A 68,969-nucleotide genomic window follows, 5' to 3' on the forward strand; every position below is an offset into this window, starting at 1 on the left:
GTGGAACGAGGAGTCTCTGCAAGCGGCCTTTTACCAGGGTCTGTCGGAGCAGCTCAAGGATGAGTTGATCTCCTATCCGGAGCCTAGTGACCTGGACAGCTTGGTAGCCTTGTCTATTCGGGTGGACAATCGAGTCCGAGAGCGAAGGAGGGAGAAGCAATGGGGTCCGTCCAATCGATCAGCTTCTCAGTTCCCAGTCGGGTCGGGTGGTGGACCAGAACACGTCGATCATTCTCCACCACAATGGATTAGTGGAGAGGTCCTCTCTCCCGATTCTGAACCCATGCAAGTGGGGCGGCACGGGTTAACCAAGGAGGAGCGTCAACATAGACGTAAGACCAACTGCTGCCTCTACTGTGGTAGCTCGGGACATTACATCTCCACTTGTTCCCGGCGGTCGTCAAACTGCCCGGCTCGCTAAAGTTGGGAGGACTTTTAGCGAGCCAGTTTCAACCTCTCAGTACCTCTGTCAGACCCCGTTTCCCGGCTACCCTTGTGAACAGGAATCAGAGCTTAGCGCTTAACGCTTTTATCGATTCAGGTGCCGATGGAAGCTTTCTTGATGCCGAGTTGGTGGAACAGCTGGGGCTTTCCAAGGAGCAATTGCCGGAAGCCATTGAAGCGACCACTCTGAACGGCAGTAGTCTGGCACGTATCACGATGAGGACTGAACCGGTTAAGATGCGGTTGTCGGGGAATCATTCTGAGATGATTTCATTCTTCATTCTGCCGTCTTCCCATGTTCCTCTGGTCCTTGGATACCCCTGGCTGAAGGAACACAATCCCACGTTCGATTGGGTGACGGGCAAGGTAACGAGTTGGAGCCTTGATTGTCATGCTAACTGTCTCAAGACTGCCTGCCCCCATTCGGTTCCCAGTCAGGTGATTGAGGCTAAACCCCCAGATTTGTCCCTGGTTCCCGAGACATATCACGATTTGGGGAGGTTTTCAGTAAGCAGAAGGCTCTGTCACTCCCTCCCCACCGACCATATGATTGTGCCATCAACCTGGTTCCTGGAGCTGTCTACCCCAAGGGAAGGTTATACAGTATCTCCCGACCTGAACGTGAGGCGTTGGAGACCTACATCAAGGAGTCCCTAGCTGCTGGTCTCGTTCGTCCCTCGTCATCACCCCTGGGGGCAGGATTCTTCTTTGTGGGTAAGAAGGATGGCTCTCTTCGACCGTGTATTGATTATCGGGGGTTGAATGACATCACGGTCAAGAACAAGTATCCCCTGCCCTTGATGAGTTCTGCCTTCGACTCCTTACAGGGTGCTACGGTGTTCACCAAGCTAGACCTACGCAATGCGTATCACCTGGTCCGGATCAGAGAGGGGGACGAGTGGTTGACGGGTTTCAATACACCGATGGGTCACTTCGAGTATCAGGTGATGCCGTTTGGACTGACCAATGCTCCAGCGGTATTCCAGAGTATGGTGAACGACGTCCTGAGAGATATGATCGGTCTCTTTGTGTTTGTTTACCTGGATGACATTCTGATCTTCTCGAAGGAACCTTCCGACCACGTCCAGCATGTCCGGCAGGTTCTGCAGCGATTGTTGGAGAATCGCCTGTTCGTGAAGGCCGAGAAGTGCGAGTTTCACGCCCACACTACATCCTTTCTCGGGTACATCATCTCCAGGGGAGAGATTAGGATGGACCAGGAGAAGGTTAGAGCGGTTCTGGAATGGGCCCAGCCCGGTACGAGATTGCAGCTCCAGAGATTTTTGGGGTTTGCGAATTTCTACCGCAGATTCATCCGGGATTACAGCCGTGTGGCCGCTCCGTTAACTGCCTTGACTTCCAGTATCAGGACCTTCAAGTGGAATCCGGAGGCGGATCGAGCGTTTCTGGATTTGAAGAGGCGATTCACCAACGCACCGATTCTCTCTCAACCGGACACGGCCTGTCAGTTCGTCGTTGAAGTGGACCGCGTCTGATGTGGGAGTTGGCGCCATCCTGTCGCAGCGATGCTCCACGGACAGTAAACTCCATCCCTGCGCCTACTACTCTCGTCGCCTTTCGCCTGCGGAGAGGAATTACGATGTGGGTAACCGGGAGCTTCTCGCGGTGAAACTTGCCTTGGAGGAGTGGCGCCACTGGTTGGAGGGGGCGGAGCAACCGTTTATTGTCTGGACTGACCACAAGAATCTTGCTTACGTGCAATCGGCTAAACGTCTCAACTCCCGTCAGGCCAGGTGGGCGTTGTTTTCGGACGATTCAAGTTTGCCCTGACGTTCCGACCTGGATCTAAGAACGGCAAGGCGGACGCCTTGTCCCGGATGTTCTCCAAGACGGAGGAGAGTGGGTCCAAGACCGAGACAATCCTCCCCGGAACTGCGTCGTGGGAGCAGTTATGTGGAAGATTGAGGAGGAGGTGCTGGCGGCCCTTCGGACTCAGCCCGGTCCCGGTAACGGTCCACCCGGTCGGTTGTTTGTGCCTGAGTCGGTTCGTCCTGCTGTCCTCAAATGGTCCCACGCCAGCAAGATGGCTTGTCACCCTGGCGTGGCTCGGACAATGGCGTTTCTTCGCAGACGTTTTTGGTGGCCTGCCATGGCCGAGGATACTCGGGGTTTTGTTGCTGCCTGTCCAGTGTGTGCGCAGAATAAGAGTACCAATCGGCCCAGCTCTGGACTACTTCACCCCCCTTCCTATTCCCCGGCGACCATGGTCGCATCTGGCCCTGGACTTCGTCACTGGGTTGCCCGCTTCTGAGGGGAACACGGTCGTTCTGACTATCGTGGACAGATTCAGCAAGTTCGCCCACTTTGTGCCTATTGCCAAGCTTCCCTCTGCCTCGGAGACGTCCGAGATCCTGGTTAGGGAGGTTTTCAGGGTCCACGGTTTGCCCAGTGATATCGTTTCCGACCGTGGCCCTCAGTTTACCTCTGCGGTCTGGAAGTCCTTCTGTTTGGCCATTGGAGCTACAGTCAGTCTCACATCTGGTTTTCACCCCCAATCCAATGGTCAGGCGGAGAGAGCCAACCAGAAGATGGAATCCACGCTACGCTGTCTGGTCTCTTCCAACCCCACCTCCTGGGTCTCTCAGTTGCCTTGGGTTGAGTATGCCCACAATACTCTTCCTACATCTGCCACTGGGATGTCTCCCTTCCAGTGCCTGTATGGCTACCAACCTCCCCTGTTTCCTTCTCAGGAGAAGGAGCTCTCAGTGCCTTCTGTTCAGGCCCATATTCGTCGTTGCCACCGGACCTGGCATCGGGCCAGAAAGGCACTCCTTAGAGTTTCGGACCGGTATCAGCTCCAGGCGAATCGTCGCCGGATCCCCGCTCCCACCTATACCATCGGAGATAGGGTTTGGTTGGCCACGGGATCTTCCGTTACGGACTGAGTCTAGGAAGTTGTTACCGAAGTTCATTGGTCCGTTTGTGGTGGAGAAGGTGATCAATCCAGTGGCAGTTCGACTCAAACTACCGAGGACGCTCAGAGTCCATCCCACCTTTCATGTCTCCTGCCTTAAGCCGGTCTTCCTCAGTCCTCTGTTGCCTCCTCCGCCTCCTCCTCCTCCTCCTCGGATGATCGGAGGTGGTCCTGCCTACACGGTGCGTCGCATCATGGATTCCAGACGGCGGGGCCGGGGTTTCCAGTATCTCGTGGACTGGGAGGGTACGGCCCTGAAGAGAGGAGTTGGATTCGCGGCGACAGGTCCTAGATGCGGACCTCATCAGTGACTTCTACCGCCTCCATCCTGGCGCTCCGGGAGTCCGCCCGGTGGCGTTCGTCGGAGGGGGGTACTGTAACGATCCCGGCTGTCTGAGTCGGGTCCTGTCTGGTGACTAGTGTTCCTGTTCGTAATCTCCAGTTTCCCGAGGGTTCGGGAACGCTCCGGGGAGCGCTCTTGTTTTCCGCACCTGCATCCCATCAGCAATCTGCACACCTGGTCCTGATCATCACCCTTCTTAGGCTCTGGCCCAACATCCAGTTCCTGCCGGATCGATAGCCATGAACAGTATGTTTGTCTGCGTATCAGTCTCTGAGCCATTAGTGTTAGTTTTGTTGTTTTGCACCTTTTTGATTAGCTGTGTACTGACCTCCGTTTTTGTTCTGTCTGCAGTCTCTCACCCGGAACCTTCACCCAACCTCTGCCTGATGGTCGGCGGCTGCCGAGCCAGTACCGGACCAACCACTGCACCCTCAACAACCCATCCACGCCACCCGCTCTGTTCCCTGGATTATTCAGCCTCACTCGGAATCTATTAATAAACACTCACCTTTGCCTCAACGTACCTTGTCCTGGTCTGCTTCTGGGTTCTGGCTTAGTTAACCGTGACATTATTTCCCTCATTAAAATGCAAATCAATTAATAACATTTTTGACATACGTTTTTCTGGATTTTGTTGTTGTTATTCTGTCTCTCACTGTTCAAATAAACCTACCATTCAAATTATAGACTGATCATTTCTTGTCAGTGGGAAAATTTACAAAATCAGCAGGGGATCAAATACTTTTTTCCCTCACTGTATGCCTAAATACTAATAACCGCTACGCTAATTGATTATTTCATTAACCTACATCAAGATATTTCACGCAGAATATCACATTGTTAAAAGAGATGACTAAATTGGTCATGCATATAAATGGGCAATTAAAAGCATTTAATTGTGTTCGGTAAAACTGATAGACCTTTCAAACATTTTATGCAACATTATCGGCAGGTAACTTGATGCCTACTGTGTCAAAGCGATTTCCAGGTGACTACCTCATGAAGCTGGTTGAGAGAATGCCAAGCGCGTGCAAAGCTGTCATTAAGGCAAAGGGTGGCTACTTTGAAGAATCTCAAATATAAAATATATTTTGATTTGTTTAACACTTTTTTGGTTACTACATGATTCCATATGTGTTATTTCATAGTTTTGATGTCTTCACTATTATTCTACAATGTAGTGTAGTATCTAAACAATTTATGACTTTGTTGACGTTTGCAAATGGTGTGTTAAAGGAAGTTGGCTCTTCTTGCGGAAGCATCTGGAAAGCATTACAACAGGGGCCCCCTAAAACAGAGGAAGTCTGTTATGTGAAGGCCAGGGATTGGTCTAATGGAGAACCACCCATATCATGTTACATATTATAAATACCATGGTTGAAACAAAGGACGGGGAGAATATAACATATTAGAGATTGGGTCAGTTGTTCTCCAGATGTCTGCAGGAGTCTGTAAATTGACGCTGAAATCTTTGATGTAATAAACCATTATAATCGAGGACAGTGTCAGCGGATTTCTTGTCATCACAGCATGTCAGCATCATTATCTCGACACTACATTAATGGCGACGAGGAATTTGGGACGTGTTGCGTCTTTTCTCAGCGTTCCATTCATGGGCGCCGAGCTGACTCCCGCTCAAGAGGCATGCAGATACGGTGAGCTTTCTCACAAACTTTGGGCGCTGGTTAGTTCATGTGCTTGTGTGTGTGTGCGTTGAAGGACTGCACCGTCGAAGGACTTGTGTGTGCACTTTGCTGTTATTTGCTGTGTGATGAGAATCCGTTCTAAATTTCTACATTTGTTTGCATTGAAAACAACGCAAACAGGGTGGAGTGTCTATAGGAATTGATAACACTGGGCACAGGGATATTTGGCTTGAATAAAATTAAAGGGAAAAGGAATAGCATGAAGGAATAAGGCCAGGAAATAAGGAAAATGTATACTAATTAGGACGTCGCTGATCTACGGAAGCCCTCAAACGAGGTGATCATTAGGATGGGCCGAAAATCCTGAAAACTCACTAGTTTGATTTTTAAGGTCAGTTCTGGGAACTGGAGTTTGTGGTAGATACATTCGATTGCATGTTACCCCTCGACATATAGTTGACGATGTTCAAAGTAACCTCTCATTGAATATCTGCAACTCGAGGTAGCAGAAATTTAGGAAGGAACAATGACAAATAAGGAGCGACGGTAGCATGCTTTAGAGGACCGTAGGAACGGATGCATTCCTCTTGAATTGTGTGTGTGTGTGTGAGAGAGAGAGCCTATGCGTATGTGTATAAAAGGGGAGGTCTCTGCTGTGTGTCGACTAAGGCTATGACAACAGGGGCTTTAGTTTTTTGTAAGGAAATATGTTAGTTAAGGTTCAAATCTTATGAGTCTCCATTAGAGAGAACGTTAATAATTGTTAAAAAACTATGAGCCCCTGGGAGGACTTTTATGGTAATGGATAAGAAAATAGATTGTGGTAAACTTAAGAAACTTCGAAGTAGGATTTGTGTTCTATGTTCTGTGTTGGTTTGGGAGTTTTGTTAAGTGTTACTGTTTGTCTGTGTTGGGAAATAACGGAGGGACAGCTGGTCTGTCTGCTTTCTGTTGTTTAGCTTGGGAGAGCTCCTTTCACTCTGAAATTGCACTGGTGAATGAGCTGCGCATGTGTGGGATTTTATGAGTTTAGAGTTACGTAGAGCAAAAATGCCACACCCCTGCCTGCAGTGAGCTGCTGGGAGATGCAGACTCAGAGCTGAAAAAGAAGGAGGGGGAGACTTACACACGAATAAAGTATTATGTATGTTAAATCGGCTGTTGCTTAATTATTAAACTATTTGATTGAGATCTATTGAATTTATAAATGAGAGATATGTTGACGGATTAAAAATAAAAATAAATAAATAAAATAAAATGTTATTGCGCTATTTATAATATTCCTGAGTTAAGCTGTTTGCTTGTTTCTTAGCGCGAATATGAACATAGGTATGCATAAAATACTAAATTATTGTCTGTGTTCTTTGTTCTTCTGTCATGTGAGAGACGAGAAGGAGGAGAAAGAGAGAGAAAGGAGGTGCTGACGAGTGCGTCACGCGAAAGTGTGTGCTGCTCCGGATCCAGTCCAATCAAGGCCAGTACTGCTCTGTTCACAAAACGTACTTTCCCATAGAGGATATTGTGTGTGCCTAGCATACATAGGTCCCGTGTAGCTCAGTTGGTAGAGCATGGCGTTTGCAATGCCAGGGTTGTGGGTTCGATTCCCACGGGGGGCCAGTATGAAAAAGTATGAAAATGTATGTACTCACTAACTGTAAGTCGCTCTGGATAAGAGCGTCTGCTAAAATGTAAAAAAAAATCATGTTGTGACAATTTGACAGGGACTTGGCAACAGACTGATCAATTGATGTAATTAAGAATTGCACATTGGAGGTTTTTGTGCATGGGTTGGTTTGATTAGAGTTGTGTTGGAAATCCTGCACTGACATTATTCTGTAAAATTAAGGTAATTGGGTGATTATTAAGCAATTGGTTTGTGAGTGCTGTAGTGTTGCTGGATTACAGGTCTTTCTTTTTTTTTGGATTGCTCTGAAGTTGACTACTTTCATTTACTTTTCCTGATCGGATGTGGTAAGATTGGTAAAATAATTTGGTAAAAAAATTTGGTAAAATAAAAAAAAAAAAAAAAAAAAAAAATATTAATAAATTAATATATTAATAAATTAATACATTAATAAAAATAAATAAAAATATTGATTAATTGATTAATTAATTAATTATTTTACAAATAAAAAAAAGGGGAGAAAAATACAAAAAAAGAGGGAAACATAAGCTACATAGTCTAAAGTATTTTTTGGTTTACAAATTAATTGGTTTAAAATAATAATAATAATAAAATAATTCACAATAAAAGAGACAGAGGTATAGAGAAAATGGCAAAAGAGGTGAAGGTAACAGAAAAACTAATGGCAGAAGTCAATACATCTTTCTCACATACGGATTCAGCAAAAAGACCCCCACCTTACGAGAAAGAAGTAGAGTTTAAGGACGTCTATCCTCAGCTTCCAATGATCATTCAGGAGGGTGATTATTGCATCAGAGATGAAGATGAACGAATAATAGAGAGAGGACAAGCAGAAACGACCATAAAGATGAATCCAAACTCCAAAAGTAAGAAGAAAATGAGGTGTCTGGAAACTAAGGGTGGAGTGAGGTTCAGGAGGATGGAACTTGATGATGATGATGATGATGATGATCAGAGTGATTTAGAATAGTTCATGGGTGGATATGACCCTGTGATCAGACGGAAGTTGGCCAGTGAAGAAAGAAGGGGTGATGGAAGTTGGAAGGAGAAGAATACAAGAGATTCGAGTTCTGATGAAAGTGAAGATGAAGACAGCGATGAAGATTTGGAGATTAAAGGTGCTTCATGTTCAAGAGGATTTTATCCTACAATGAAGGGAGCACAAATAAGAAGATGATGCCAGTGATAATTCGAGGACAGAACCGGGAGTATAAGCCTTTGTAGAATACCGATATGTCAGATATCCTTGAGAAGCTGCCTACTCTTCAAGATGGAGCATATCCTTGGATTTCAAAATTGGAAGAAATTACGTTGGGAACACAGTCTGCCATAGGAGACATTAAGATACTTTTGGCTAATCTCCTTGGGATTCCAGATATGGAAGACATTTTTCAGAGAACTGGACTTAATAGATATGTGGGGACTGGGGTGAATGATCCTGAATTGTTGGCTGCATGTAGAAATCGGCTGTGGAGAGCACTGAAAGATACGTTTCCAACAAATGTGCATCCTGACAACATTCTGATTGACCCACTAGGACAACAAGAAAATCCGAGAGCCTATGTGTCAAGAGTTCATCAAGTATGGAGAAATATTACCGGAAATGATCCAGATGTGAATCAAATTGAGCAGTCAATTTTGAGAGCTAAACTGCAGTTGGGACTGCCCTCACCAGTAAGGAGCAAACTGGCAGAGGTGGTTGGACTTGGAAGCATGACAAAAGGTGTCTATACAGATCATATAGCCCATCAAGTGGATCTGTACAGGAAAAAGGAACACAACCAGAACAGGACCAAGAAACTCTCAGAAAACTCAATCAAATACAACTGGTGGAGAATAAGAAGGAGAAGAAACAAGCTTTGGTTATGCAGAATCAGTGTGCACCAAATCAACAATCACTGCTACAGTTTCAACCGAACCAGGTCAAATGCAATTGTACCAGCCACCAATAGCGGTACAAGTTGTTTCATATCCATAGCCAGTTTCTGGACAGACACAGAATTGGAGAGGAAGAGGACGAGAAGGCTTAGGAAGAGGAAGAGGAGGAAGATTTAAGCCATACTTCCAGCAATCTTCAGAAGTGTGTTATGATTGTGGACAGGTTGGTGACTTTGCTGTGAGTGTAATGGGCAAGGAGGAAACACCGGAGGGAAATTCAGAGGAAGATACAGGGGCCAGTCAAGATCATCTGGAGGACCGGTGAACCCTTATAGGGGCCCGGAGCAAGGATTCTAGGGGTGCCCAGAAGATCCGAAAGTGGGGTGTCAGCTGGTAGCATCAGGACCGGAAAAAGATCCAACAATTGAGGTGAAAGTAAACAACCGACCATTGGAAGTGAAGGCGGATAGCGGAGCTGCTTTTATCTGTGTTCGGCCTGAAGATGCTACACATCTCCCTATGTCCAATTAACTAATTAGGACAATTGGATTTGAGGGAGTGAAACAGCTGATTTTTCTTACGGAACCAATTGAGCTCTGCTATGAAAATCAGAAAATTACAATACCCATACTGGTATCAGAACATACACCTATTGCATTGTTGGGAAGAGATGCATTGTGTAAATTGAACTGTACAATAAAATGTACACCAGATGGCTGTCTGGTAGAAGTGCCAAAGGAAAAGGTTTACCAATTGTTGATGACGACAGAGATGGATTCTTCTTCAGTATTCTGGATTGGAAATCTCAGTGAAGATTTTTTGAAGCAGGCTAAGATATGGGAGAAATTCATTGTGGCAAATATGCCAGATGCGAGGCTTCCGGAATATCCATTTCATTGTACGCTCAAGTATTTCAAGAATGCTGCCCAATCGAACTCAGAGGAATGGTTGAGTCATCAACCAAAGAAAGTTCAACTCAGCTCATGTTGCATAATTTTAGGACCACAAGGAGCAGCTATGAAGATAAACACAGATGATTATCTGGATAAAGAATTTGAGATTGAGAAGAGTGTGCAACATGTGACCTTGTTGGTTTCTGAAGGCTATGAGCAGAAGCATATAGGAGAAATGATGACAGAAGCAGAGAAAGCTGTTTTCGTACCGATGAAAGATAATTTGGGGATTTGGAGGAGTGAAGATCAGCGATTTCTCAAAATAATGATTTCGGCTCAAGGACAAGGAGAGCCATAAGCTGTACAGATGACACATGAATCTAGTTGCAGTGTGAAGATGGATTCAGACCCTATGAAAGAGGAGATGTTGCAACAAGTTCCAGAATGTTTGTGGTCTCAACACAGTACCGATATTGGACTTGTGAAATCAGCCCAATTGAGGTGAAAGTTGAACTTCGACCAGGAGCCAGACCTCCTTGGAAGAATCAGTATCCATTGAAAGATGAAGCAATCCAAGGGATTGAACCACAAATTGAAGGACTTTCGAAAGCAGGTGTTTTGAAGACAATAAAAAATCCTCAGAGTAGCAATCCTTTGTTGTCTTTGGAGAAACCATGAGGGGTTGATAGTAGCGCCTCTAGACCTATTAGGTCTGATGATTTAGGAAGCACATGGGTTAGCTAATGTTGCAAGGGGGGAGGTTAGGAGAAAGATCACAAAGGAGTATGGTTTTTGGGATCCATATTTGCTTGAACAGGTTGACTATGTCATAGGCAGGTGCACAATCTGTCTGAAAAATAATGTTCGCAGGGGTGTGACTGTTATTCTTGGTTACATTCCTACACCAAGAGGTGCATAAGATGTCCAACTAAGCTAAAATATGCTCAATCGGTTGCCAAGTTCTTGTGTAAAGAAGTCATAAGCAGGTGGGGACTACCCGATCGAATATCCTCAGATAATGGGAAGGAATGTGTGGATAAATCAGTGAAATTGATGTTGCAAAAATTGGGAATTAAGCAACTTCTTGGAGCAGTTTATCACCCACAATGTCAAGGGATTTTTGAAAAAATGAACGGTGTCTTGAAAAATCGCATTGTCAAAATTTGTCAGCATACGAGTCTAAACTGGATAGCGGCGCTCCCTTTAGCATTAATGTTGTGTCGCTCAAGTGAGTTGTGTGATCTACGTATGACACCCCATGAACTGGTCACAGGAAGAAGGATGCCTACGTCTTGTTTGCGAACAAGCGGAAAGGGCCCAAGCTTGGCTCTTTTGGAAGATGAAATGAGAGCGTACGTTAAATATATGGCCAATTTTCATAAAAAGTTGTCCACATTTGTTTCTGACAGGCAAAGAAAAGAAGAGGTGCAGGAGAAGCTTGATGAGCAAAAAAGGAGTACAGTGCAAACTGGGGACAAGGTGTTCGTGAAAGTATTTAGAAGGAAGTGGTATAACGAACGTCGTGAAGGACCATTTGAAGTTGTTCGTAGTACTGGAACAGCTGTCCAGGTTAAAGGGTCTCCAACGTGGTATCATTTGTCACATTGTGTTAAAGCGCCTGGAGAAGAGGTGCCACGCGCAGAGAGACAGGATGTTGAAGGCTCAAGAGAGCAGGATGAAGATAGGGGAGAACAGGCAGAAGGAGGGATGCATGACAATATCCAGAGTGAAAACCCAGAAGGAGAGATTGTCCATGTTGTGGACAAAGTTGATGATAATGTGTACACTTCTGATGATGCCAGAGATGACTCTGCAATGGATGGAAAGGAAAGGAGATTTGGGGACATTGATTTTCAATACGTCTCAGAAACAACAGGGAATATTTCAGTGGAATGTGAAACAGCGAAATCACCAAGGGCAACTATGTTACAGGAGAAGCTGGTGATTTTGTTAGACAAAGTAGGCCCAGACCAGTTAGGAGAAAAGTCAGACCAAAACGTTACGAAAACTAGGGTTGAAGTAACTCTAGGAAAGTCAGCTCAGCTTCCATGTCAGTGCACGAGAGAGAACAGTGGTGAAGGGAAATTTAGAGTTCAGTGGGAAGATAGCTATGGCAGGAGTTTAGATCTGTTAGGAGCAGTTGCATTGAGAAAGTATGCGTTGCTGAATGATAAGAGAAGACTGAAGATTGAGGGTGATTGCAGTCTCTATGTGTACAATTCCCAGCAGGAGGATCAAGGTGATTATAAATGTATTTTTTATAATCCACAGTTTGAAAGTGAGGGATTAGAGTTGGGACTGAGAGTTAATGTAGTGACACTAGTGGTGATAGATGGAAATACAAGTTGTCCAAGCTGTAGGGAAAATAGATAAATCAACAACAATGACATCAACACTTCAGCCTAATACAACAACAGTGAGAAGCAATTCAACTATTTCAACATTGACAGTTATTAAAGCTATAAATGTATCACATTTGATTACAATGGCGCCTCAGAAAATCGCTCCAACACCAATTTTAGAAGAAGATTTTAGAAGAAAAGACTGTCATTAGGGTTAGGATGGGTGGTACAGCTCATCTTCCTTGTAGATGTGAGAGACAGAGTGGGGGTGGTGACATTCCTCCTACGTGGAGAGATAATTATGGAGAAGAAGTGTTGGTATCAGGACCAGAAGTAGAGGCTGTGCCATCTAGTCAAAGGAAGTATATTTTGTACAACGATATGAAGTGGAAGAGGGTTATGAGTGATTGCTCACTTATTTTGCGTAATGTTACATGGGAAGATCAGGGAGAATATATGTGTACTTATTTAGAGCCAGCGTTAAAATTTGTTCCGGTTAAGAATGATTGGTTACAAGGCTATGTAATTCGTAAGGTGACGCTTATGATGGAAGATTTAAAGTCTGCTGAAGTTTCAACAGTCACCAAAGGAGTTCAGGAGCAGTATATTACAGTAGCCACTCCAACAGTAAATAATACACAGAGGATATCTGTCACTTTTGCCACTGGAAATAATTGTTAATACATCAACTAAAGCAACTATTTTAACAGTAACTTTTAAAGAGATTAATGTTACGACGGCGATAACAAATTCAGGAAATGTGACACAGACACCAACAACAACTTTTCTGAAACTAAAGGATGTAGTAAGAGTGACGCATAAGTTTATGATACGGATGGAGAGTGCTGTGAATGGTAGTAACGATAGTGTTGAAATAGGAGGGCAGATGGCAGTAGAGAATGATGTAGATTAATCTGAAATAGTGCAGAATACTATCCTGGAGGTAAAGGATGAGTTCTTTAATTTTGATGGAAGACCAGAAGATATATCTGATCAATACCGCTCGTTAGGGAAGAGAGAAATTAAATGGAAGGCATATGGATTTTATTCTTCTGTTTTGCAAATTAAAGATGGATGGGCAGGTAGGAATCTATGGTTCCAGCAGTTAACTCATTCTGTAAGATCAGTGAGGAATCTTGAGGGTCCTTGTCTGTTGAGAATTCCAGCACCAGGCACATGGGGTTCAATCTTAGAGACGGTGGCTCAACCTCTATCAACTGCGTGTCAATCTTATGCTTTATAATGGCTGTTGTATCAGCAACAATCATTAACAGATATAATGATGTCGTTGTCGAAGCATTTGTTTAGGCCTAGGTTTAATTGTTCTTGGTTAAATGAATTACCCTATGTGAATTTGTTAGATCGGAAGGAAAATCAGTTAACAGCGATTCCTGAAGCATTGGAGGTGAAACCCGTGAGGGCTAAAAGCTGTTTTTGTTCAAATAAAACATATGATGGACCGGGTATGTTTATGGGAATATCAGATTGTGATGATTATATGATGACTTTGGGTAAGCATGAACGTAAGGTTAGTAATGAGAAAAATAAAGTAACTTTTATTGTTCCATTTAGTAAGAAGAGCAGGACTTTGATGGTGAAATATCAGCTTTTGCCTGGCAATGTGACTATTGGGAATTTTCTAGATATTTGGTGGGTTTGTGGTGATAAAGCATATATATTCTTACCCTATGGATGGAGAGGATGTTGTTACATGTCGACGTTGAAGCTTCCATATGAGGTTTTTACCATTTAAAGAGGGGAAGCACCGGACACAGATAAATCTGATTCTAGGTCTGGAAATAGGGTGAAAAGGGAAATGGCGCAATTTCGTAGTCTGGAATCCTACCATTGGAGGATAAGTCTAGGAGAGAAGTGGGGACTTGGACTTTTTCCATGGTATGGTGTAACATTTTTGGCAGATCACATTGATAATATTACCTATACTTTGCAGGGTTTTGCAAATGAAATGATACGAGGGTTTAACCTTCTGTCAAATACTCAAAGAAGTCACAGACTGACGCTGTTGAAACATGACATGGCTCTTGACTATATTTTAGCCAAACAAGGTGGCTTATGTTTGGCTATGAACTTGACGGGGGATGATTGTTATACTTTGATCCCTGATAGTTCCGATAATATCACTAGTGTTATAGATGCATTGAAGAATATAAGGGATGCGTTTGGTAGATCTGAAGGAGCTGGATGGTCAGCGAAGGCTTGGTTGCAAGATCAGTTAGGCCCAGTGGGAGCAGTGATAGTTCAGATTTTAGTAGCCACTCTTGTAGCGCTGTGTGTGATGTTTTGCTTTTGTACTTTGTTATTGACTTTTGCGAAGGCTATGATATTGAGATGGGTTGGAGTTGTGATGCCTGGAGACAACACTCAGATGCCGTTGTTAACTGTTACTGATCTAGATGGAGATAAACAAGTGGGACTGGATGGAGTGTTGATGGACAGATATCCATTTTGAATATACGATAATTTTTCACGTCTTTACATATTATTGTGATATTTAGTATTTTGTTATGAATCAAAGGGGGGAAATGGAATGTGATTCATTTTGTATATCATTTTTATATTATTGTTGATATTGATGTTTTAATTTGCATATGTTGTTTTGCAAAAGATACTGGTTGGTGTTTTCTTTTCTTCCAGAAGCATATTGGGGAATGTGTAGAGGGGATTCAAATACTCAAACATGGACAATATGAATGGACTGGTAGAAGTGGAACAAGGAAGGTGTGGAAATGTTCAGATTCCATCATCGACGTTGCATTGAAAGTCGACACTGCTGAGGAGATGCAGTGTAGTGGACTACATTCCAGTGTCTGCAATGATATATAGACATATTTGCATGTGTAATACATAATTTGTGTCATATTCTTTCTGTATACATTTTTGAAGAATGATGTTTTCTGTTGTTGGGTACATGTGGGGACCTCAGATGTTTTTGTTTTTTCATGGATGCTTAGGGATATTGGGTCTAGGCAGGGACAGAGAGAATCCACAGGAGGGTCCGATGAGTCGACCAGCCTGAATGTGGACATTTTTGATTGTATTTTGTTTTCTGAGGCTTTCATGTGTATTCAATTGCATCATAGTTTAAAATGCATTGATAAAGATTTATAAATTGATCTGGAGTACTTAGGTGGTCGCCTGGGGCAGAGGGGCCGTGAGAGAATTTTACTGTCTTGATTGATTGATGGATATTTGGAAAGAAAGCTGCCAGACAGGATTTTCGCTCTCACACTCCATAAAGATTTGTTCATATTTCATAGAAATGTATTTACACTCCATAGAAAAATGTGTTTACTCTCCATAAATTTTGGTTTATTGCTAAAGTTACTCAATAAGAAAAATTGTTATTTGTCATAATCCTATTATTTTTGTTTTCGAGACTTAATTAGTCTCGAAGGGGGAAATATGTAGTATCTAAACAGTTTATGACTTTGCTGACGTTTGCAAATGGTGTGTTAGAGGAAGTTGGCTCTTCTTGCGGAAGCATCTGGAAAGCATTACTATAGGGGCCCCCTAAAACAGAGGAAGTCTGTTATGTGAAGGCCAGGGATTGGTCTAATGGAGAACCACCCATATCATGTTACATATTATAAATACCATGGTTGAAACAAAGGACGGGGAGAATATAACATATTAGAGATTGGGTCAGTTGTTCTCCAGATGTCTGCAGGAGTCTGTAAATTGACGCTGAAATCTTTGATATAATAAACCATTATAATCGAGAACAGTGTCAGCGGATTTCTTGTCATCACAGCATGTCAGCATCGCTATCTCGACACTACAGTAGAAAACAGTAAAAATAAAGAAAAACCCTGGAACGATTAGGTGTGTCCAAACTTTTGACTGGTACTGTAGGTTGTGTCTATATATGGAAAAATACACGTTTAAACATTTCAACCAATCGATTGATCGAAAGAAAAGACTACATTTGGTCAACCAATATTTTTTGGGTTCAGGTACAGCACTAGTAGAAATGCAGGAAATGAGCTTCCCCATCACTTCTAAAACCAAAGTTGCGCCCCTGTCTGAATGTGCTACCATTATAAAACAACTCTCTCCTGCTGCACTACGATGTAATGATAGCAGGCATGTCCTTTGTCAGTGGCTGTGACGTAGGGTTCAGTCAGGAGTTGATGGACAGAGTGAATGAAATGGTAGGAGGGACATCCCAGCTTCAAGTGGTTTCAGATTTCATATCCGTCACAGAGGCTCAGAAAATAGACTCTATGTCCGTGGGAACCAGGGCTATCGCTCAATGCAATCCATTTTGATCTACGGTGTCCACAGATCGATTTATAAGCTATAATATCGATCGGATGTGTAACTGTATGCCAGCACCTACATTTTGACTGTATCATTACTTGTTGTAACAACAACACAACAACAATGTCATAACACATCTTCTTCTATTAGACTACATGGCCCAGACCCACTAAAACTACATCCCCCAGAAGGCTGAGTGATGCTTCCATCCTCACCATGGATACAGAATACCCTGTTGTAAAATGGGCTGACTATGACTGCTGTGATGAACAGGGTACTCCTTGGGGTACTCCCAGTCATAGTTGCCCACTGATTCAATGGATAAAGACAGAAAACATAATTACCTTCACTAGTCACCATGCATACTCTAATTTCCCTATGATGCTACCCAATTTGACCCCTATCACACCTAATTTATTATTATTATATTATACCGTAATATCTCATTCCAGAGGGGGGTAGAGACCTACTGGAAATAGGATCAGAGTTGCACTTCTTGGACACCTTTGTATCTCTCCTGTGGCCATGGAGGACCTGCATGTTTAGCCATTCCTGCACTGTCTGCGTATCCAGAACCTGCACACTAAGACCCTCCTATCTCTGTCACTAACGTGGCAGCCTGGAGAAGAGTAATGTGAGGGTAGAGAAATTAGGTAATTTACTAAATCACTGAATACAGTCATCATTTCTGTATTACTTAATAGATTACAATAAGGATGGCTACGTTAGGACTTTGTTTTAGTCGACAATCAGTCAAGTAGGCTAGCCTCGACAAGCAGCCTTAAAATGTGAACATAAAAGTGCAAGTTTCAATATAATTTAACTCCTCATTGTCTTTCAAGTTGTGTAGCCTATATGCCTAAGTTATTGCGTTCTAATTTCGAAGATTCAACACAACAAACACATTTTACCTTTGTTCGCATACAAGCTGTCTGAAAGGTAAATCGATGCCCTCACTGACTGTAATAGGTATCAGTGTACTCAATGTAAAACGCGCAACCTGATGCTAGGGGGCAGTAGATACTAATACCTGCTCGTGATGGTGGTTCAACGTGATGACAGAGCAGTAGAGAGCCATTGTTTCTAGGGGTTATATGTGTGTGTCTCTTCATAGGCCTGGGCTATTGTTTCTAGGGGTTATATGTGTGTGTCTCTTCATAGGCCTGGGCTATTGTTTCTAGGGGTTATATGTGTGTGTCTCTTCATAGGCCTGGGCTATTGTTTCTAGGGGTTATATGTGTGTGTCTCTTCATAGGCCTGGGCTATTGTTTCTAGGGGTTATATGTGTGTGTCTCTTCATAGGCCTGGGCTATTGTTTCTAGGGGTTATATATTAGTGTCTCTTCATAGGCCTGGGCTATTGTTTGCATTCAAGACCAGGTGGATTTTATTGCTCTCAGTTTGTCACTGTCAGAGTAGCCACTCATTTCTGTCGTGTGTGGTATTGAAAAATATTCTGCTTATGTCTGCTATCACGTAAATTACATAGAATTGCTAAAAGGACCATTTTTTATTTCCCAGATCCGGCTAAATAATGTTCCCCATGAGTGAAAATCCTAAAAACTTGTCTGCTCAACTGTATGCGATTATGGAGGCATATAAAGGGCTTTTATTTTTCTCACCCCCCCTGGCAGCACCCCCAACTCAAAACATCTTCCTGCTGTCATGTGCCTGTCTAAATGCAGCCAAAGAGACTTGTGATTTAACCCATGCATCCACACGTTTAGTCGTCCTTTCAAATAGTTTCCCCTGATCAAATGTACAAACAACAATTGCAGACAAAAAGACAGGGATGCAGCAACATTTTAATTATAGAGCAAATAAGGTGCATTTTCCCCAACCAGGTGGGTCTCTTCATCAGCCCAACTCACCTCATCTGGTTTGTGTGCATTCAACCCCATAGCAATACAGCTTCCCTGAGTTTACAGTGCTTTCGGAAATTATTCAGACACCATTACTTCTTCCACATTTTGTTAGGTTACAGCCTTATTCTAAAATGTTTTTTCCCCTCATCAATCTACACACAATACCCCATAATGACAAAGCAAAAACTGGTTTTCAGAGATTTTTGCTCATTTATAAAATAAAATAAACGGAAATATCACATTTACATAAGTATTCAGACCCTTTACTCAGTACTTTGTTGAAGCGCCTTTGACAGCGATTACAGCCTTGAGTCTTCTTGGGTATGACGCTACAAGCTTGGCACACCAGTATTTGGGGAGTTTTCCCATTCTTCTCTGCAGATCCTCTCAAGCTCTGTCAGGTTGGATGGGGAGCGTTGCCGCACAGCTATTTTCAAGTCTCTCCAGAGATGTTAGATGCTTCCTCCTCTTCATAATAAGTACACTCTTATTATGCCATACTCTCTCTGCAGAATAGTTCTGGACTTGGCACTCCACTGCCACAAAGCAGCCATTGTGTGACTGGGCTGGTTGGCATTGACCCACTGGATCAACTCATGGGATCAATCACGCCATGGGATCAATCACACCACAGGATCACACCAGGGAATAAGGAGATCACATCCTAATAAACTGTCATTTCAATAGCAGCAGACTGCATTCAAATCTAACAGTATCCTATGCACTTGAATTCAGAAAGTCTTCTATTTACACTGAACAAAAATATAAACGCAACATGTAAAGTGTTGGTCCCATGTTTCAGGAGCTGAAATAAAAGATCCCAGAAATGTTCCATACTCACAAAAACCTTATTTCTCTAAAATGTTGTGCACAAATGTGTTTACTCCCTGTTAGTGAGCATTTCTCCTTTGCCTGACAGGTGTGGCATATATTGAAGTTGATTAAACAGCATGATCATTACACAGGTGCACCTTCTGCTGGGGACAATAAAAGGCCACTCTAAAATATTCAGTTTTGTCACACAACACAATGCCACAGATGTCTCAAGTTGTAAGGGTGCGTGCAATTGACATGCAGACTGCAGGAATGTCTACCAGGGCTGTAGCCAAATAATTGAATGTTCCTTTCTCTACCATAAGCCGCCTCCAACGTCATTTAAGAGAATTTGGCAGTACATCCAATCGGACTCACAACCGCAGACCACGTGTATGGCGTTGTGTGGGCGAGCGGTTTGCTGATGTCAATGTTGTGAACAGAGTGCCCCATGATGGCGGTGGGGTTATGGTATGGGCTGGCATAAGCTACGGACAAAGAAGACATTTGTATTTTATTGATGGCAATATGAATGCAGAAAAATAACATGATGAAATTGTGAGGCCCATTGTGAGGCCCATTTTTAAAAAGGTATTTGTGACCAACAGTTGCGTATCTGTATTCCCAGTCATGTGAAATCCATAGATTAGGGCCTAATAAATGTATTTCAATTAATTGATTTCCTTATATGAACTGTAACTCAGTAAAATTGTTGCATGTTGCATTTATATTTTTGTTCAGTATACTTGTATTAAAAATGAATGTTAAATCTTCCAGTCCATTGACATGATCCAAATGCAGAAGCATCTCAACATATGATTTCTTCAACAGGCTGAAAGTAAACCTATCGTCTCATTAATGGATGACATGCAGACCTATTTTCTATTTAATGGTTTCCCGAGTGGCGCAGTGGTCTAAGGCACTGCATTGCAGTGCTAGCTGTGTCACTTGAGATCCTGGTTCGAATCCAGGCTCTGTCGTAGCCGGCCGCGACTGGGAGACCCATGGGGAGGGAGGGAATGGCCGGCAGGGATGTAGCTCAGTTGGTAGAGCATGGTGTTTGCAATGTCAGGGTTGTGGGTTTGATTCCCACGGGGGGCCAGTATGAAAAAATAAAAAATAAAAATAATGTATGCACTCACTACCTGTAAGTTGCTCTGGATAAGAGTGTGTAAAAATGTAGACCTATTGTCTCACTAACTGATGACATGTAGACTTGTTGTCTCATTAATGGATGACATGTAGGCCTAAATCAGAGTTGCTGAATATAGAAAGTCTAATGCTTATAAACCATATATCCCAATCTGTGTAGGTGCCTTGTATTTATCCTTCTCATTAAGCTTGACAATTTTCTGGAATTAATGATCTGTACTGTATCTGGCAGACAAAAAGCTAACACAATACATTAGACTATACAATGCACTCCCTATCAATACAGCTATTCTAGCCTGTCTATGCTTAGAGAATGTCATTACCAATGAGCTGTATAGCAGTTAGTTTAAATGAGATTTATTTGGTAAGAAACACAGATTGGCTGTATTTGTATGCCAAACTGTGTGGAGTGTGTGGACTTGTTGGAGAGGAGCATCTCTGTCAACACAGTGTGAATACCAGTGTCTTACACAAGTCCCACCTTAACCTTATGCTGCTAACTGCACAAATAAAACATGAACTGACTCGTTCAAGTATTTCTCTATGAAACAGGCTGCCATAGTGACAGATACACAACATAACATAACACAGAATATGAAATAAGTCACAACATCGCTCCAGGTAAAGATTACCAGCTTTCTCTTTTTATTGAAAAAATATAGCTGTTATTTCAAAGAAGAGGAAGAGTGAGGGAGGTAAATAAACTGAACAAAAATATAAACCTAACATGTAAAGTGTTGGTCCCATGTTTCATGAGCTGAAACAAAAGATCCCAGAAATGTTCCATACGCACAAAAATCTAAGTACTCTCAATTTTGTGCACACATTTTTTTACATCACTGTTAGTGAGCATTTCTCCTTTAACAAGATAATCCATCCACCTGACATGTGTGGCATATCAAGAAGCTGATTAAACAGCACGATCATTACACAGGTGCACCTTGTGCTGGGGACAATAAAAGGCCACTCTGAAATGTGCAGTTTTGTCACACAACACAATGCCACAGATGTCTCAAGTTTTTAGGGAGCTTGCAATTGACATGCTGACCGCAGGAATGTCCACCAGAGCTGTTGCCAGAGAATGTAATGTTAATTTGTCTACCATAAGCCGTCTCCAACGTCGTTTTAGAGAATTGGGCAGCATGTCCAACCTGCCTCACAACCGCAGACCACGTGTATGGCGTCATGTGGGCGAGCGGTTTGCTGATGTCAACGTTGTGAACAGAGTTCCCCATGGTGGTGGTGGGGTTATGGTATGGGCAGGCATAAGCTACAGACAACGAACACAATCGCATTTTATCGATGGCAATTTGAATGTACAGAGATACCGTGAAGGGATCCTGAGGCCCATAGTGAGGCCTGTTTTTTTTAAGGTATCCGTGACCAACAGAGGCATATCTGTATTCCCAGTTGTGAAAGGGCCTAATGCATTTATTTCAATTGACTGTTTCCTTATATGAACTCAGTACAATCTTTGAAATTGTTGCATGTTGCGTTTATATTTTTGTTCAGTATTAATATACAGTAGAATGAGAGTGAATGGATAGGAAAAGAAAAATAGTACATACCTGGCATAAAAACTAGCCACAGAGTAGAAAAAAAGAAACATTCTCCAGCTGAACCTTTAAGCCAGTTATTTTTCACAATCCTTTCCCCTTGTACCATTCTCCCCACCACAGGCATCAGGCCAGGGCACTGAAATCTGCTTGTGGTTAAAACCCACTTACATTAGCGTCACTATGCCATAATGCCTATAACAAACATAGCAATAGTCACTGTTTTTCATGGATGGCACTATTAGTATTTATCTACTTCACTTCAGTAGTAAATAAAATGGTGGTGGACAGATATGAGTGTTTTGATAGAAAATTAAGGTTCTTTATAAAGTGTCCCGGCCTTGGTGAAGAACAGCTAAGGGATTGCAGCAGTTTAACCCACTTTCCATAGACAGATTCTACAACAATGGAACAAGCAACTGAGTTTAAAACAATAATAACATAACAAAGCAATTCCAAATTTGGCCCATTTACAAATGAACAGTGTGAGAGGCCTGATATTTAAGTAGCCTGTACTGCTGTAGCACATAAATGTTTCCTTCAAACATCAAGAACCAATATGACATGTCAGAGGATGACAGGATTATTACATACATACTTGGCACATTTCCACCTGGTTGTTTTGATCTCTCTTTAATACAGACATGTACATATGGAACTCTGACATACATAGCATGATCTTATGGCTGAGTGATGTCACATCCTGCCTGGCATTATGCTCCTCCCCTCACCTAATACCATTGGATAATGTGCTCCCGCCTCCACCAACCAAACAACACCATAACAGGGAACAAAAACAGTGCTCTCCAGTGTCACATATGGCACAAATGTAATTTTCTCTCACATAGGAGCATAAAGTCAATAGATTATGGTGCTGAAGATAACTGGGAACTCGGGAAAAAACTAGGTCAAATCATGAGGTCAGTGATCTCCAGGTCGGAAAGTCTTGAGTTTTAGAAAGATGCCTGAGTTTCCGACATTGAATTCCGAGTTGGATGACTGTTCAAAATTATTTTCTCAGTCGGAGCTAGTTCCCAGTTGTCTTGAACGCACTGAAGTCAGATATTTCCAAGTTCCCAGTTGTTGTGAACGCGACAATACTCAGGGATCCGGGAAGGAGTGAGCAGGGACTTCCTGCTTTACCCTAACAGATGATATTATAATCGGACCAAATGAATGAATGTGAGGGAGGGGGGACCTACAGTGAGGGAAAAAAGTATTTGATCCCCTGCTGATTTTGTACGTTTGCCCACTGACAAAGACATGATCAGTCTATAATTTTAATGGTAGGTTTATTTGAACAGCTAGAGACAGAATAACAACAAAAAAATACAGAAAAACACATGTCAAAAATGTTATAAATTGATTTGCATTTTAATGAGGGAAATAAGTATTTGACCCCTCTGCAAAACATGACTTAGTACTTGGTGGCAAAACCCTTGTTGGCAATCACAGAGGTCAGACGTTTCTTGTAGTTGGCCACCAGGTTTGCACACATCTCAGGAGGGATTTTGTCCCACTCCTCTTTGCAGATCTTCTCCAAGTCATTAAGGTTTCGAGGCTGACGTTTAACAACTCGAACCTTCAGCTCCCTCCACAGATTTTCTATGGGATTAAGGCCTGGAGACTGGCTAGGCCACTCCAGGACCTTAATGTGCTTCTTCTTGAACCACTCCTTTGTTGCCTTGGCCGTGTGTTTTGGGTCATTGTCATGCTGGGATACCCATCCACGACCCATTTTCAATGCCCTGGCTGAGGGAAGGAGGTTCTCACCCAAGATTTGACGGTACATGGCCCCGTCCATCATCCCTTTGATGCGGTGAAGTTGTCCTGTCCCCTTAGCAGAAAAACACCCCCAAAGCATAATGTTTCCACCTCTATGTTTGACGGTGGGGATGGTGTTCTTGGGGTCATAGGCAGCATTCCTCTTCCTCCAAACACGGCGAGTTGAGTTGAGCTCCATTTTGGTCTCATCTGACCACAAAACTTTCACCCAGTTCTCCTCTGAATCATTCAGATGTTCATTGGCAAACTTCAGACGGGCATGTATATGTGTTTTCTTGAGCAGGGGGACCTTGCGGGCGCTGCAGTATTTCAGTCCTTCACGGCGTAGTGTGTTACCAATTGTTTTCTTGGTGACTATGGTCCCAGCTGCCTTGAGATCATTGACAAGATCCTCCCGTGTAGTTCTGGGCTGATTCCTCACCGTTCTCATGATCATTGCAACTCCACGAGGTGAGATCTTGCATGGAGCCCCAGGCCGAGGGAGATTGACAGTTCTTTTGTGTTTCTTCCATTTGCGAATAATCGCACCAACTGTTGTCACCTCCTCACCAAGCTGCTTGGCGATGGTCTTGTAGCCCATTCCAGCCTTGTGTAGGTCTACAATCTTGTCCCTGACATCCTTGGAGAGCTCTTTAGTCTTGGCCATGGTGGAGAGTTTTGAATCTGATTGATTGATTGCTTCTGTGGACAGGTGTCTTTTATACAGGTAACAAACTGAGATTAGGAGCACTCCCTTTAAGAGTGTGCTCCTAATCTCAGCTTGTTACCTGTATAAAAGACACCTGGGAGCCAGAAATATTTCTGATTGAGAGGGGGTCAAATACTTATTTCCCTCATTAAAATGTAAATCAATTTATAACATTTTTGACATGCGTTTTTCTGGATTTTGTTGTTGTTATTCTGTCTCTCACTGTTCAAATAAACCTACCATTAAAATTATAGACTGATCATTTCTTTGTCAGTGGGCAAAAGTACAAAATCAGCAGGGGATCAAATACTTTTTCCCCTCACTGTATAGTCACGCTGTATTCATCCCAAATGGCACCCTATTCCCTATATAGTGCACTACTTTTGACCAGAGCACTATGGGTGCTGGGTGCCATTTGGGACACAAACACTGTAGGAGGAAACTAAAGGGAACAGGCGCACCTGCCATTTCCTTTCCCAAACATGTGACTCATGAATGTATGAGTCGTTGGTTTGGTTACCGACCAATCAGCCAACTATGTTTATGAATAAGAGGGTGGAGGAAAGCCAGAGGGTGTGCTGATTAAATCTGCTCCTACAGTAGCCAGGTCTGTATGGCACAATGGAGAGAGGAGGGTAACATTGTCACTTATCAATAATGTTATCCTATTACTGATACCCTCCTCCCTTCAGACTCCTCTCTTTCTCCTAACCTGTACGGTCACTACTCATGTTCACAACCACCTTCTCTGCTCCTGTGAGTTATGTCCTTTTTTAGTTTATAAACATTTGTAGAATAAAAGCGTTACTGGACATGAAAGCTTCTACAAAAAGGCCATCATTTATTTTCCAAATGTTCATTTTTTGTCCTTAATAAGTAAAGTAAATCAAAACATTTACATGGAAACAAAACAAAGATTCTTTATGTACAATAGTTAGTGTTTTAGGGAGGGAGCTGTGTTGCTACACCTTGGCAGTGCTAGTAGGGGAGATATGACTGAGATCAGGGTTTCTATGTTTCTGCTGAGTCCATTGATCTGAGCTAAAGTGCCACAGACTCATTGCCAAACCCAAACCTAATCAACTCCAAAGCTAAGGCCTAAGTTGGCTCACTGAGTAGGCTAGTAAGTTAGGCTTAGAACAACTAAAGAAGATCACCAAAATCCAACCTTTAACAAAATTCCCTCCAATCAAAATGATGGTGACTTAAAACAGTGCAAATACAACTAGTATGATCTGCCCCTTATTAGAAGTAGTTACTAGATAACAAATCAAACAAGCTAACTGTTGGATCATTTAGGACTTCAGTGTGTTGGCTGTATAGAGTATGTATGGTGAACAGGACAATAAAGCTGACTAATGGTTGGAATAGGGCCCTGTGTAGCTCAGTTGGTAGAGCATGGTATTTTGCAAGGCCAGGGTTGTGGGTTCGATTCCCACGGGGGCCAGTATGAAAAATTTATGCACTCACTAACTGTAAGTCGCTCTGGATAAGAGCGTTTGCTAAATGACTGAAATGTAAATAATGAACAACCAAGTTGTGACATTGATTAAGAACCTGAAGACCATTTTATCCATTCTGTATGTAGTAAACATTGAAGAAGCCATCTTTAACCTTCTGAACATTATCAAACCAATATTTTAACTGCATCTCACCTCACTCAACACACACACACACACACACACACACATACAATCCATTCAAGGCTCCAAAGGATGCTGGGATACATTTAACATCCTTTCCCTCTTCCTTCCTCCAAAGCAGTGTGGGAAATATACAGTTCAGTCCGTGACCTCACATGACCCTCACACCTCCCTCTGGGTGATCAACAGTTCACGCTTCGACCTCTGTGACCTCTGTCAATGAGTGGATATGAGGGTTGAGATCATTGATCCCCTTATAAGGAGAAACACACTTTAATGACATTGGAACTGTGGGATTAGATCATCATAACGACAGATCATAGTTCTACAAAAAGAATCCCTCACACCAATAACTGGTGTCTCAGAGTTGCAGTGTGTGTGTGTGTGAGAGAGAGAGTTAGTGGTCGACACTGCAATTCTGTAATGGGCTGGAGAAAAGGACTCATGGGACAGGCATTTTTATTTCCATTAAACTGTGGAACACACACACACACACTGGAGTAAATAAGGTTCAATAACAGATGGTGTGTGTGCGTATTCCTCATCCAGGAGGTATAGCAGAACAGGGTGTCCCCGTATAGAGGTTCTCAGGATATATCCATATGAAAAAATTTAGGGATTTGTATGGTGCTCCCTACCCCTCCCAGGCTTATTATAGCTTCAAAACTCGTTCTGTGGTGGTGATGTTACAGCCCTGTTCTGTTTTACACCCTGATCTCATCATCATCCTCGTCCATGAAGGAGAAGTCTTTGTCGTCCTCCCCCCCAGCCCCTGGAGAGCTGTACTTGGCGCTGTCCGTGTCCCCCTCCTGCAGGTGGTGGAGTGGTTTCTCCTCAAGAGCGGCGGAGCCGGAGGAGGACACGGAGCAGCTGTCCAGGTGGCTGTGGGGGTGGTAGTTCGTGGGAGGGGTGTATGGGGGGTCGGTCATGATCTTCATCATCTTCTGCTGAGGATAGGCGGGTGGGGGCCTGACTGCCGGCTGTAGATCCACCTGGTCCTCGATCTCATCCTCCGTGGTGGGAGGGCTGAAAGGGGGTGACCCGCGGCCCTCGCTGCCCTTCCCCTCCTCGTACCCCAAGTCGTCCTCATCCCAGCCCTTCTTTTCCATGACGCTGAGGATGTCCCCCAGCATGGAGGGTCCCAGGTCAATGTGGAATGACATGATGGACTCCGCGTGCTTCATCCCGCCACCCCGAGGATGTGATGGCGGCAGGTCAGTCAGTTCGCCAAAGTTACGCTCGTCAAACTCCAGGTCCAGCATCGCCATGGCCGAGGCACCGTTGACCGGTTTGCTGATTCCATCGACCTCGGGCAGCTTCTTCAGAGGGCTCGAGGAGACGCTCTTGGGCATCCGTTGACCGCCGCCCTTCCTGCCCACGTCCTCGTCATTGAGGTAGGGCAGGGAGATGGCGTTCTTCACAAAGTTTGGCGAGCCACCAGGGGGTGCCAACGAGTTGTTCTCATACATGTCGCCACGGTTCACCGACTGGGAGCGCTTGCTGCTCCTGAAGGTTCGGGACAGCAGGCCTGGTTTGGGGACAGGTCCAGGGGAGCTCTGCTGGACCTCTGGAACTGGTTCTTTAGGGGGCTCCCCAGACCGGGTACTGAGGAACGAGGTGTCCCCAAAGGCATCCCCGCCACGACCCACATGCATGGTGTGTCTGAAGTCCCCCAGAGGGGCGCTGATCATCTCTGCAGTCAGGTCGGCCCGGGAGCGACGCTTGGACTGGTTCGAGGTTAGCTGCTTGAGAATTGGCATGGTGATATCTAATGAAGTCTGTGATTTAATGTGCCACAGGACCAGAAACACCTGATTGGTGCTGAGAGTTATGTGATGTTTGTGTCTTTCTCACGTTTAACTGTAAACAGTGTTGTCAAGGCAAGGCTTGATCCAGGTCTCTAGAGTACACAGCCATGGTCCTTCAAACAGCTACAGCTACGTTGAGTTCTGGTCTAGATAATCCACAAATCAGCCTAAGGGAAAAACAGAACAGAGGACACATTAAAACCACATTGCAAGAACCATGCAAACCAACTCAGTTTCCATGCCAACTTTGAGGATCTAACTATAACACAGAGTAGCTTTGTCATTTTATTCCTTTGAAGAAGGAGCACATGACAGTAAACATAATCTATTTCCAATAGCTGCTGACTACGTCTGAGGCCAGAATCAAGACAACTTTCTTCTTCTATGCCGCTCTGCCTCAAATGTGGAAACTTTTGTTGCCAGGCCGGGGCTTTGAGGTATTCTGGAATGAAGTAGAGGGGGTGGGTACTTCAGTTATTTCTCACTTAACTGGAACTCAGCCTGGACTAAAAGTACTTTTTTAAAAGAGGGGAAACACACAAGTCATCGGAATACATTTTTCATGCATTCACTTGTCTTTAATAGAACTTCCAAGTTCCCATAACTGTAGAAATATTGTTTAAAAGCGGCAGCCAGAATATGAATCAGTTGGAGAGGATTGTGACTGGAGCAGATCTCTCTCTCTCTCTCTCTCTCTCTCTCTCTCTCTCTCTCTCTCTCTCTCTCTCTCTCTCTCTCTCTCTCTCTCTCTCTCTCTCTCTCTCTCTCTCTCTCTCTCTCTCTCTCTCTCTCTCTCTCTCTCTCTCTCTTCTCTCTCTCTCTCTCTCTCTCTCTTCACACAGCCATTTTTCTGCAGGTACTGCTTTCTGTGTAAATACTGACCTAAATCTCACCCCCATCAGAGCCTTCCTACATCCACTCCATTAAGCTACATATGGTCCATATGGTCACCGTTCACTTGTATTACTGCAACACTGAAAGCATGGTGAGACTGATCAGTGTTCAGAACTTAAGTTGTAATTAGAGTCAGGGGCCCTGATAAGTCTACAGCACTGCAACAAAGATATCATTTACTGCTTACATGCTCTGGATTTCACAGCAGACACTTTGATCTGCAACCTGGCAGCATATTGACCTATGATTCAATAAGCCTGACGATATGGGCCGTTTCAGAAGCTGATGACATGGGCCGTTTTAGAAGATGATATGGGCCGTTTCAGAAGCTGATGACATAGGCCGTTTCAGAAGCTGATGACATAGGCTGTTTCAGAAGCTGATGACATAGGCCGTTTTAGAATATGATATGGGCCGTTTCAGAAGCTGATGACATAGGCCATTTCAGAAGCTGATGACATAGGCCGTTTTAGAATATGATATGGGCCGTTTCAGAAGCTGATGACATGGGCCGTTTCAAGAGTGTCCACTTACCTAGGCCAATCTGTCTTTGTGTCACCATTGACCCCGCAATGAAATACAATCTCAAAACATAATGGTGTGGAGTGGACAGAGGCAAAGTTGGCAGTTGAACTGCCCCCAGGTATGCCAGCAGCCCCAGTAGGCCTAGGTGATGTCAACAAGGGTTTCAATTGTGGCTGCTAGGCGCCATCCAATCATTTGCTTGTGTTTTAAAACCAGAGCGCACGCGTGCACACACACACTCACACGACACAGACACACCCTCTAGTCTCTGTGTATTCATACCCTCTGGATGAATGGGGCCTCAGGCAACAATATTCCAAAGCAACGTCACCCTCGAAACAAGGGCCCATTCAACTGAAAAGGTAACTGTAGCAGCAAAGAGAACAGAGGGGATTTTGAAATATGATACGTTAACCCAGTTCTTCTCCTTTCAAAGGACAGAACGACCCTAAGGACAATTCAATAATCTTCTTGTCTGCCTACTGTGGTTTAACCTCTTTATTCAATACCTTCATAAAATCTGTCCTCAGTCATAAGGATTGTTAGTGTGTGGGGAGAGGTTTTACCCCCTCAACAAAGAATTCCCATTTAGACAAACACAAGGACAATTGTATGAGCAATGATAATAAAACTGAGCATGAATGACTGCACAAGAGGTTTGGAGAAGTAGAAACTTAATACAAACTCTATTATGGAATTTTCCGTCTTCACCTTTTGACAAACAACTAAAACACTAGCCATTATGAAGTGCAAACTGCTCCAAAACAACCAAACAAATTAGCTCAGCCATCACCGCTTTCAAGGGACACAATTGTGCAACCTCACATTGCGCTGTTGTAGCTAAGGAAGTACTTTAAGTAGGCCTAGCTTCCTTTACTGCAGGGTGATCCGTCATTACCTATTATTATCCTGATACATTATTACACAACTCACTATGCATGAGACCACAATCCTCCAGCCAGTCTGCCAGCCTGTCAGCTTCTTCTCTATATGCCAGCCTGTCAGCTTCTTCTCTATATGCCAGCCTGTCAGCTTCTTCTCTATATGCCAGCCTGTCAGCTTCTTCTCTATATGCCAGCCTGTCGGCTTCTTCTCTATATGCCAGCCTGTCGGCTTCTTCTCTATATGCCAGCCTGTCGGCTTCTTCTCTATATGCCAGCCTGTCAGCTTCTTCTCTATATGCCAGCCTGTCAGCTTCTTCTCTATATGCCAGCCTGTCAGCTTCTTCTCTATATGCCAGCCTGTCAGCTTCTTCTCTATATGCCAGCCTGTCAGCTTCTTCTCTATATGCCAGCCTGTCGCCTTCTTCTCTATATGCCAGCCTGTCAGCTTCTTCTCTATATGCCAGCCTGTCGGCTTCTTCTCTATATGCCAGCCTGTCGGCTTCTTCTCTATATGCCAGCCTGTCAGCTTCTTCTCTATATGCCAGCCTGTCAGCTTCTTCTCTATATGCCAGCCTGTCAGCTTCTTCTCTATATGCCAGCCTGTCGGCTTCTTCTCTATATGCCAGCCTGTCGGCTTCTTCTCTATATGCCAGCCTGTCGGCTTCTTCTCTATATGCCAGCCTGTCAGCTTCTTCTCTATATGCCAGCCTGTCGGCTTCTTCTCTATATGCCAGCCTGTCAGCTTCTTCTCTATATGCCAGCCTGTCGGCTTTTCTCTATATTCCAGCCTGTCAGCTTCTTCTCTATATGCCAGCCTGTCGATCTCATTCAATGTGCAGGCCTACAGTGCCTTCAGAATGTATTCATACCTGAATTCAAAATTGATTAAATAAAATAAAAAAGATCACCCATATACACACAATACCCCATAATGACAAATTAAATACAGAAATACACTACATATACAAAAGGTATGTGGACACTCCTTCAAATTAGTGGATTTGGTTATTTCAGCCACACCCATTGTTGACAGGTGTATAAAATCAAGCACACCGCCATGCAATCTCCATAGACAAACATTGGTAGTAGAATGGACTTACTGAAGAGCTCAGTGACCTTCAACGTGGCACAGTCACAGGATGACACCTTTCCAACAAGTCAGTTCGTCAAATTTCTGCCCTGCTAGAGCTGCCCCGGTCAACTGTATGGACGAATCTGGGTTTGGCGGATGCCAGGAGAATGCTACCTGCCCCAATGCATAGTGCCAACTGTAAAGTTTGGTGGAGGAAGAATAACGGTCTGGGGCTGGTTTTCATGGTTCGGGCTAGGCCCCTTAGTTCCAGTGAAGGGAAATACAATGACATTCTAGACGATTCTGTGCTTCCAACTTTGTGGCAAAAGTTTGAGGAAGGCCCTTTCCTGTTCCAGCATGACAATGGTTTGTCGAGATCGGGGTGGAAGAACTTGACTGGCCTGCACAGAGCCCTGACCTCAACCCCATCTAACACCTTTGGGATTAATTGAAACGCAGACTGCGAGCCAGGCCTAATCTCCCAACATCAGTGCCCGACCTCACTAACGCTTTTGTGGCTGAATGGAAGCAAGTCCCCGCAGCAATGTTCCAACATATAGAAGCAAACCGGATGGACATCATGAAAATGATCGGAGAGTAGAAGAAGTTCAGAAGAAAAAACAAACAAAATATAATTATTGTAAAATTGACTGTGTCCATAAAATGTAGATAGTAAGTATAAGCTGGAAGTAGAGGCCTAAGCATTGTTGTTCACTAATTTACCCCAAGTAGGGAAAGGATGGCGGGGTTGAAAAGTAATAAAGGGGAGTATATATATAAAAAACATGGGGGATTGGAAGTGATGCAGACAATTACATTGATGGAAGTTACAATCTATCTGCAAGATTAAGCTGATCTACCCCCCCCAAATTAAAATAAAAAAAATAAAAAATCCAACATCTAGTGGAAAGCCTTCCCAGAAGAGTGGAGGCTGTTATAACAGCAAAGGGGGGACCAACTCCATATTAATGCCCATGATTTTGGAAGGAGATGTTTAATGAGTTTAGTGTCCACATACACTACATGACCAATATTATCTAATTTACATAAGTATTCACACCCCTTTGCTATGACACTCCAAATTGAGCTCAGGTGCATTCAATTTATTTAGATAATCCTTGAGATGTTACTACAACTTGATTGGAGTCCATCTGTGGCCAATTCAATTGTTTGGACATGATTTAGAAAGAAAACACACCCACAATTGACAGTGCATGTCGGAGCAGAAACTATACCATGAAGTCCAAGGAACTGTCCATAGATCTCTGAGATAGAATTCTGATGAGGCATATATCTGGGGAAGGGCATAAAAATATTTCAAGAGTGTTTAAAGTTTCCAAGAGCACAGTGGTCTCCACCATTGGGAAATTGAAAAAATATTGAACTATCCAGACTCTGCCTAGAGCTGACCATCTGACCAAACTGAGCAATTGGGCAAGGGAGGTGACAAAGAATGCAATGACCACTCTGACAGAACTACAGAGTTCATTGGCTGAGATGGGAGAACCTGCCAGAAGGACAACAGTCTCTACAGTGCTTCACCAATCTGGACTTTATGGGAGAGTGGCCAGACGGAAGCCAATCCTGAGAAAAATGCACGACAGCTCGCCTGGAGTTTACAAAAAGGCATGTGAAAGTCTCTGAGACCATCAGCCAAAATATTCTGTGGTCTGATGAGACAAACATTTAACGCTTTGGCTGAAAACAACCAGGCACAGCTCATTACCTGTCTAACAACATCCCTATCGTGAAGCATGGTGGTGGCAGCATCATGCTATGGGGATGCTTTTCAGCGGCAGTGACTGGGAGACTGGTAAGGATAGACGGAACAATGAATGGAGCCAAATACATGCAAATCCTTGACGATAACCTGCTTCAGAGCGCAAACGACCTTAGACTGGGGGCGAAGATTTACGTTCCAATAGGACAATGACTCCAAGCATACAGCCAAAGTAATGCTGGAATGGCTGCAGAACAAGAATGTGAAAGTCCTTGAGTGGCCCATCCAAAGCCCAGACATGAATCCCATTGGAAATCTGAGGAAAGACTTGAAGATTGCTGTTCACCACCGCTCCCCATCTAACTTCACAGAGGTTGAGAAAATCTGCAAGGAAGAATGGGAGAAAATCCCCAAATCCAGATGTGCAAAGCTGATACAGACATATCCAAGACGACTCAAAGCTGTAATCACTGTCAAAGGTTATTCTACAAAGTATTGATTGACTCAGGGGTGTGAATACTTATGTAAATTAGATATTTCTGTATTTAATTTTCAATACATTTGCTAACATTTCTAAAAAGAAGTTTTCACTTTGTCATTATGGGGTATTGTGTGTAGATGGGTGAGAGAAAAACATAATTTAATCCATGTTGAATTCAGGCTGTAACACAACAACATGTGGAATAAGTCAAGGGGTATGAATACTTTCTGAATGCACTGTATGTCCTTGGCTGTGCTCTCCTGCAGTATACCAACCCACTTATATAATCATAACACTTTAAAATAACAACACGTTGCTTGCCAATCCTACTGTTAGATTATATACCTTGACATTTTCAATAAGGCTGAAAAAGCAAAAGCAAGGAATTACTCCTAATGGATAATATGTCACTATCAACATTACAGCAGTTAAATACACTACCTGGCAATAGCCTACACTGACACAGTGCCCATGTCCATGCTTACCAGGCCAGGAGGCAGCAGCCCACCAGGGAGACTTGGCAGCATGGATCAACAACAGAGTGCCCTGTCCTGGACTACAGTCCAGACTCATCACGTGTCCCACCCTGCCCTTAGCTAGTTCTCTGGCCACGTCTCCATGGCGACCTCAGGCCTCAGTAATGCCTGGCTGCCCAGCTAGCTAACGTCCTATCTGTCTGTAAGGCCCTTATCCCATCCAGGGTGACACCACCTTTTATTAACGGATTCACCCTGGCTGCCTGCCTTAGAGCTCTCTCCGTCCCAAATGGAGCCCTATTCACTATATATAGTCCACTAGTTTTGACTAGGACTCATACACACACATACCCCTTCACTAATGACATGCCACTGAGTATAGCCAGTGTGTCTATGTATGCAGTTGACTCAACACTATACATGTCAGCTACTACAGCAACTGAAATGACTGCAACCCTTAACAAAGAGCTGCAGTTAGTTTCAGAATGGGTGGCAAGGAATAAGTTAGTCCTAAATATTTCAAAAACTAAAAGCCTTGTATTTGGGACAAATCATTCACTAAACCCTAAACCTCAACTAAATCTTGTAATGAATAATGTGGAAATTGAGCAAGTTGAGGTGACTAAACTGCTTGGAGTAACCCTGGAATTTAAACTGTCACGGTCAAAACATGTTGATACAACAGTAGCTAAGATGGGGAGAAGTCTGTCCATAATAAAGTGCTACTCTGCCTCCTTAACAGCACTCTCAACAAGGCAGGTCCTACAGGCCCTAGTTTTGTCGCACCTGGACTACTGTTCAGTAGTGTGGTCAGGTGCCACAAAGAAGGACTTAGGAAAATTACAATTGGCTCAGAACAGGGCAGCACGGCTGGCCCTTAAATGTACACGGGGAGCTAACATTAATGACATGCATGTCAATCTCTCATGGCTCAAAGTGGAAGAGAGATTGACTTCATCACTACTCGTTTTTGTAAAAAGTGTTGACAAGATGAATGCACCAAGGTGTCTGTTTAAACTACTAGCACACAGCTCGGACACCCATGCATACCCCACAAGACATGCCACCAGAGGACTCTTCACAATCCCCAAGTCCAGAACAGACTATGGGAGGCGCACAGTACTACATAGAACCATGACTACATTGAACCCTATTCCACATTAGGTAACTGATGCAAGTAGTAGAATCAGACTTATAAAACAGGTAAAAATACACCTTATGGAACAGCGGGGACTGTGAAGAGACACACACACACACACACACACACACACACACACGCTAGCACACACATGCACTCTACACACACACACGTACATTGTAATATTGTTGTATGGTGGTATTATACATTTTGTATTGTAGATATGTAGTAGTGTAATAATGTTATATGATGTAGTGTTTTATATTTTGTTTTATATGTAATGTAAGCGCCTTAATATGTTTGGACCCCAGGAAGAGTAGCTGCTGCCTTGGCAGGAACTAATGGGGATCCATAATAAACCCCAGGAAGAGTAGCTGCTGCCTTGGCAGGAAGTAATGGGGATCCATAATAAACCCCAGGAAGAGTAGCTGCTGCCTTGTCAGGAAGTAATGGGGATCCATAATAAACCCCAGGAAGAGTAGCTGCTGCCTTGGCAGGAACTAATGGGGATCCATAATAAACCCCAGGAAGAGTAGCTGCTGCCTTGGCAGGAAGTAATGGGGATCCATAATAAACCCCAGGAAGAGTAGCTGCTGCCTTGGCAGGAAGTAATGAGGATCCATAATAAACCCCAGGAAGAGTAGCTGCTGCCTTGGCAGGAACTAATGGGGATCCATAATAAACCCCAGGAAGAGTAGCTGCTGCCTTGGCAGGAACTAATGGGGATCCATAATAAACCCCAGGAAGAGTAGCTGCTGCCTTGGCAGGAAGTAATGAATAATAATAAAAGTATTGCACTTGTAGAGAAAAGGGTGCCATTTGGCAGCGGCTCTTAAACCTCTCCTCGGGGACCACCAGACATTTCACAATTTTGTTGTAGCCCTGAACTAGCTCACCTGATTCACCTAGTCAAGGGCTTGATGATTAGTTGACAAGTTGAATCAGGTGTGTTAGCTGTGGAATAGATCAAATACATGGAACGGCTTGGGGGTCCCAGAGGAGAGGGTTCAGAACCACTGCCATATGGGACGCAGCCTATGTCTCAGTCTCAGCCCCTGTTGGGCTCATACATGGGAAAACAACACCAGAATACGACTGCTACACTAGAGGGGGAATGGAATACGACTGCTACACTAGAGGGGGAATGGAATACGACTGCTACACTAGAGGGGGAATGGAATACGACTGCTACACTAGAGGGGGAATGGAATACGACTGCTACACTAGAGGGGGAATGGAATACGACTGCTACACTAGAGGGGGAATGGAATACGACTGCTACACTAGAGGGGGAATGGAATACGACTGCTACACTAGAGGGGGAATGGAATACGACTGCTACACTAGAGGGGGAATGGAATACGACTGCTACATGGGAGGGGTAATGAAATACGACTGCTACACTAGAGGGGGAATGGAATGGAATACGTTTGATGTGAACCATCATTAGAAAACATTCATACTCAGGATAAAATAACTCAGTGTGTACTCTTCTAATAACAAAAGGCCCAAAACTCACACCTTGGGTCACTATAGGAAATGGCCTTTAAGGGCCCCAGTGTGTGTTCGGGAGAAGTGTCTTACCACCAACGTATTACCATTTGGCCCCATTACAATTTCATCCATTCAAATACAGTTCCCACTAGCCAGAGCTACAGTCAAAATTGTCTATATTGTAAATATTCATTCAATAAGATTTTTGGTCTTAATTTAAGGTCAGGCATAAGGTTAGCAGTGTGGTTATGGTTAGGTTTAAAATCAACATTTTAGATGATAAATTGTAGAAATAGGAGGGGTTTATGACTTTGTAGTGACGACCATTCATTACAGATGTATTTATTTATTTATTTTATTTAACTAGGCAAGTCAGTTAAGAACAATATTTACAATGACGGCCTACCAAAAGGCCTACTGCAGGGACGGGATTAAAAATAAAATTAAAATATAGGACAAAACACACATCACGACAAGAGAGACCTAAGACAACAACATAGCATGGCAGCAACGCAAGACAACTGTCAGGGGTGCTGAAGGTGGGTGTGGTGCAGGAATCAAGCGCAGGACGCAGAAGCTAAGTCCAAAAGACTTTAGTGAAATATTCACGTAGTAAATGAGCACAATAAGCCCGGAGGCGAAATAACGGCGCACACAGGCGTCAAACAAAAGGCGCACAAACATGTGCGAAAACCTCTCCAAACAACGGAGGGAAGTACGTAGCTCAGAACACCAAAACAGAAGAGCAATCACACACAACACCAAAAACACACAACGAGAACTAAATAGGACACTAACGAGGACTAACTAGACACAGGTGTACAACATCAACACAAAACCAAACGAACATGAAACATAGATCGGTGGCAGCTAGTACTCCGGGGACGACGACCGCCGAAACCTGCCCGAACAAGGAGGAGGAGCAGCCTCGGCCGAAACCGTGACAGTACCCCCCCCCTTGACGCGCGGCTCCAGCCGTGCGCCGACCCCGGCCTCGGGGACGACCAGGAGGACGCGGAGCAGGGCGCGCGGGATGGTCCCGGTGGAACTCCGACAGGAGAGATGGGTCTAGGATGTCCCTCCGCGGCACCCAGCACCGCTCCTCCGGGCCGTACCCTCCCACTCCACGAGATACTGGAGACCCCCCATCCGGCGTCTTGAGTCCAAGATGGACCGAACGGTGTACGCCGGAGCCCCCTCGATGTCCAGTGGGGGCGGAGGAGTCTCTCCTATCTCACCTTCCTGGAGTGGACCAGCTACCACCGGCCTGAGAAGAGACACATGGAACGAGGGGTTAATATTCTTATATTCAACAGGCAGATGTAACCTATAACACACCTCGTTCAATCTTCTCAGGACTTTAAAAGGCCCCACAAACCGCCGACCCAGCTTCCGGCAGGGCAGGCGGAGGGGTAGGTTTCTGGTAGAGAGCCAGACTCGATCTCCGGGTGCGTACACCGGCCCCTCACTGCGGTGGAGATCGGCGCTCGCCTTGTGACGACGGATGGCCCGCTGCAGGTGGACGTGTGCAGCGTTCCACGTCTCCTCCGAGCGCCTCATCCAATCATCCACCGCAGGGGCCTCGATCTGGCTCTGCTGCCAAGGTGCCAGAACCGGCTGGTAACCTAACACACATTGGAAGGGGGTTAGGTTGGTAGAGGAGTGGCGGAGAGAGTTCTGGGCCATCTCGGCCCAGGGAATGTACCGAGCCCACTCCTCAGGCCGGTCCTGGCAATACGACCTCAGAAACCTACCCACATCCTGGTTGACTCGTTCTACCTGCCCGTTACTCTCCGGGTGGTACCCTGAGGTAAGGCTCACCGAGACCCCCAAACACTCTATGAACGCTCTCCATACTCGGGAGGTAAACTGGGGGCCTCGATCAGACACTATATCCTCGGGTACCCGTAATGCCGGAAGACGTGGGTAAATAGGGCCTCTGCGGTTTGTAGGGCAGTAGGAAGACCCGACATAGGGAGAAGACGACAGGCCTTAGAGAACCGGTCCACAACGACCAGGATGGTGGTATTCCCCTGAGAGAGGGGAAGGTCTGTCACAAAATCCACCGAGAGGTGGGACCATGGTCGTTGTGGAACGGGCAGGGGTTGTAACTTACCCCTGGGCAGGTGTCTGGGCGCCTTACACTGGGCGCACACCGAGCAGGAGGAGACATAAACCCTCACATCCCTGGCTAACGTGGGCCACCAGTATTTAGTGCTAAGACAATGCACTGTCCGGCCAATACCCGGATGTCCAGAGGAGGGTGACGTGTGAGCCCAGTAAATGAGTCGATCCCGAATCTCGAGCGGAACGTACTTCCGACCCTCAGGACACTGTGGAGGGCTGGGGTCGGTGCACGCAACGCTTCGCTCGATTCGGCCTCCCACACCCCCGGTGCCACAAGACAAGACTCCGGTAGTATGGGGGTAGGCTCAACGGACCTCTCCTCCGTGTCATACCGCTGGACAGCGCATCTGCCTTACCATTCTGGGACCCAGGGATGTACGTGATTTTAAATACGAACCTGGTGAGAAACATACTCCATCGAGCCTGGCGAGGGTTCAGTCTCCTCGCTGCCCGGATGTACTCCAGGTTCCGATGGTCAGTCAAAATGAGGAAAGGGTGTTGAGCCCCCTCAAGCCAATGCCTCCACACCTTAAGGGCCTGAACTACAGCTAACAGCTCCCTGTCCCCGACGTCATAATTACGCTCCGCCGGGCTGAGCTTTTTAGAGTAAAAAGCACAGGGGCGGAGTTTAGGTGGCGTGCCGGACCGTTGAGAGAGAACGGCCTCTATACCGGCCTCAGACGCGTCCACCTCGACCTGAAAGGGTAATGCGGGGTCCGGATGCGCCAGCACCGGAGCCGACATCAACAGGTCCTTCAGTCTCCTAAAGGCCCTGTCCGCATCAGCTGACCACTGCAGGCGCACCGGAGCCCCTTTCAGAAGGGACGTGATGGGAGCTGCCACCTGTCCAAAACCCCGGATAAACCTCCGGTAGTAATTCGCAAAGCCCAAGAACTGCTGCACCTCTTTGACAGTGGTTGGGGTTTGCCAATTACGCACAGCGGACACACGATCCACCTCCATTCTCAACCCTGACGCGGACAACTGATAACCCAAAAAGGAGACCGACTCCTGGAAAAACAGACATTTCTCTGCCTTGACATATAGGTCGTGCTCCAACAGCCTCCTCAATACACGACGCACCAGGGCTATATGCTCGGCTCAGGTAGACGAGTACACTAGAATGTCATCAATGTACACGACCACCCCTTGCCCCTGCATATCCCGGAAAATGTCATCTACGAAGGATTGGAAGACTGATGGAGCATTCATCAACCCATATGGCATGACGAGATACTCGAAATGACCTGACGTGGTACTAAACGCTGTTTTCCATTCGTCAGCCCTCCCTAATGCGCACCAAGTTATACGCGCTCCTGAGATCCAGTTTTGTGAAAAACCGCGCTCCATGCAATGACTCCGTCATGGTCGCAATCAGAGGGAGTGGATAACTGTATTTCACAGTAATCTGATTGAGACCACGGTAATCGATGCACGGGCGCAACCCTCCATCCTTTTTCTTCACAAAAAAGAAGCTCGAGGAGGCGGGAGAAGTGGAGGGCCGTATGTATCCCTGTCTCAAAGATTCGGCTATGTAAGTTTCCATAGCTTTTCTCTCTTCTTGAGACAAAGGATACACGTGGCTCCGTGGGAGCGCTGCTCCTGCCTGGAGATCAATCGCACAATCCCCCTGTCTATGAGGAGGCAACTGCGTCGCCCTAGCTTTACTAAACACGAGAGCTAAATCCCCATATTCAGGCGGAATGTGCAGTGCGGGCACTTGGTTTGGACTCTCCACCGAAGTCGCCCCTACGGAAATACCCAGACATCGCCCCTCACACTGAGCAGACCACCCATTGAGAGCCCTCTGTTGCCACGAAATAGCAGGGTTATGGGTGCTTAACCAGGGAATTCCCAGCACCACCGGGTACGCAGGAGAGTCGATCAGATACAACTGTATAGTCTCTTCATGACCCCTCTGCGCACACATCCTAAGTGGCGCTGTGACTTCCCTAATCAACCCCGACCCCAACGGGCGGCTATCTAAAGCATGAACGGGAAAAGGTTTGTCAACAGGTAGGAGAGGGATCCCTAAATCTAAACAAAACTTCCGATCAACAAAATTCCCAGCTGCGCCTGAATCTACTAGCGCCTTATGCTGGGAATGAGGTGCAACCTGTGGAAAACAAACAGGTATACAAAAGTGCGCAACAGAGAGCTCTGGGTAAGTGGGGCGTCTACTCACCTGGGAGGGCTCCCCAGTGCGTGGCCTGTTGTCTCCTCCCTCGGGGAACCCTCCCCAGCACCTGGCCGCAGTGTGCCCTCCACGACCGCACTTAGTGCAGGGGACAGGCCCCCTCGGGCTCCTCCTCCTCCTTCCTCTAGCGCCAGCACCCCCGAGCTCCATAGGGCTCGGCTCGGAGGTGCCGGAGGGTGGAATGGACGGACCCCACTGGGACGTCCACGGGTGGCCAGCAGGGTGTCCAGACGGATGGACATATCGACCAACTGGTCGAAGGTGAAATTGGTATCCCTGCAGGCCAACTCACGTTGAACGTCCTCCCGTAGGCTACGCCGAAAATGGTCGATGAGGGCCCGTTCATTCCACCCCTGCGTCTGCCGCTAGAGTCCGGAACTCCAGCGCGAACGCCTGTGCGCTCCTCCTCCCCTGTCTCAGGTGGACTAGACGCTCCCCGCCGCTTTGCCCTCAGGTGGATGGTCGAACACGGCCTTGAAGCGACGGGAGAACTCGGCGTAGGAGATGGTGGTGGCGTCCTTCCTCCTCCACTCGGCGTTGGCCCATTCCAACGCCTTGCCCGTGAGACAGGAGATGAGGGCGGAAACGCTCTCGTGTCCCGAGGGCACCGGGTGTACAGTGGCCAGGTAGAGCTCCACCTGCAGGAGGAACCCCTGACACCCGGCAGCTGTTCCGTCATACGCCCTCGGGAGCGAGAGCCGAATCCCACTGGGTTCCGGACCTGGGACTGGTGGACCGGCCGATGGGGTGGCAGGGTAGGTGGAGGTGTGGGTACCCCTCTGGACTCCCATCGGTGCAGGGTGTTGATGACGTCCTGTAGAGCGGTCCCCAGTTGTCGTAGCTGGTCATCCTGGCCGCGGACATGCTCCTCCAGCGACTCAGGTGTGATTGTTGCTCCTGCTGATTCCATTATTAAAGGTGTGTGATTCTGTCAGGGGTGCTGAAGGTGGGTGTGGTGCAGGAATCAAGCGCAGGACGCAGAAGCTAAGTCCAAAAGACTTTAGTGAAATATTCACGTAGTAAACGAGCACAATAAGCCCGGAGGCGAAATAACGGCGCACACAGGCGTCAAACAAAAGGCGCACAAACATGTGCGAAAACCTCTCCAAACAACGGAGGGAAGTACGTAGCTCAGAACACCAAAACAGAAGAGCAATCACACACAACACCAAACACACACAACGAGAACTAAATAGGACACTAACGAGGACTAACTAGACACAGGTGTACAACATCAAGACAAAACCAAACGAACATGAAACATAGATCGGTGGCAGCTAGTACTCCGGGGACGACGACCGCCGAAACCTGCCCGAACAAGGAGGAGGAGCAGCCTCGGCCGAAACCGTGACAACAACGCAGCATGGTAGCAACACAACATGACAACAACATGGCAGCAGCACAATATGGTAGCAGCACAACATGGTACAAACATCTTCATTTGATCACTCTTTTGTTGCTGAGAATTTTCCTGCAGCGCAGGAAATTAACATTTGTAGTGTATTTTAGTTTTAAAAAGGTGTCAAAAGTTTGTAATTTCCACTTTGAATATTCTGACTTGATTTGCCTTAATGGAAAATGTATCAACCCCTACAAAAATGTACATTAATTATAATTCACATAATAATTCACATTTCCTGGTGCTGCAGGATTATTTTCCTGCAGTAGGAGACTGGCTCAAATTAAGATTCTAAATTTGTATGAGTTAACGTAAACATAAATCATGCAAGCTATACGAAGCTACACTACAGTGCAGTTGGAAAGTATTCAGACCCCTTGACCTTTTCCACAGTTACATTACAGCCTTATTCTAAAATTGATTAAATGTATTTTTTCTCAATCTACACACAATACCCCATAACGACAAAGCGAAAACAGGTTTTTAGACATTTTTGCAAATATATTAAAATAAAGAACAGAAATACCTTATTTACATAAGTATGCAGACCCTTTGCTATGAGACTCACCCCCCAGTCTAAGGCCCGGCCAAACTAAGCAATCGGGGGAGAAGGGCCTTGGTCAGGGAGGTGACCAAGAACCCGATGGTCACTCTGAAAGAGCTCCAGAGTTCCTCTGTGGAGACGGGAGAACCTTCCAGAAGGACAATCATCTCTGCAGCACTCAGGCCTTTATGGTAGTGGCCAGATGGAAGCCACTCCTCAGTAAAAGGCACATGACAGCCCGCTTGGAGTTTGCCAAAAGGCACCTAAAGGACTCTCAGACCAGGAGAAACAAGATTCTCTGGTCTGATGAAACCAAGATTGAACTATTTGGCCTAAATGCCAAGCGTCACATCTGGAGGAGACCTGGCACCATCCCTATGGTGAAGCATGGTGGTGGCAGCATCATGCTGTAGGGATGTTTTCCAGTGGTGGGACTGGGAGACTAGTCAGGATCGAGGGAAAGATGAACGGAGCAAAGTACAGAGAGATCCTTGATAAAAACCTGCTCCAGAGACCTCAGGACCTCAGACTGGGACGGAGGTTCACCTTCCAACAGGACAACGACCCTAAGCACACAGCCAAGACAACGCAGGAGTGGCTTCGGGACAAGTCTCTGAATGTCCTTGACTGACCCAGCCAGTGCCCGGACTTGAACCCTATCTAACATCTCTGGAGAGACCTGAAAATAGCTGTGTAGCGACGCTCCCCATCCAACCTGACAGAGCTTGAGAGGATCTGCAGAGAAGAATGGGAGGAACTCCCCAAATACAGGTGTGCCAAGCTTGTAGCGTCATACCTAAGAAGACTCGAGGCTGTAATCGCTGCCAAAGGTGCTTCAACAAAGTACTGAGTAAAGGGTCTCTTTGGTCCTTTAAAAAACCTGCTGTATGTAAAATATTGTGTGATATAGCTTTGCAAATAAATAAATGTGACTCTGGATGACAACATAATGATGTTTGTTTCCAACATAAGGGCTGTTTTCCTAAAGAAGTTAAATCCGCTTGGTGTTTTGTTTCATAATGAGTATCACGATACTGGTATCGTCCTGGCCCTACAGTTTATGTTGAGCACCGTTTCACATCAGTGCAAAGTCTAGACAGCTAGAAACATTACTAAAAATGAAAGGCATTTGCTTCTTTGCCTAGGACGTCATGCGTGGGTATGAGTAGTCACTGGGGAATCCACTGAGCTGTATGGCCCATAATATGCTGCTCTACACACACATATACAGTGGTTCTAAGAACACAGCTGGGGGCTGGATTCCATCACGGTAATCTTTCAAATGCTGCTCACAGCTGGACTAGTCGAGAAGGCCACGCAGCCCATGCTTGCTAGCATTCCACAGCTACACTCCAGACTTAAAGAAACGCACATGACATCACAAATCTGTGTTTAACTTCAAATAATTTTCAGCAACTACTTAAATGGGTAGAGATGAGAGAGTTAATAGGATATATATAATATATTATATTATTAATAGGATTTTGCAATCTGTGTTTGAATCTGAGCATCATGCCAAAGCATTAGCCTAGCCAGCGATGGTGTCTTTGTGTAACAAACTTTAAGCACTCAAAGCGTCACATGACACCAGATCCAACTGGCAGCAAGGTCTATGAATGATTAACAGCATCTTATGTCACCCTCAGCCCCAGGGCACCAACAGAGAGAGGATATTTTCTCCTCATAGCATGGTTCCAGGAACTGTGGTGGATGCATAACGTGCAGGGCCGGCTCTAGCCTTTTGGGGGCCTCAAGCGAGACGTGGTGGGCAAAAGATTTTAGTGCCTGGTAACGTGGCCAGCCCAGTACAGCTAGGCTTGTCGCTATACTGTGAATCAGGCACATCCCCATCGACCTCTTACTCTGATAATCCCCCTGGTTCACAAACCACAATCCTCCAACTATGTTCCAATCATGTTCCAAACAGATTACGCTCTTCAAACCCTCTCTTCCTCAGAGGATGCACACACATAAGAGGTTTTGGAAATGTAATCCATGTACCCAAGTCAAGTCAATACTCCATCGCTCCTTCCTTTCACAGTTAGACCACCTAGGAGAGAAACAAGCACACACTGCAGTCCACAACCATAGTTTTATTTTGGGATCCTTTTAATTTTTCAAAGGAAAGACAGAGCGAGAACGTGACATATTCACTAGGCGGAAGGGAGGTTACTGGTGGTGTAATATGAATAGAGTTAGTGGACCTTACGCAACTGCAGAGTCACTGGAACATACTGTATGCCCAGTTAGATATTCAATTCTAACCTGGCATAGTCACATTTTAATTTACATTAATAATGTTATAGGCTGTTAACTGTTAATAAGATAAAGAAATAAACAGTTGACATCCTTGCGCCATAAGTTGCCAGCTCTATATCAACAACAAAAGTTTCCTTTCAGTATTCCACAACCATCACTCATACTACATGTTCCCAATATGTGTCAGCCATGTTCGTGTAACTCTATTTCAAATCAAATCAAAAAATGTTGTCACATGCGCCGAATACAACAGGTGTAAACCTAACCGTGAAATGCTTACTTACAAGCCCTTAACCAACAATGCAGTTAAGAAAATATTTACTAAATAAACTAAAGTAAAAAAATAAAAGAGCAACAATAAAATAACAATAATGAGGCTATATACAGGGGGTACCGGTACCGAGTCAATGTGCGGGGGTACAAGTTAGTCGAGGTAATATGTACATGTAGGTAGGGGTAAAGTGACTATGCATAGATAATAAACAGTGAGTAGCAGCAGTGTAAAAACAAAGGGGGGGAGGGTGGGGGCGGTCAATGCAAATAGTCCGGGTAACTATTGGATTAGCTGTTCAGCAGTCTTATGTCTTGGGGATAGAAGCTGTTAAGACGCCTTTTGGACCGAGACTTGGCACTCCGGTACCGCGTGCCATGCAGTATCAGAGAAAAGTCTATGAGTAGGGTGCTGGAGTCTTTGCCAATTTTTAGGGCCTTCCTCTGACACCGCCTGGTATAGAGGTCCTGGATGGCAGGAAGCTTGGCCCCAGTGATGTACTGGGCTGTACGCACTACCCTCTGTAGTGCCTTGCGGTCGGAGGCCGAGCAAACTTAATGGTGTTGGAGTCGTGCTTGGCCACGCAGTCATGGGTGAACAGGGAGTACAGTATAATTCTGTTAGACACGGAATATTACATTACCCATGTTATTATCACATCTGGATGGTGCCTTGTTCTGTTCATGTGTTGCATGGTGCTGGTAGTGTCTGGATGAACCAGGTTACCGGAGGAGAATCATTCCACTGTGAAGGCTTAAACCCTGTTATAAACTTTCCACCTAAAGCTTGTACACTCAAGCCTGTGAGTTCATAATTGTGTTATCCTAAAAAAAGCCTCTCTATATTCCAAAAGACATGTCCATGTATTCCTTTGCCACATTCTTACTATTAGAGTGAAACACTACAACTAGACTAATCAATTTAACCAATGAGAGCATCCCTATTTTGTTTAACTAATCCCCCATCCCTCCCCCATTGTTCACACACCTTGAGAAACATCTCACTGTGAACTCATTCCCACCCCCTTCAACTCACACGTCACAACACTGCATCCATGCCTAACTTATTTACCCACCATCCTCTACTCTGAGCACAGTGTGAACTCATGACCTCCTCCTCTCCTCTCATCTCTTCACCAGGCCCTGGACTAAAACCCTGCATCTTACACTACAGGTTAAGTATCTTCATGTTTTGATGCATAGACCTATTCCGTCTTGCAAGTTAAATAAAAACCATCCAATTTCCAGGAAATGTCCAACCATATCCTATATAAGGTGAATTCAGGGTGATGTACGTAGGCAGCGTTGTAGAATGATGTCTATATCATATCAAGTATAATCTGATAATGGCCATGTAAACAGAACAGTCATTCTGGACGCAGGCTAACCCACTGCTCAGTGTCACATGTACAGAAATACTTGTCGTAGTCAACATAACCCGTTGTTCCAGTTTCTCTTCATAACCAATGGGTTGGTATGTTATCTGATGGGGCGGCCTTCATATGACTAATGAGAGCGAGAAAGCACTACGGAAGGAGAGAGAAAGAGAAATGGAGAGATACCCCTCCCTATATTGTGAAATGGTGTTGTCAGCTCCTGGTCCACACTGAAGCGTCTAACTATCAGCAAACAGACTGTGAATAACTACAGTACATAACATATATGCGGTCCTCTGTAGCTCAGCTGGTAGAGCATGGCGCTTGTAACGACAAGGTAGTGGGTTCGATCCCCGGGACCACCCATACACAAAAATGTATGCACGCACGACTGTAAGTCGCTTTGGATAAAAGCGTCTGCTAAATGGCATATTATTATTATTATATAGTGGGAGGTCTTGGGTCAATCCCCTATGGGGTGGTCCACAATAATGGTAGTCCACAGCAACGCTCGCTCAATGTGTTCACGTCACAGAATAAGTGAGAAAAACGTTGAAATAGCTCAAAGTTTTAACAGGTCATGATACGCATTGGTTTAAAAACAATTACATCTGTATTGGCTATGTTCCGGCTAAGTATCAACAGTGAGAGCTGTAAAAGACATGGCTATCCTGACCCTGATGACAGGTCAATAGCCTGTGAGGTAACATGAGGCAACTCACTAACACTCAACACACCTTCAGCCTTCAGCATGGCGTCAGGATGACGGTAAGAGGGAGATATAGTAACACTATCATTGTCCCTGTCTGTGTGGGCTACCTGATTAATACATTATCCCTGTCTGTGTGGGTTGTGGGCTACCTGATGAATACATTATACCTGTCTGTGTGAGCTACCTGATTAATACATTATCCCTGTCTGTGTGGGCTACCTGATTAATACATTATCCTTGTCTATGCGGGCTGTGGGCTACCTGATTAATACATTATCCCTGTCTGTGTGGGTTGTGGGCTACCTGATTAATACATTATCCCTGTCTGTGTGAGCTACCTGATTAATACATTATCCCTGTCTGTGTGGGCTACCTGATTAATACATTATCCCTGTCTGTGCTGGCCGTGGGCTACCTGATTAATACATTATCCCTGTCTGTGTGGGTTGTGGGCTACCTGATTAATACATTATCCCTGTCTGTGTGGGCTACCTGATTAATACATTATCCCTGTCTGTGTGGGCTACCTGATTAATACATTATCCCAGTCTGTGTGGGCGGTGGGCTACCTGATTAATACATTATCCCTGTCTGTGTGGGCTGTGGGCTACCTTATTAATACATTATCCCTGGCTGTGTGGGCTACCTTATTAATACATTATCCCTGTCGGTGTGGGCTACCTGATTAATACATTATCCCTGCCTGTGTGGGCTACCTGATTGATACATTATCCCTGTCTGTGTGGGCTACCTGATTAATACATTATCCCTGACTCTGTGTGGGTTGTGGGCTACCTGATCAATAAATTATCCATGTCTATGTGTGGACTGTGGGCTACCTGATTCATACATTATCCCTGTCTGTGTGGGCTGTGGGCTACCTGATTAATACAGGAGGTTAGTGCACAGCATGGTGAAGTGATGTAGGACAGCTGACTGGGTAAATAGACCCACCTCAGCAGGAACGGTACGTGACCCACCGAACAGGCCTCACACACACACACACACACACACACACACACACACACACACACACACACACACACACACACACACACACACACACACACACACACACACACACACACACACACACACACAATACCCAGGAGGATTAAGTGGAGTATGTTTAACAAGGGAACATAAAGCCAGCATGCCTCAACCAGACAGCATCCCTCAGCCAGACAGCATCCCTCAACCAGCCACCAGCCAGCATGCCTCAACCAGCCAGCATCCCTCAACCAGCCACCAGCCAGCATGCCTCAACCAGCCACCAGCCAGCATGCCTCAACCAGCCACCAGCCAGCATGCCTCAACCAACCACCAGCCAGCATGCCTCAACCAGCCACCAGCCAGCATGCCTCAACCAGCCACCAGCCAGCATGCCTCAACCAACCACCAGCCAGCATGCCTCAACCAGCCACCAGCCAGCATGCCTCAACCAGCCACCAGCCAGCATGCCTCAACCAGCCACCAGCCAGCATGCCTCAACCAACCACCAGCCAGCATGCCTCAACCAGCCAGCATGCCTCAACCAGCCAGCAGTGTGTTGCTCTACTCTGTGTGAGAGCTCTCTCCCTCTTGACCAAAAACACCCCTACCCTCCACAATATCAATTTCCCCCCTGCGTCAGGCTCCAAATCATCTCATTTAACTCATGGTTGGTTTGTTGTGGTTCATCTCTTGTTATCTCCCCACCACAGCTCTGCTAACTACCCTGCCCTCCCCTTGTGGAATAACAGGGACTTTCTAAAGGAAAGACATGGATGGGGCACCAAAAAGAAACACACCCTCATAACAGCATTTTCAAACTGTCATTAGCCTCTACAGAGAGGCACAGAGGGGGATTGTGTGTGTGTGTGTGTGTGTGATTAATCAGTGAACCTCTCCCTCCCCCCCAGCAGCAGCCAGGAGAATACAGGCCAGGCTCAACACAACAGGCTAACAGCTGCTCCACAACTGATGGAGAGAGGTTCTGTTGAGGATCATTTTATATGAAAGGAGAGGCTGGAACCCAAACCTCATTACATTAGAACAGATGCCCATACCATTGCCAGAATTAGGCTACAGTTTCCATTCACTCCTGTAGTAGGAACAGGACCGTCATGACAAATGTCCCATTTCCCTAAACCATAGGCGTACTTTGTGCCTACAATATTACTGGACAATGGAACATTGATTGGAGCTAATTTTCAACATTCTAAATGGCAATACATTTTTTCCCTCCAAATGGGAGAGCCATGTGCAAACAGAGTGCTGACCCATGATGGCTCTGCCTATCTGTACCCCACAGAGTGAGCGGAGCGGCAGCTGGAGAGGATGTGTCAAATCACCAGAAAGATTAGCAGATACCAGCGTAGGACAGGGCAGAATCGGTTCAGCCAACGCAGCAGTTACTGCTGATAAACACACACAGTTACAGTGGAAGTCACAGGGTAGGGAGCTCCGACTGAGCAGCGCTCTCTAATTGACTAGATGAGATAATAAACAGCATGGTGCTCTCTTCTACAACACCACCACAAAGACCACACACACAGCCTCTCAAACATCTCTCTACACACACAGCTTCTCAAACATCTCTCTACACACACAGCTTCTCAAACATCTCTACTCACACAGCCTCTCAAACATCTCTCTACTCACACAGCCTCTCAAACATCTCTCTATTCACACAGCCTCTGAAACATAATAATAATATGCCATTTAGCAGACGCTTTTATCCAAAGCGACTTACATTCATGCGTGCATCCATTTTTGTGTATGGGTGGTCCCGGGGATCGAACCCACTACCCTGGCGTTACAAGCACCGTGCTCTACCAGCTAAGCTACAGAGGACCACTCTTTACTACAGTCATAATACAGATTCACAGCAGTTTGATAAGCTGAAAAACACATCACATTAAATAGGCTGTCTGAGTGAGAGGCTGGCACAAACACAACACTGCACCGTAACACGCATCTTTAGGTTGATTACATCCCTGCTAAATTTAGCAGGATACACTGACTGGTGTCTTTTCACGGCTGACTGATTCGGTTTGAGTGTGTGTGTCTCCTTCCCAGTGACTTTACCGGAAGGCCCAGTTCAGGGCATTTGCTTGGGGAGGACACATTGCAAGGGGAGGATGGGGGAATAAGACACATCTGCTAGAGGAGGATGGGGGAATTAAGACACATCTGCTAGGGGAGGATGGGGGAATAGGACACATCTGCTAGGGGAGGATGGGGGAATAGGACACATCTGCTAGAGGAGGATGGGGGAATAGGACACATCTGCTAGAGGAGGATGGGGGAATAGGACACATCTGCTAGAGGAGGATGGGGGAATAGGACACATCTGCTAGAGGAGGATGGGGGAATAGGACACATCTGCTAGAGGAGGATGGGGGAATAGGACACATCTGCTAGAGGAGGATGGGGGAATAGGACACATCTGCTAGGGGAGGATGGGGGAATAGGACACATCTGCTAGAGGAGGATGGGGGAATAGGACACATCTGCTAGAGGAGGATGGGGGAATAGGACACATCTGCTAGAGGAGGATGGGGGGAATAGGACACATCTGCTAGAGGAGGATGGGGGAATAGGACACATCTGCTAGAGGAGGATGGGGGAATAGGACACATCTGCTAGGGGAGGATGGGGGAATAGGACACATCTGCTAGAGGAGGATGGGGGAATAGGACACATCTGCTAGAGGAGGATGGGGGAATAGGACACATCTGCTAGGGGAGGATGGGGGAATAGGACACATCTGCTAGAGGAGGATGGGGGAATAGGACACATCTGCTAGAGGAGGATGTAAGTCGCTTAGAGAGCGCTGCACCATGGGACAACGCAGCCGTCATACCGCTCAGGAAGGAGAAGCGTTCTGTCTCCTAGAGATGAACGTACTTTTTCCGACTTCAACTGTATCTAATAGAACACAGAGGGGTTTTGTTAATGGAAGCCTCTATCATTCAAATTAATTTTAGTGTGGTGTACCGCAGGGTAGCTGGCTAGGGCCATTATTGTTTTCACTAACAACCTTCCACTGACCTTGAATAAAGCCTGTGTGTCTATGTACGCTGACGACTCAACAGTATACACGTCGGCTGCAACAGTAAAATACATAACTGACACCCTTAACATAGAGCTCCAGTTAGTTTTAGAATGGGTAACTAGCAATAGGCTGGTGCTATATATATAAAAAAAAACTAAAAGCATACTTTTTGGGACAAATCACTCGCTCAACGCTAAACCTAGTTTAGATCTATTGTTGAATAATGTGCCTATTGAGCAAGTTGAGGAGACTAAACTGCTCGTGTCACCCTAGATAGCAAGCTGTCATGGTCAAAACATAGACTCAATGGATGCTAAAATGGAAAGAGGTCTGTCCATGATAGGGCGTTGCTCTGCCTTCTTGACACCTCAGTCGACCAGACAGGTCCTACAGGCCCTAGTTTTGTCGCATCTGGACTACTGCCCAGCTGTGTGGTCATAGGAGAAGGACATAGGAAAATTGCAGTTGATCCAGAACAAAGCAGCACATATCGCACTTATATGTACACGGAGGGAAAGTGTCAGTAACATGCATGTCAGTCTCTCATAGCTCAAAGTTGAGAAGAGATTGACTGCATCACTATTGGTCTTTGTGCAAGGTATTGATGTGTTGAAAGTACCAAACTGTCTGTTCAAGCAGTTACCACACAGTTTGGACAGTCATCGGTACAACACAAGACATGCAACCAGAGGTCTGTTCACTGTCCCCAGGTTAAGAACAGAGGCTGGGAAACACACAGTATTAAATAGAGCCATGACTACATGGAACTCTCTGCCACCCCAGGTAACTCAAGCTAGCAATAAAACCAGTTTATTTTTTTAAACAGATAAAAGAACACCTTACTGCACAAAGGGGACTGTAAAGAGACACCGCTTTTTTATATATCCTGTATTGTAATTTCCACTATACTATTTATTAGACCTAGATATTGTGTGTGTGTACTGATATGTAGGCTATGTGTGATGTTTTACATTTATGTATTTCAGTCCTTGTGGGGATCCTAATAAATACCAATACAAAAATCATGTTAAACACTATTATTGCACACAAGAGTGATTCCATGCATCTTATTATGTGACTTGTTAAGCACATTTTTACTGCTGGACTTATTTAATAAATAACATAATTCCACTTTGACATTATGGGGTATTGTGTGTAGGCCAGAGACACAAAATAATGTTAAATTCAGACTGTAACACAACAAAATGTGGAAAAAGTCAATGGGTGTGAACACTTTCTGAAGGCACTGTATTTGTAGATGAGTGATTCTTCACAGTCAGACTAAAACGTCAAACACACACTTTCTCTCACAGTTCACACACACACACACACACACAGTCTGTCCCTATAGACTTAGAATAGCACCAAGCCAGCGGAACTGAAGAACCAACAACGTCACAGATCACAATGGACCCAAATCAACAAGAAACAAAGCAATGCTTTCAGTGTAAAGGGAGACAGGAGCCAAACCCTAACAGGGTTCCACACCCAGGATACAGACACACACACACACACAGCACATTGGGCCATCTCCTGAGAACTGACTCAGTAGACATGGCAGGCCAGTCCAGCCCAGAACACCCTCTATTCACCTAGAGTAAAAAGCATGGCCAGGATACTGCTGACAGATAAAGGACTATTAGAGATATGAATATCAGGGTATTGTGTTACTTCTATAGACCAGCCCAGTGGTCTAGGAGTCACAGGATGGATCGGCTCTCTAATGGAGTGGCCAAGGCTAGCACAGAGGAGAAGCCAAAGGAGGAATGCCATCATCTTTCCCCAGCGGCCGTAGCCTAAGCTTGAGAGATACAGAGCAAAGGGAGAGAACGGAGGGAGGGAACGGAGGGAGGGAACAGAGGGAGGGAACAATGGAGAACCACTGAACTGTGAACAGGCCAGAGCATCTCTCTCTCTGACCGACAGACCAGCTGCACATGGCACACCACTCAGCACAATGTCTGTTTTGAATACATAGGACTCCTCTAGTGTCTAGTCTACGGTATTGCCCAAATGCCCAACTACTAGGCCAGTCAAAGCAGTGTGTCAGAGCCAGAGGTGAAGGGAATTAATGCAATCAAGGTTAATGGTTAACCATGTCTCCATTGAGACCTTTATCAAAGCAGACACAGACGACTAAGTCCGACCAGAAGGAGGGACAATTCAACTTGCAATCCAATATCTACAAAGTGTAAACACTGCAACATAATTTACATATTGTAAAGACCGTGAGAACACAAACACTCCCCTAAAACATTGTTAGATGTGTTGAAGAGAAAAGCGACTGATGACGCCTCAGACTGAGCCTTGGGAATGTGACTCACCATGAGAAAATTACAGGATTTCTAATATTTTATTTTGAGCTCAGACATGCTAATGAAGGTATTATCAGGTAATATTTTCTGAAATTTCACAGCTTCTCCACGTCCATTCTCTAAACGCTTGTCATTCAAACCCAGGTTTCAGGGTAAAAACTGTACTGTAGAAGCTATTTGTGCAAAATGAGACAAGATTGAAAGTGCTTCAGTGGGGTTGGGCGAAATTTGGGGAGACCTCTATGATATGCTACTCCAAATATCGCAATATCTGATACAATCATTTTGTGTCGGTAATGACTAGATCATTCTAGACTGTGCAATTTTTGTTTTTATTTATGATAGTCTCATTAAATAATGTGAGTATGGCGGGAGAAAAAAAAGGCTTAGTTAATTAACTTAGACTTGATATTCAACATATTGATACAGACTGATAAAACTGCACAGTTTTGATTTGTAGAGTTCAAATCGAGTACAGTCTTGCACTACAGTCTATCACAATATTCGATTTAATCATCCATCGGCCCAACCCTACGCTACAACCAGTAGAACAAATCCATCTTGTCAAGGAGAAGCTGAACAAATCAGCCTGGAGTGTTGTTGAACCACAGAGGCATACATTTACAGTCAAACCGGTTATTTATCTCTGCATTTGTCAAATTGTATGGAAAGTAACCAACGCAGGTATGCTTTTGGAATGCACAGTACAGTATCAGGTGCATCTCAACACAGCAAGAAGAGCCAGCTTCTGACTGAGTATCAGCCTACCTATACCTGGCTAAACACTGTCCTTTAAGGCCCAGGCCATTTGATGGGGTTGTAACCCACTCCACTAGGGTTACAGATCAACAGGAGAACCCTGTAGGTAGCTCAGAGGAGGGTCATAGGATTACAACCTAGTGACGACAAGAGCTGAAATGCGGATGCCTTTCAGAGTTAGCTAGCTACAATATCAGCTAACAGGGTCCAGGCCACTTCAGAAACATTCGACAAAACTCCAGCATGCGAAGTTAGCTAAGGCCCATAAAAACTATAAAGTTCAACAGGTAAAGTTCAAACCCCAAGAAAGTATAAAGACATCCATTTTAATGTGAAACTGCTTCTTACTTCCATGTTGAAAAGGGTTCAGAGAAGTTTATGTCCTCAGCCAGACGTGTCTAAGTTAAAAGGCATCTGCTTCCCGTTCAGGAGAAAGGTAGTTCCTGTAACTTTGCCAGACACAATATCCCTTCTCTGGGACTCCAGTACTGTCCAAGATCAACAGGAAGGAAAATAACCAAGATGAGTAACCTGCTATCAACCACAAGAATGTGTGCACACACACACTAAAGGCTATAGCTGGGGTATTCAAATCTTACCCTAGGAGGTCCGGAGTACTGCTGGTTTTCTGTTCGACCTGATAATTAAAAGTGCACCCACCTTGTGTTCCAGGTCTAAATCAGTCATTGATTAGAGGGGAAGAATTAACAAAAGCAGCAGAACTGGATTCGAGGTCCAGATTTGAATTTGAGGGGCCTATAGCCTAAACTGGCTATTCAAGTCACACAAGGTTTCAACGGTTTAGAAAGGTTGAATTATCCATATTGAATTACCAAAGAGAGTTTAGACCTCGTCACCCACTGACACCCAATCCAGCCAACGTGTGTATAAAAATATCTCTAGATTTATGTGTCTTGAGTTCTGCGTGGATATAAAGGTCACTGGGTTGAACTTTCACCTGTGGGTCAAAGGCTTGCATCACGAGGACTGATTGAGCCAACAACCTCGGGATAATAAAATGGCATAACTAAAATGTATTGTTAAAAGATTGAATGGCCATTTAAATCATATTTGTGATTATGAGACCTATGGGCCTACATCACATTGGGAGCCCTAGACAGAGAGGCCTACATCACATTGGGAGCCCTAGACAGAGGCCAGACCTATTGGTTCTGATGGGCTGCAGAGTCTGTAGCAAAAGCAACTGGACCCTTCAGGCCCAAATGGCAAGTCTTCCTCTAATCATACCCAGTCTCCTATTGGCAGTTACTGGGGTGAAGGGAGGGAGAGAGGGAGGGAGGGAGGGAGGTAGGTGGACTGCAGCAAACTCAAACAATTTAAATTTCCTGCCTGTTTTAGAGGGGTTACAGGCAGATCGACACATGATGCACACAAGAACACTACATAGTCCACACATGATGCACACAAGAACACTACATAGTCACACATGATGCACACAAGAACACTACATAGTCCACACATGATGCACACAAGAACACTACATAGTCCACACATGATGCACACAAGAACACTACATAGTCCACACAAATAGGCTACACAAACAATTGAACACGGAAAACCATTAGTCAAATTGGTCTAATGTTGCAGCTAATGAGAATCGGTGTACAGCCTTAAAAATCATCCTGAGGACCTGCGACTAACTGAACTCACAGTTGAATCGCTGGGGAATTTGTTTGGCAACTCTAGAAATTCGACACAATCTGACTGTGAAATACGCCTGAAGTCAGCTGTTTTTTACGAGAAGCAGCCTGTCTTCAATGTGTCTGAATCCTCCCTCCCTCCCTCCAGTCTGCAGCAGTATGACCTCAGAGTAGTGCAGAGCAGAACTGGGCAGGTAGCCAGCAGGAGCCTCTGCCTTCACAACACACAGACCAGCAGGCAGCAGGCCCCAGGCAGCTATAAAGAAGCTAGCATCTCCGATGGCAGATAATAGATTGTGAGGAATGATCGCTGGCAGCACTGGGAGACCCAGAGAGGCTTTTGAAACTATACAGATTTGAGGAGGGGTCTGGAGTGTGCACCAACTGAGAGGAGAGCAGGGGGAGGAAGAGAGTGATAGACAGGGTTGGGGTCCCAACATCTGAGGGCAAAGGTCAGAGGCTGTCTGCTCTGCAGTGCAACCCAACACAAAGCCAAGCTCATATGTCAACATGTCTCAATAATTTTGTTTAGAATAACATTTGCTACAAGAAGGGAGGTATAATCACTGAACTTTGAAAAAAAAATTGAGAAAAGTATTGAGAAAATAAATGGAAATCCTAGCGGAAGTTAGAGGCTTTACTAGTGGTTGATGCTGTTTACAGTACTTAGCCTATACATGACTCAAATGCCTAGATGCAACACAATACCACTTCCTGTAATTATCCATCAGGTCCAATCAAAATCACTCGGCTGATGTGATACGTCCTCCCGAGTGGCACAGTAGTCTAAGGCACTGCATCGCAGTGCTAGCTGTGCCACTAGAGATCCTGGTTCGAATCCAGGCTCTGTCGTAGCCGGCTGTGACCGGGAGACCCATGGGGCGGTGCACAATTGGCCCAGCGTCGTCCAGGGTAGGGGAGGGAATGGCCGGCAGGGATGTAGCTCAGTTGGTAGAGCATGGCGTTTGCAATGCCAGGGTTGTGGTAAAAATAATGTAATAAAATAAAATAATGTATGCACTCACTAACTGTAAGTCGCTCTGTATAAGAGCGTCTGCTAAATTACAACAACAAAAAAATGATGTAATACAGTGACACCCATCTACTGAGGAAAGAGTGGCGTGCCAAATATGATAACAGGCTCAGGGCACAGAGGTAATGAACTGGAAAATATAACATTTGGCAAGGGAAGAGGGGGTGAAAGAGAGGGGAGGTGAAAGACAGAGAGAGGATAGAGGTCCTCTGTAGCTCAATTGGTAGAGCATGGTGCTTGTAACACCAGGGTAGTGGGTTTGATCCCCGGGACCACCCATACGTAAAAATGTATGCACACATGACTGTAAGTTGCTTTGGATAAAAGCGTCTGCTAAATGGCATATTATAGAGGGGGAAAGAGAGAGCGGGGGGAAGAGAGAGATGGGAGGGAGGATGATAATCTGGGAAAGGTTTTAATAATAGTAAACACAAGCATCAACTCAGTACTGTCAGACAGAATAACTCCAGGCTAGTTTGTTAGCTTTAGTATACTTCTAATCATGTTAAAATGTCATGGGATGGATGATGATGCTCAATGTTTTCCCATGTAGAGTAATGATAATGTAACCTGTCTTCCTATTGGAGCACTGACGCAATACACCCCATCTGCTATTTTCAGATCAAGTCCTACAGGACATTCTATCTACAATATTAGGGAACTAGTTATTCGGAGCCTTTATGTTTTTCCTCCCAGTAAACCACTTCATAATCGCAAATAAATAAACATTGCATTTAAGCCTCTTTACAGCCTCTTTTATGCTAAATTTAGTCCATCAAAAAGAGGAGGAATCGAAAAGAGGAGGAAAGTCCGTCAAATTCCTTGCATCGCTCGGTCAGATCTGTCCTGCCAAGATTTCAAAACAGCACGATGGTATCCATACCGCGCTGTAGCATGTGGAAACGGCCGGGCGCGGGATGGCAGAACTCACAACAATAGCTTTACTGGTCACATATTTTCAGCTTCAATTAATGCAGCCAGCACACGATACAATAGAAGTAACAAAGATGGGCCTAAGCAATACACACATTAACCAAATAGGTCATTGATTTCAAGTGGCAGGCAACAACTTTCAGACAGGCAGATCACCCAAGGCGATGTTCAATTGTTGTAATGATGGGGGTCTTGTCGAAACTAACCTTTTTAAACACACTGAATAGGTCTTCATCTGCGGTGGGTTGAGTTACAGACATCATGGTTACAGCCTGTATGGTTGTGAGTTTTGAACGCACAGTAAACTGCGCTCTCCTATATAGAGGAACCAGCCAGCTAACTGCCCCTACACTACGAGACTGCAAGTCGCTAAGATTGTCCCACACACATATTTTACATTCAAATGAGATGTAAATCCTTCTTTTTCCTTTTACCAACGTTGTCCCCTGATTCAATAGTAAAGCTATTTGAACGTTGTATGAAATATGTTTAAGCGTTATGATCGTCAATAATAATTCAATAAAAAATGTAATAAAGACAAATGTAATCAAGCCAATACTCAGCAGTTCAAATCACACAATTACAAATATACCCAAAATGTTACCTTGATTTCTGGTAGTCCAGACTGGGAAATTGAATAAAATAAAGTTGAATTTTAAAATCGCACCCTGAACAGAGCAGGATTAGGCTAAAGACACAACCTCTTTTAAATGACAAAGGATCCCGTCCTTTTACAGAATACGATATCATTAAAATCGTTTCTGAATCTGACTACTTCATCATTTCCCACGAGCCCAACATTAAGGTAGGCTATGTTATCGGTCAACAGTCCTAATGTAGCCTACGTCCGTCCGGTCTTCAGCGCTGTGGCGCACATCACACTGAACAGTCAGAGAGAAAGAGGCGAAGCGAGAGGGATAACGTCAACTGGGCCCAAAATCTGTTTTCTCCAACAGGTGGCGTTTTTTCGTTTGTTTCCGCTCACGAAGCCAGGAGTTTTTGTGTGGAGGTGTCGAATTTGGTCAACTAAAAAATGTAATGGCTTATTTGCTCCGTGTGGCTTATTTGATCGAATATAAGTTTCGTAATATTTAGGTTGTTACGAGTGTACTGATATAAGTAGGACACGTGACATCCCGGCAACTTTGAGAAAAAAAACATTTTATTTTAGTTGTGCCTGTCGTTCACACGCGTATCTGCCCTCTCATTGGCTAGAATGGTCCCACCTGATCTTGTCTCCTGACCGCCTTCCATTTTTGAAGACATTTCTTTCCATTGTCAGAGCGGTCACTAGAGAATCTGGCCAATATAATGGAGAATCTGTGGAGCTGTCCTTTCCACTACTTTCTCTGAGCTCACCACCTCGCCCACCTCCTGTCGCGGTTTAAAGGGCCAGTACACAATTTACTGACTGTCACAAAGGAATAGATTTGTATCAAGTTAGACCATGGGTATTCAACCTGAGGTGAAATACTGCAGCGGGTCTGCGAAAATACATAGAAAAAAAAAAAAACATAAGTGGAAAAATATGTATTTTATTTCAAGGTTTTTATGAATATTGCTAGCAAAAACAAAATTCTAATTGCATACCTACTGTACAAAAGAGGAGAATAACTAATACCTAATACCAGTACCACCGGCTGCTGATAAGCTTTCTTGACGTGGAAGTTCATTTTTGCCAACACATGGCTAACCTTTGTTTAACCAGCTAAACAGCTGCAATTAGCGGAAATCACAGGAGGTTGGTGGCACCTTAATTGGGGAGGATAGGTCCCTGCAGCAACAAAAGGTTAATCATCTTCATAATCACCATATTCACCAACATCACCATCATCATCATCATCATCATCATATTAACACATGCACCAAATAGTAATTTAGAGAAAGCAGGCGACCAGAACAGTTTGTAATTTATTTACTTTTTTTATTTAGAAAATAATGTATTTTGGTCATCATCACATCAGGTCAACTCAGTATCATGCCCAGAGCCAGTAAAGCATCAGAACACCTTCAAGTGATTCTGTTTTTCTCATCATAGTCTAATAAAGAATATATTTCATCACACAGAATACATTGTTGACACTAAAACACACAATATATTACAATAAGTCCTGGTAGATACTATAGGTATGCGTGCCATTTGGGTCGTTCTGAAGGTCCCATAGTCAGATCTACCACTGTGTCTAGTAGCTGATTGAAATGTTTTTTCCCCTGGCACAGTATGACAACATGATAACAAAAATATATTCTGAGAGAATATTGATGATCTCTGGAGGCTTGATATCATCAAAGCTATGTATGTTGTATTGTTTCATAACCTTCTGTCAAAACGATCAGCATAATTGTTAAATCAATCGTGAGTGAATCATAAAAAAAATTGAATTTATATAAGAGGAAAACACTAAAGCAAAAAAGAAAATGTGACACTGTTGATTTAATCACTTTTCAATTGAATTACATTATTCTTTCATGTCGGACACAGCAAAATGTCTATCCTCTTAATTAGCCACCCATAGTGATGTATGTGACAATACATATTGTATATCAAAATAATAATACAAATGTAATTTTCTTTGCATCTCAATATATATATATATAAATTGGTTTTGGGTTATTAGTTGCACACAGACATTTTGATTATTTGATGGTTTGATATAGGGGAGAGGGACACCCAGATATAGTGACGTAGAACACCCATAAACCAACCCATAGAAAAATATAAGTATTATATATAAATATACTGTATTTCTTAAAATATTTGTTTTCACAAAAGTAGTGCACTGGGCCTTTACTAGTCCTGTATTAGCGGACCTATTTAGCCGTCTGCCGTGCATGCAAACAAATAATAATTACTACCGCTTGCAGTGCGGAAGGCAAGAGAACGGTTTTTGACTAGGGTGGCTGAAGTCTTTGACAATCTTTAGGGCCTTCCTCTGACACCGCCTGGTATAGAGGTCCTGGATGGCAGGAAGTTTGGCCCCATTAATGTACTGGGCCATACGCACTACCCTCTGTAGCGCCTTGCAGTCGGATGCCGAGCAGTTGCCATACCAAGCTGTGATGCAAGCAGTCAGGATGCTCTCGATGGTGCACCTGTAGAACCTTTTGAGGATCTGAGGACTCATGCCAAATCTTTTCAGTCTCCTGAGGGAAAATAGGCGTTGTCGTACCCTCTTCAAGACCGTCTTGGTGTGTTTGGACCATGATAGTTTGTTGGTGATGTGGACTCCAAGGAACTTGAAGCTCTCAACCTGCTCCACTACAGCCCCGTCGATGAGAGGTGCTCATCCCCTCTTTTCCAGTAGTCCATGATCAGCTCTTTTGTCTTGCTCACGTTGAGGGAAAGGTTGTTTTCCTGGCACCACACTGCCAGGTCTCTGACCTCCTCCCTGTAGGCTGTCTCATCGTTGTCAGTGATCAGGCCTACCACCGTTTTGTCGTCGGCAAACCTAATGATGGTGTTGGAGTTGTGCGTGGCCACACAGTCATTGGTGAACAGTCAGTACAGGAGGGGACTTAGTGATAAGCTTTGAGGGCCCTATGGTGTTGAACGCTGAGCTGTAGTGAACGAACAGCATTCTCACGTAGGTGTTCCTTTTGTCCAGGTGGGAAAGGGCAGTGTGGAGTGCAATGGAGATTGCATCATCTGTGGAACTATTCGGGCATTATGCGAATTGTAGTGGGTCTAGGGTTTCTGGGATGATGGTGTTGATGTGAGCCATGACCAGCCATTCAAAACACTTCAGACGTGAGTGCTATGGGGCGATAGTCATTTATCCAGGTTATCTTGGCATTCTTGGGCACAGAGACTGGTTATCTGCTTGAAACATGTAGGTATTACAGGCTCGGTCAGGGAGAGGTTGAAAATGTCAGTGAAGACACTTGCCAGTTGGTCAGCGCAAGCTCTGAGTACGCATCCTGATAATCCATCTTGGCCTGGGGCCTTGTGAATGTTGACCTGTTTAAAGGTCTTACTCACATCGGCTATGGAGAGCGTGATCACACAGTCGTCCGGAACATCTGGTGCTCTCATGCATGGTTCAGTGTTGCTTGCATCGAAGCGAGCATTGAAGGCATTTAGATCGTTTGGTAGGCTCGCGTAACTGGGCAGCTTGCGACTGGGTTTCCCTTTGTAATCCATAATAGTTTGCAAGCCCTGCCACATCCAACGAACGTCAGAGCTGGTGTAGTAGGATTCAATCTTAGTCCGGTATTGAAGCTATGCCTGTTTGATGGTTCATCGGAAGGCATAGCAGGATTTCTTATAAGCATCCGGATTAGTCTCCTGCTCCTTGAAAGTGGCAGCTCTAGCCTTTAGCTCAGTGCAGATGTTGCATTTAATCCATAGCTTCTGGTTGGGATATGTACGAACGGTCACTGTGGGGATGACATCATTGATGCACTTATTGATGAAGCCAGTGACTGATATGTTAAACTCCTCAATGCCATCGGATGAATCCCGGAACATATTCCAGTCTGCACTAGCAAAACAGTCCTGTAGCTTAGCATCCGCGTCATCAGACCACTTCTGTATTGAGCAAGTCACTGGTTCTTCCTGCTTGAGTTTTTGCTTGTAAGCAGGAATCAAGAGGATATAATTATGGTCAGATTTGCCTAATCGAGGGCGAGGGGTCTCTGTGTGTGGAGTAAAGGTGGTCTAGAGTTTCTTCTCTGGTTGCACATGTGACATGCTGGTAGAAATGAGGTAAAATAGATTTAAGTTTTCCTGCATTAAAGGCCCTGGCCACTAGGAGCGCCGCTTCTGGGTGAGCATTCTCTTGTTTGTTTATGGCCTTATACAGCTCGTTGAGTGCGGTCGTAGTGCCTGCATCGGTTTGTGGTAGTAAATAGACAGCTATGAAAAATATAGATGATCACTCTCTTGGTAAATAGTGTGGTCTACAGCTTATCATGAGGTACTCTACTTTTGGCATGCAAAACCTTGAGGCTTCCTTAATATTAGATTTTGTGCACCAGCTATTATTGACAAATAGACACAGACCACCACCCCTTGTCTTACCGGAGGTTGCTGTTCTGTCTTGCCGATGCACGGAAACCCAGCCATCTGTATATTATCCATGTCGTCGTTCAGCCACGACTTGGTGAAACATAAGATATTACAGTTTTTAATGTCCTGTTGATAGGTTAGTCCGGAACGGAGCTCATCCAGTTTATTCTCCAGTGATTGGTAGGATAGTCTGGAATGGAGCTCATCCAGTTTATTCTCCAGTGATTGGTAGGATAGTCTGGAATGGAGCTCATCGAGTGTATCCTCCAGTGATTGCACGTTTGCCATTAGGACGGAGGGTAAAGGCGGATTATCCACTCGCCGACGAGAGACGGTGGCAGAAACATTATGTACAGAAAAAGTTACAACCAACGCAAAACAAACACACAGAATAGCACAATTGGTTAGGAGCCCATACAATGGCAGCCATCCCCTCCGGCGCCTTTTTGTGTGTGTGTGTGTGTGTAGGGGTACAGGGACTTTGATCCAGAGGGAGGGGACCTCTAATTTCTTAAGGAGAACACATATCACCCAGAATTATCCACCTACTGTATGTGCTAAGTTACTCCAAAAGGGTATGGCAAAGCAATAACCTGGCTAATGAATTTATAATGGGCAGATTGAGCGATAAGAGCTGTTTCACCTGCAGCATGTGGTATATACAATATATACAGTGAGGGAAAAAAGTATTTGATCCCCTGCTGATTTTGTATGTTTGCCCACTGACAAAGACACGATCAGTCTATAATTTTAATGGTGGGTTTATTTGAACAGTGAGAGACAGAATAACAACAACAACAAAAAATCCAGAAAAACGCATGTCAAAAATGTTATAAATTGATTTGCATTTTAATGAGGGAAATAAGTATTTGACCCCTCTGCAAAACATGACTTAGTACTTGGTGGCAAAACCCTTGTTGGCAATCACAGAGGTCAGATGTTTCCTGTAGTTGGCCACCAGGTTTGCACACATCTCAAGAGGGATTTTGTCCCACTCCTCTTTGCAGATCTTCTCCAAGTCATTAAGGTTTCGAGGCTGACGTTTGGCAACTCGAACCTTCAGCTCCCTCCACAGATTTTCTATGGGATTAAGGTCTAGAGACTGGCTAGGCCACTTCAGGACTTTAATGTGCTTCTTCTTGAGCCACTCCTTTGTTGACTTGGCCGTGTGTTTTGGGTCATTGTCATGCTGGAATACCCATCCACGACCCATTTTCAATGCCCTGGCTGAGGGAAGGAGGTTCTCACCCAAGATTTGACGGTACATGGCCCCGTCCATCGTCCCTTTGATGCGGTGAAGTTGTCCTGTCCCTTTAGCAGAAAAACACCCACAAAGCATAATGTTTCCACCTCCATGTTTGACGGTGGGGATGGTGTTCTTGGGGTCATAGGCAGCAGTCCTCCTCCTCCAAACACGGCGAGTTGAGTTGATATCAAAGAGCTTGATTTTGGTCTCATCTGACCACAACACTTTCACCCAGTTCTCCTCTGAATCATTCAGATGTTCATTGGCAATCTTCAGACGGGCCTGTATATGTGCTTTCTTGAGCAGGGGGACCTTGTGGGCGCTGCAAGATTTCAGTCCTTCATGGCGTAGTGTGTTACCAATTGTTTTCTTGGTGACTATGGTCCCAGCTGCCTTGAGATCATTGACAAGATCCTCCCGTGTAGTTCTGGGCTGATTCTTCACCGTTCTCATGATCATTGCAACTCCACGAGGTGAGATCTTTCATGGAGCCCCAGGCCGAGGGAGATTGACAGTTCTTTTGTGTTTCTTCTGTTGTCACCTTCTCACCAAGCTGCTTGGCGTTGGTCTTGTAGCCCATTCCAGCCTTGTGTAGGTCTACAATCTTGTCCCTGACATCCTTGGAGAGCTCTTGGCCATGGTGGAGATTTTGGAATCTGATTGATTGATTGCTTCTGTGGACAGGTGTATTTTATACAGGTAACAAACTGAGATTAGGAGCACTCCCTTTAAGAGTGTGCTCCTGACATCCTTGGAGAGCTCTTGGCCATGGTGGAGATTTTGGAATCTGATTGATTGATTGCTTCTGTGGACAGGTGTATTTTATACAGGTAACAAACTGAGATTAGGAGCACTCCCTTTAAGAGTGTGCTCCTAATCTCAGCTCGTTACCTGTATAAAAGACACCTGGGAGCCAGAAATCTTTCTGATTGAGAGGGGGTCAAATACTTATTTTTATACTTAAATTTATAAAATTTTTGACATGCGTTTTTCTGGATTTTTGTTGTTGTTATTCTGTCTCTCACTGTTCAAATAAACCTACCATTAAAATTATAGCCTGATAATTTCTTTGTCAGTGGGCAAACGTGCAAAATCAGCAGGGGATCAAATACTTTTTTCCCTCACTGTATACAAATATATACAATTGAGAGAAAAGGAGGAATAATTGTAAATATTGTAAAGCAACTTTTCCCTTTTTGTGTAGAGTCTCTTGGTTCCCACAGTAGTTCTGTCAGGAGCCACAGCCCACCTACACCTTAGTCCCTGTGTCCCAACTCCCCCAGCCAGGCATCAGGAGAAGGGGAGAGGGCCTATTCCATCATGGAGGATCACTTTTTGAAAAGGCACCAAGCCACGGATGGAAAATAGTGGAGCAGTTCCAAACTGGTTACCCATGACTAGACAGGCACAAACATACTGTACAACGCCAAGCCAATCCAGTGTAATGGATTTTTCCACAACATATAAATCACAACTCCAAGTTTAGCTCCCTCCCAAATATCCCAGTATCCCAATAATATAAGCAGCTTTACTGACTGTCTATACAGAGTATAACATGTATTCTGGAATCATTAATATTCCAGAGATTGCCTCCACCACCAAAGGCCCTGTGTCCCACTTAGGGTTCCCAAAATCCTGTGGTTTTTCCAGAAAGATTTCTGGAATCAGCTTGCAATAAGCTGCGAGGTAATTCTCCAACCGGGAAAACCATGGAATCTTGGGAAAGTTTCTGGAATTTTGCAACCCTGTATCTCACCCAATCCCCACAGCCCTCTCCCTGAGCCCCACCACCATCAGCAGCAAAACAAACCAATTAAACAATAGCTTTTCAGCTTTGAAAGGCCTTTGATCTTTGTCAGTATCTTTTAATGTCCTTTCCAGGCTGTACATCTGTCTTAGGGCTCTGAGAGGCCACTATCCCCATTTAATGGGTATAGCCTCCTGCCTCTATCCCCCCGTCCCCGAGATGTTTTCAACAAAAGGATTAACGAAGGGTGTAGGCCAGTCCATTCCAATCCCTGTCCTCCATCCTTTATATTCTCTATCCTAACCAATCATATCCCTTCTGTCCCTGGCTCGGACACGTTAGTAGGTTAGCACTGGATCCCATTAGCTTCAACAGCATCTGACATATATACTCTACAAATAACATTATGGCACAGTCGGAGTATGTGTGTGTCTACGAATAGGACCAGGGATGCGGTTTGGACAGTCTAAAAAAGGAGCAGACCATATTATTCTTGTCTCCAAGAAAAAATACAAAAAGGCAAAAAGAGTCCAGTTTATTGTCATATCAGAACAGTGATGGGAGAGACTAAGTGATGAGCTGATGAATGAGTTACTGTCATTTACAGTATGTTGTTAAACTCCCTCCTCTCATTGAGAAGATCATTGAGTTATGTAATCATTGAGTTTTGTAATTGTGGTCCGAGTGGACTGGACTGGACTGGGAAAGGTCAGGAGGAGACAGCTGTAGCCACGTAACAGAATTTCACAGGTCTACTGATCCGATTTATCACTACCCGTTAACCCTACACACAGACACACACCTACAAAGTGATGGAAGCCAGGTGGGATTTCAGCTTTCAGCGCCTAGCCTACTGGGTCAGGGATCCTTGACACACACAAGATAACACACAGGACACAAAAACCCTGCTTTCCTCCTCCTCAGAGTTCCTCTGAAGTATGGGATATCCACATGAAGGGTCATTGGCCTTCATAGGGAAATCATGGTAGATTATCATTGAACTATTATTAAGTTATAATTGAATGTGATGTTACTACTAAACACTTCTATATGACATTCACTCCCTGTGTACATGACACATTCACTGTTTACTGTCAACACCGTCTCAGCGTGTGTTACCACGGTTATAGTCATACAATTTCATTTCAATGCCACTCTCCATCAACCCCATTCTCCAAATCCTTTATCCCCCTCCCCACCGCTCTCCTTCCATTCCCTTTACAGTATCGATACAGTGCCAGGACAGGACTCCCATTGAAAAATAATTTATTTTGGAAATGTACCGTGATCATACATCCATTCAGATTCAGTATAATGATAGTTATTTATTTTTTGCATACAGTGAAATCACCCCACAGAGAAAAAAGCACATGATAAAACTGTGACTAACCACCACTGAGTCTGTAATTAAATGTGTCTGTGTCCTGCCTGATGTGTCCTGCCTGTGGCTGCTGTGTCCTGCCTGTGGCTGCTGTGTCCAGCCTGTGGCTGTGTCCTGCCTGTGTCTGTGTCCTCCCTGTGGCTGCTGTGTCCTGCATGTGGCTGCTGTGTCCTGTACAGTCTCTTGTATCCAGACACACAGTGGACGCTCTGAAGCTTATGTCAAAGAAGTGTTATCATCAATCATCACACGTCAGCACAGACAACAGTCTCATATTCAGATAGGACTCAAAGTCAATCACACCTGCATTGTGCATTTGTGAATGCATTCCATGACATCTCTTTGCTCCGGCTCAAAGGCTTCCTGCCCACAATGATGATGTCACTGACAGAGAGCAGCACCTGAGCCAGATGAGAGACCTGCAGAGGCACCTATTTGCCATCTGTTTTAAGATGCTGGCTCTGTTTTTATCATGACACATTGTATTATATACATCATTACACATTCACTGTCTACTGTCAACACCATCTCAGTGTATGGCATGGTTACAGTCATACAATTTCAAGCCCCCCCTCCAACACACACACTCCTTCCATCCCGTCCATAACCTTTATAGTATGCAGTACCAGGACTCCCATTGAAAAATATTTTATTTGGGAAATGTACCGTGATCATATATCCATTCAGATTCAGTATAATGATAGGCATTATTTGCATACAGTGAAATCACCCCACAGAGAAAAAAACAGATGATAAAACTGTGACTAACCACCACTAAGTCTGGAATTAAATGTATGTGCACTTTCAGCTGGCCATGGAGGGCAGACGCCAGGCGGGCAATGCCTTCTCCTGGGCATCCTGTACACACAGTGGATGCTCTGTATAAAGCTTATGTTAAAGCAGTGTTATCATCACACGTTAGCACAGACAATAGTCTAATTCAGATAGGACTCACAGTTAGTCACACCTGCATTGTGCGCTCATCATCATCACCACCATCATTGTTCCACAACGTGAGAGAGAGGTCAATCCATTCCATGACATCTCTTTGTACAAGCTCAAAGACTTCCCATGATGATGTCACTGACAGAGAGCAGCACCTGAGCTAGATGAGAGAGACCCCAAAGAGCCTATAGATGAAGAGCTTCAGAAACTGCTTCTCCAATAGAAATCCCCAATCACGCTTGTAGGCGACGTTAGCTAGCTAAGCTCTTGTGCAGGCCACCAAATCAAAGGCACTCCTTCGATATAAAGTAATTTTTTACAGAATGAAAAAGTGTCAGTTTGTCACTTTCACAAGGTCGAAGTAATGACATGCTCAAATCTAATCTGGGTTTGAAAACTCTGTGGAGACCAGCAGAAATGCGTGTCTGAGCCTGCTCCTCTCTGTGTGCCCACATGTGAGAACCAATTAACTCAAAGAACACTTTAGATGCTGTCTGTGTTATCATTTCCAGTCTTTATAGTTTGATGTGGAAGCGTGATGATGTCACTGTGTGATGTTGTTGTGGGCCACTGGGCATGTGTGGTAGCAATGTGTTGATGAGGGTTGTGAGTGAGTCG

The 68,969-nt window shown here is 44.8% G+C and overlaps 1 protein-coding gene across 2 annotated transcripts; it reads right to left on the reverse strand.

Annotated features, from left to right (window-relative positions):
* Positions 1-25,712: 25,712 nt before the first annotated feature.
* On the reverse strand, positions 25,713-58,898 carry LOC121577750 (cdc42 effector protein 4). Of its 2 annotated transcripts, none has more exons than XM_041891611.2 (2): positions 58,629-58,898; positions 25,713-27,883 (listed from the first exon to the last, which is right to left on the reverse strand). In XM_041891611.2, exon 2 carries the CDS (start codon positions 27,666-27,668, stop codon positions 26,613-26,615), a length of 1,056 nt encoding a protein of 351 aa, XP_041747545.1. In that variant the 5' UTR covers positions 27,669-27,883; positions 58,629-58,898; the 3' UTR covers positions 25,713-26,612. The 2 variants fall into 2 exon arrangements, with proteins under 2 accessions (XP_041747545.1, XP_041747555.1); XM_041891621.2 differs by lacking the exon at positions 58,629-58,898 and adding an exon at positions 58,231-58,354.
* Between the last annotated feature and the right edge of the window lie 10,071 nt (positions 58,899-68,969).

The sequence above is a fragment of the Coregonus clupeaformis genome, chromosome 1 (genome assembly GCF_020615455.1).
Source record: "Coregonus clupeaformis isolate EN_2021a chromosome 1, ASM2061545v1, whole genome shotgun sequence".
In the NCBI taxonomy this organism is placed as follows: domain Eukaryota; kingdom Metazoa; phylum Chordata; class Actinopteri; order Salmoniformes; family Salmonidae; genus Coregonus; species Coregonus clupeaformis.

Coding starts and splice junctions, on each gene's coding strand:
- LOC121577750 (XM_041891611.2), bottom strand. CDS start 27,668: ATGCCAATTCTCAAGCAGCTAACCTCGAACCAGTCCAAGCGTCGCTCC.